Below are 55,526 nucleotides of genomic sequence, written 5' to 3'. Positions count from 1 at the left end.
CTCTTGGTGATATGCCATCTGGGCCAGTTGCTTTACCTTCGTCAATGCGCTGTAACAACTTCATTATGCCATTGAATGAAAGCTCTATCTCACCCATAGGCAAATATTGTTCTTTTTTATTCGTGACAATCACTTGTGTAGGTGGGCGGAAGACCGATTTAAAGAAGTCGTTAAAAAGTGTGGCTTTATCTCGATCCTCAATTACAATCTCGCCACCGTAACGTAGGTTTGGTGGGCTAACCTTCTCAGTACCACATCGTCTCATATATTTCCAAAACCTTTTCTTATTAGAAAAGTCAGCGGCCAGACTCTTAAAATACTTTTTCTTGGCTTCTTTCAGTTCCATTTTATAAAGTGATGTCAAATCTTTCATTTTATTAAAATTTTCAGGGGATTTTTTTTGGCAGTATCGGGAAAAAGCCCTCTTGCGCTTTTTGATAAGCTGAATAAGATGCCCCTTAATCCAAGGTTTCTTTATTTTACTCAGTTTATCGCTTGAGACGCTCGGGACGTGACGCCGAATGAGCCCAGTAATGCGTTCCTTAAACACTTGCCATAGCTGCTCAACAGTTGCTTCGTCTGCACTGCATTCAAAAGACAGAAATTGTTGCTCAAGACCAGCTGATATTTGCTGATAGTTTGCTTTACTATAAAAGAAGATTCTCCTAGATTCGCATTTCTTTGTATTTACCCGAGATCTTGTTAGCTTTGCAAAGACGGCGTTGTGATCACTAATACCGGGAATAACGTGTGTTTCATTAATGACATCAGGGGTATTACAAAACAACAAATCCAGAATGTTGTCACCTCGCGTAGGACTGGAAACATACTGCATGAGGCCGAGCACGTCAGTCAACGTTTTCAATTCACAGTATGTCGCTGCCTGAGACTTTAAGACACAATTACCGTTATTCCACTCAGCATCCGGTAAATTAAAGTCACCAGCAAGAACGACACATTCTTTAGAAAATGTGCAGGCAATTTTTCTCAGCTGACGCATAACATTCGGTTCAAAGACAGGAGGCCGATAGAAAGCACCAACAATGAAACTAGAACGATTACTTTGCACTACTCGGCACCAAACAGATTCAGTTTCATTGTTATCAATAAAAATTTCTTCGGACATCAAAGAATCCTTCACAAGAATGAAAACACCACCACCATGCTTTGACCGGTCTTTTCGATATGTTTGAAAATTGCAAGGAAACATTTCAGAGTTCGAAACTGCTTCGTCAAGCCAAGATTCTGACCCAATGACTAAGTCAGCGTTCACTGACCCAATAAGGCCACCCAGCTCATCAGCTTTATTCTTAACACTTCGGCAACTCATCATCAGAAGGGCAATATCTCGGGCACCTTGGGGCTTTTGTCTCACTTCTTTGTTATCGCGTCACGAACGTCTTACTTTTGTGACATCTTGCGCAACGCTATCCCAAGTGTAAGTCCTACCATCAATGATAAGCTTATCAAAAGAAAGTTTCACTGTGTGACCATCTGCTTTTTTTGATTTTGCATATTCCCATAAGTGCTTTCTTTTTTCGCGCACCTGCTTGGAATAGTCGTCACTGATTGATAAGCCAGAATCTTTCAATTTGTGTGCATTTTTGTAGAGATCAGCCTTTTCTCGAAAGTTGTAAAGCCGTAGAATGACTGGTCTGTTCTTCCCCCGCTTCTTTGCTCCAATGCGGTGAATTCTTTCAACACTCATTAAGGTGACACCCATTTTAGCAGTAAAAATATCGTCAAGAACAGTTTTACGAAGTGATTCAGTTGTTTCACCAGTACTTTCTTTCAACCCATATACAACCAAATTATTACGTCTGCTTCTGTTCTCAAGATCATCGAGTTTCACTTGCATCTCAACAATGCCTGCCGATATTCGATCCACTGTTTTCTCACAACGTTCAAATTGTACACTTTTACCGGCAAGGCATTTTAATTCACTTTCAATTGAGTCTAACCTCTGATCCGTAAGAGCAATGTAGTCGTCGAGCTTCTTTCTAATTGTTCCCATCACCTCAAGTATTTCTTTTTTACCTTTAAGTAGCTCCTGCATTGCAGAATCATTAGGGCCCGGGTTCATTTCAATGTCCCCACTCAGAATCCCTAGTATCCCTAGTAGCTTGAGCACAGAGTGGTTAGTGTGGATGCCAGGCCACAGACAGACAGACAGACAGACAGACAGACAGACAGACAGACAGACAGACAGACAGACAGACAGACAGACAGACAGACAAACAGACAGACAGACAGACAGACAGACAGACAGGCAGACAGACAGACAGACAGACAGACAGACAGACGGACGGACGGATGGACGGACAGACGGACAAACAGACACACACACAGACAGACAGACAGACAGACAGACGGACGGACGGACGGACGGACGAAAGGATGGGCGAATGGACGGATGGACGGACCAACAGTCAGACAGAGAGACAGAGGACCTTACTGAGTCCTGAGAAACGCTAGTCTTTTAGGGCAATGCCGCGGGCCGCTACCACTTAGGAACGGGGAGGCCTAGCCTCACCGCCGTATCGGGGGCTCTCTGGACAGCCCGTGGTTGTGATAGTAACTGTGAAGTTCGTAAGGCAGAGCCCGAATTCTCTTCTGTAAGCTGACTTGGGCCCCGTAATCCTAGCCTCACTGCCGTATCGTGGGCTCTCTGGACAGCCTGTGGTTTTGATAGTAACTGTGAAGTTCGTAAGGCAAAGTCCCAATCCTCTTCTGTGAGCTGACTGGGGCCCCGTAATGAGGGGCACCGCCAGAGCGTATGTTCAAAGTCACTAACCTCCCCAAAATCAGTACAAGTAGAGTCAAAAGGCTCTGAGGAGACCATGCTGAGGAAAGACTTGGATGAGGAACAAATGACTGCCTACTGAACTGGAAGTGTTAGCCACTTCCATGGTTTGCGGAGGAAGTGACCTATATTGATGTTGTTTAAATACTTCAGCACAGACGGAACTAGAGGCGAAATCCCTGACCACTGACCTTGAGTCGGCGAATATTTGTTGTCTACTGCCCTCCAAAGGGGCAAGGGCTACATCTAACTGTTTGGCTCTTTAGGGAGTATAGTCACTAATTAATGCAGCATTGATAATAAAACCCACGTGCCCCGCAGGGGCGCCTGCGCAAGTAGGCGTTTGGTGTGTAGCGACACCACGGACCCGAGCTAACGGGGGAGTTTCGGCTCCCTCCCACGCCTAGCCGTGCGTGGCTTTGCCGTGTCCGGGGAAAAGGGGATCCTGGGGGTTGAGCCAATGCTGGGTGATTGGACCTTTAAGGCCCCCCGGCAGAGGCAACACACCCCTTTGGCCCCGGCTTCACGTAGACGGCACCCCTGGGCTGACCCACCCAGGGGAAATCGGCAGTCGCCTTTTCCTATCTCTCTATTCCTACAACTTCGTCTTTATGTCTTACTATTTATCTGTCCTGTCTTCTACTCTCTTCTGTTTACTTCCAAACTTCCTGGCGGCTAGGGTTAACTCTGTGCAAATAGCCTAACTTGGTCTAGGTGCATTGGGTTATAGTAGCGTTGTATGGCTGGCGTCTGCAGGTTTTAGCATCCGCGAACTTGTAACGTCCCTTCGTTGGGCTCCGTGGTGGGTGGCCGCCAACGCTTCTGAAGAAAATTAAACTGGCATGCATAGAGCGTTTCCCTTGTTAAGTGATCGTACTGCCTTAAAGCGCGTACGCACCGAAGACTTAGGCTTTTTCAATCGATCAAATGAAAACTTTCCCCATTTTCATGTTATACATAGTGAGATAAGTGGCAAGCAAGCCAGAACTGTATCCCCCTTTGTAGTAGCCAGGTGTCTCACAGAAACTCTTGGGGCCGGGTACAAAGTTACCAAAATGGCTAGCGGAGACCTCCTCCTTGAAGTTAGAGAAAAAGAACAGTTTGAGAAGCTACAGAATCTTTCAACTTTTGGTGACACTCCGATCACTGTAACACCACACAGATCTATGAACACAACAGTCCCTACTGAAACGTTCCGTAAGATGCGGAGACTGCAGGTACGGAATTATTGGAATATGGAAAGACGTATGATACGGACTCCGCATGATACGTCTTTCCTTAAGATGCGGGCTCCGCATCTTATGGAGAGACGTATGATGCGGACTCCGCATCTTATGGAAAGATGCGGAGAATTACTGAAGATGCAGAAATTACTGAAATGTGTGCATGTTACGGAAATGTGTGCATGTGTAAACTTCTGAATATTGCACGAATTAAGAGGAAATAGGAAAAATGACAATTATGATGGGTGAAGAAAACTATAGTTTTCAAAGAAACAAAAGTATTAAATATACTGAATTAACATGCTGGATGTCATATCCTAGCTGCATATTCAAATATTGCAATATATTAATGCAGTGTCCTATAATTATATACAAAGATATATATATATATATATATATATATATATATATATATATATATATATATATAAACTTGAATTAGTTATCAAATAAGAAAACCACTCACAGCAATCATAATATTTAGTATTCACTTTCGAGCTAAGTCTATTGCCATTTCTCAATGTTCACAGCACTGAAATGAGGTGACCCAGCACCATCATTTCACGAGTTGGATCAAAGTGCAACAGGAATCTTAAAAAATGAAAAATTTTATGAATCAATAAAAATTACAAAATGCGTGCTTTTGTAGATTAGAACTTCAGCACTTTGAGGAGGTCAGCAAGGTGCCGATTCAAATTTCTGCGTCGCTGCGCATCCGGCACCAGGCTTGCGTGCGCCCGGAGGTGCTCTTCATAGGCATTTGCATACAATAAATAATAAAGGCTTGTTATGTAAGGTAAAAGCATGCCTATCGCATAGAAAATAACTAGGTAGTCCCAACTACTTTGAACGGTGTGTACACGTTATCAAATATCATTACAAAACAAAGAAATGTTTACCGGATACTAACTAAAAATTTAAGAATTGCAAGTGAAAGCAATAAATGTAACAATTAGTGCTGTGCACACGTACATTTACTGCCATTAAAATTCACAGTTGCTCTACAGTTATGGCATCTTGCACGAAGGCTCGGCGAACAGCAGTGGAAGGGTGCCACGCTCAGCTAAAAGCCCACACTTCAGCAGGCTATCCCGAGCTGTTAGAGTTGCTTCATCCTGTCACAGCCCCTTTCCTTTAAGATGGGATAAAGTTGTTTCTCTCTTTTGTAAACACTGTGACTTATGCAGCATGCAGCTTCTGCAGCATGCAGATGCTAATGAAGCTGCATGGCACCAAGAAGGAAGAGAACAATTAGCAAGATTTAGAATTAATCACATCATACCCCAAAATATTTAACTCTTTGAATAATGAAATGCAGTTACTATCACCACCAATCTTTTTTCTAGCGTATTCAGAATATGAGAAAACGTCATTACACTGCACACAGCTACATGTGCAGTTTCAATAAAAGCATGATTAAGGCATCACAAAGAGACAAATATTGCGCATATATTCAAGACCAGTGGCATGGCCAGTGGCATAGTGGGCTCACGCTCTCCCCCCTTCCCACAAAATATTGCAGCTTATGCCCATGTTCAAGACATAATGGGAAGTGTGAACAGCATATCGTAAATTAAAAACTTTCTACAACAAAAGCAATTTTTGATGTGATCTTTGGCCACTAGAATCAAATTCATGACAGCCTTGGAAACTCGACGAATCAAAAGGTCTGTGCATTCATGAACACTCATATGATATACCCAATAAAAAAGTTGACTATAGTAATAATAAATTACTTATTCAAGTGTCTTTCAACACCACTATACTCAATCAGCACTGATGACATAGCAGTGCAAGATAGCAGGAACACTATTGCAATTTCCAAAATCACAATCTTAACAAACTTCGAAAAAAAATGCGAAAAATATAATTTCTTAGGATGCCACCTTCACGCTGGATTGAGAGCATATGCAGTAGCCACCAATTTATTCACAGCAAAGAATTTGGACACACTTGTTTAGTTCAGTGCCTTTGAGTGGCATCACTATTCATTCTATTGAAATAATACATAACCATGACCAATAGTTTTGAATGTCATACAGTGTGTCGTTTGATTTTTCCCTGATTGGCTGCACGATCAAATGCAATGTTCAATGCCATGGTAAGTGATGTCTGCATTTCACCAGGCTGCCAGCACTAAAATGAGCTGGTAATGACTGAATGGCTGGTGCCAAAATTATTGCATCCACGTGGCAATAGTCAATCAAAAGTTAAGCCAATGAAAGGTTAAGGCGTTGTTGGCTGCACGTAATGGTTGTAGTATTTTTCATTTAGTCATCTCTAACCAGCTATCCTAAAGTTGTTTGTAAGGCTAAGCCTAATCGAATGTAAAATATTTCAGTCTTTCTACTGCATAAACTGCTTCAAAAGTAGTCAACTTCCCCTGAAGTTTGTTCGTAAGCACTTAACCATACATAACACTATTTCAAATCCCAAATGGCTCTTCACAGACCACCGACATTCGTTGCATCAACATTTACCTGCTGGTATACTACTTTTTCACGAAAATTAGTGCACATCATGTTACATGTTTGGAGTGAGCTGTGTTGTTGGTATGCCGCTGAAATTACAGCTCATAAAGGTCACGCTGAACTGTACAATAAAATTGCAAAATACTATATTAATTCAAAAATAACACATTTTTCTATGGTGATTTAATGACATTCTGAAGTACACACGGCTAACAGTTTTTTACAACAAAAAACAACAACAAAAACAGGCTTACTCCTTAGGGCATCCAACTTCCTTGGGGTCAGTGCCCGCTTCTCCACGCTCGGAGAACCGCCCTCCTTATGAAGGAAACGGCGACATGGGGTGCCCGTTATACTTCTGTTGTAAAGGTTGTGGACACCCCATATCGCCTTTGCAGCTTCCCTTACAAAAAGGGAATCCTTCGGCTGGGCCATCAGATGTTCCCATCTTTCTTCTGGTATGGTTATACCATGGCCCAGGTTTCTCTGCATAAACAAATGAACAGTGTCCTAATGCTGAGAATTCTGCAAGCAACACTAGTTGTGCAAGATCATTTCAAGGTTCGTTGAAAAAACCGAGCTTCTTGCCAAAAATATTTTTGATACAGAAGTAGGAAATTAGATCTGACATGTATGAAAACCTGGAAATTGCTCATCCCAAAACTGTGCAGTGAATAAAATGTCATAATTTCTGAGCAGTTCAGTAACACATGCCTATAACAGGCCAGAGGCAACCTTTATACCCTGAACAGAAAGAGGGGAAGCAGGTCTTCGAGACTAAACGTTGGGGGGGGGGGGTTCACACTTTGAAAATATGTTTGGATTTTGCCACCTCTGATGCACCAGCATTCTTCACAAGTCTTAGATCAGTATTTCAACTGATATCATCAAGCTGAACTTCTAGTGATGTGCGCATAAAAAACGGGCCTTTTCAGGGCCACATTGTTGCTGTACGTTATACATTCTCTACAGCAGCCACCTCAGTTGGATATGAAAGAGCCACGCTTTTTCTAGAATATCCTCCTGCATTTGTTTACTAGACTCGAAAATCACATCGTGCAGATGAACTCATCAACACTGATGCCAACTGGAATTTCAATTGCCATGGCAAGTGTCATCAAGAGCGCCTACTAAATATCTGTCCCATACAGATACTTAATAAGGATGGGGGCACTGCGACGACCCCATCCCCCCCAAACTGGAGCCCTGTGCTTGCCTTTGATTATACTGCTCTCTGCACGGTCATTCAGAACAGGGTTTTCCCCCCGCCAGACATTTAGTGGGTCTCATTCCTGTTAGAAGTCATAATCGGCAGAGAATGGCTGATGTGCCTTGTCTTTTTTTGTTCTGACATCTACCGTCGAACCCCGCTACAACGAAACTGATGGGGCGCGGAAAAAATTTCATTGAAGCGAAAATTTCGTTTTAGTGAAATCGAACAAAATATAGCTGATCTGAGCTAGCAAAACAAAGAAACGTTCATTCTCAGAATTCATAAAATGGCCGCAGCTTCCTATTCTTTCCCAGCAACATCGCGACGCGATTAACACCCATGCATAGCGATGCCATGGTGAAAAGCAAGCTGAAACAACGCCTAAAACCGCCTTGGTGAACGAACCAAACAGTTGCATTAACACGTCAACACCAGCAGCTGTCCGCTGTCAAAAGTACCGTAATTACTCTAATCTAACGCGCACCTTTTATCCGGTTAAGCGAGTTCATAAATCGCACGCGCATTAGAATTGAGTACGAACAAAAAAATTACGGTCAATCTATTGCCATCGGCAAATCCAAAATGGCCGCCCCCTACGTGCGTCGGCATGTCGCGTCGGCCATTTCTGCCTGCGTTTCCCCTGTGCGGCACTTCGTACGTGTGCTGAGGAGTTCGTCATCTAGTAGTGCATTAGCATCGACGGCGTGGAAGGGCCGACTCCAAAAACTCGAGTGCACCACGATGCCGCTTTTAAAAGTCATCGCGTGTGCAGAAACGGACGGAAATCGGAGCGCATCGCGGTCATTCGGAGTTCCCGAAACGTGCGTGCGGGACCGGCGGAAACAAAAGCAGAAGATTGTCGACAGCAAAGCTTCACGCAAAGGCTTCAGTTGACCACAGCAGGGTCGGTTTCCGCAAATTAAAGAGCTGCTCGGCGAGTATGTGCTTGAGCAGCGAGCAGCACAGCGGCCTGTGACGACAGAACTGCTCCAAGTGCGGGCTATGCAATTAGTCTTAGAAAAAGGTCTAACGCGGAGCCAGTTTAAAGCGACCAGGTGCTGGCTAACTAACTTTATAAAGAGGAAAGGCTTTTCCCTCCGAAGGGGAACATGCATATGCGAAAAGATTTGCGGAGGAGTACGGTGAAAAGCTTCACAGTTTTCAGAGGTTCGTCCTAAACTTGCGGCGCAACAACGGCTACCTGCTTGGACAAATCGGGAATGCCGATCAGACGCCTCCTTACTTCGACATGCCTGGCACCACAACCGTCGAGAAGAAGGGGGCGAAGCAAGTTCGCGAGCTGACATCGGTCCACGGTAAAACTACAGTGACGACAATGCTCTGTTACACGTCAGATGGGCTCAAGCTTCGCCCGTACCTCATATTTAAATGGAAGACGCTCCCGAAAGGAGTCGTTTTTTCGAGTGGTGTGATCGTGCGGGCCAGCGAGAAAAATGGGTGCGCGTTGCAATCAATGTCTTACGTTTTTTTTTTTCGCGGTGGAAATCGGTGCGCATTACAATCGAGGGCGCGGTAGAATCGAGTAAATACGGTATCTGAGAACGCCGAGATGAAGGCAAGGTATCGTGGAGCGACGACTTTTGCATTGTTCTATGCCATTCTTATCATCCATCACCCGCGGTTAGCAGATTTTGTTGATAATGTAGACGAACAGCCACTCTGATTAGTTACCACCCTGGCTTAGCGCGAATATAATAAGCTTCGAAATTTCAAAAAGCATCGTTCTGCAGTTGCACTGAGCAGCTGCACGGCAGGAACCATGAACTGAGCGACTGAGCTTTAGCTTCGGATCGTCTGCCGCTAGAAGCAAGCCAGTGGCAAAAGCAGGGCAGTCTTATTGCCATCGCTATCGAGCAATGGCGGTGCCATATGCTTGCTGAACAGCGGCAGTATAACGGCGGTTTCTAGCGGTGCCAACGCGTGTTCTAGACTTTGTTAACGCATTTTCAGGCTCTGAAAATGCATCGAAATGTTAAAAATTGGGTTTACTGCATAAAAGTAAGTGCCCGAGCCTGGAATTGCATCGTAAACTTCGTTGAAGCGGGACGATCGAAGAAAAAGTGTTTGTTATGGCCACAATATTTATGCATTGACTCCTATTGACTGCTGACAGGGAATTGTGAATTTTTCGCTGCAGCAGAAATTTCAGTGGAGCGCCGTTTGTTGTAGCGGAATTCAACTGTATAACATAATTTTAATCAGTGATGGCAAGACACTGCTGGCGGTCATGAATACAAAACAAGTTTTACTACATGCCACGTACATTGGAAGTTTGTGCACACAGTGTCAGCAGGGAAACATGACAAAGTTCTTTCTCAGTTGTGGACATGTCATTAGAACGCAATATCATTTTGCTGTAGTACTAACATGTGTTAGACACTGGAATGATAACACGTGAACGCCTATGCAGCATGTGGTGTAATGGTCGTTTTCCCCTTGACCAGCTCACTGGTTACAGAAACTCATTCACTAACTTGCTCGCTAATAAACTTCACGCTACTTGCAACATTTTATGAGATAAAAGTCACTTGTCATTTATTTGGACATTTTTGTGGCACTGTCACTCATCTTATTGAAGTACAGGGGGGTCAAAAGTTCCGAGGCCACGCTCCCATAGGAATACATGAGATAGCGACCTGGAAACTTTTGACCCCCACCTTCGCCCTTTACATATGTAAACTTACAACAAAAATTCGGATGCTCCACCGTGTGCCATTCAATTTTTCGGACTGCGGCTGCCTGATATAATGTGATCTTTCATGGCATGACAAGCAGGCAGCCACGCTTACGATAGTGTGGCTGACCCTTTGAACTTAGCGGGCACTGCAAAAGAGCCGAAATAACCGAGTCTGAAAAAAAGTATTCACAAAAAAGCCCCTTTTTCAGCTCAGTGGCCAAAAAATATTGTCCATCTATATTTTTACACACGCACGCTTTGCACAAGTCGGTCTTTATTTCAGCCAGTGTTTGGCCATCCCTGTAGAGACTGTTACAACTTCCACTGTAGGTGGACATGATGGTTGTGGAGTGGACCGCACATCATCATCATAATGTCCACGTATGCAAGTTTGAGTACTTGACAAATGATCGTGTTTTCAAATTGACAAACTCCCAAACAATCTTAGATTTAGGTCAGCTGTCGTCCACCAGATGGCCAAACACAGGCTGAAATACTAGCAGACTTGGTAGTGCATAAGTATGTGTGCCAGAAGCACGTGAGTGCAGTGACACATTTTTCCGGTCAGTGGGCCAATAAATGTTGAACAAGGGTGTCAATATAGGATATAGTTGGTATTTCATTGCGATGTACAAAAATGTCTTTCCTAGTCATCTTCACTCTTATTAGTTTCATACATGGGCGTTACGCCCAAACCTCAAATAAAGGTGCTTTTTGTGGTGAATGACTTTTTTTTTGACACTTGGTTATTCAAGCTTTAAAACGGTTCCCCCTCCCGCCTTAGTTGGCAGCAGTTATGTCTCATGCACCTGCACAATACGTGGCATTTATGTTTGCAGAGTTGTATGCAAGGACTAACAGGAAACAAAGATTACAGGCAGTCATGCTTGATAAGTGGTTATATTGTGTGAACTCAATACTAGCCATCTATAAAGATATGACAGAGAACCTTACCTCAGTAGCCTCTGTTTCAAGTACGCACTGATGCGCAGCACTCACTGGTGGCTCTGCTACCAGCAGCACGGCTTCAGGTTGTGCCACCAGAGTTGGAGCTTGCGGTGGTGGCATTACAGCTGCTGCCGGCACTGCTGGAAGTGGTGTTGGTAGTGCCGCCGCCGCTGCTGCTGGAGCTGCTGCCGCCACTGCTGCCGCCACTGCTGCCGCCACTGCTTCTAGTGGCAGCACTTGTTTAACAGCAGGAGGCGTCTTTATTGCAGTGAATATTGGAGATCCCCGCAGGGGCGCCTGCTCAAGTAGGCGTTTGGTGTGTAGCGACACCACGGACCCGAGCTAACGGGGGAGTCTCTACTCCCTCCCACGCCTAGCCGTGCGTGGCTTTGCCGTGTCCGGGGAAAAGGGGATCCTGGGGGTTGAGCCGACGCTGGGTGATTGGACCTTTAAGGCCCCCCGGCAGAGGCAACACACCCCTTTGGCCCCGGCTTCACGTAGACGGCACCCCTGGGCTGACCCACCCAGGGGAAATCGGCAGTCGCCTTTTCCTATCTCTCTCTTCCTACATCTTAGTCTTTTCTCGTCTTTAAATCTATCCTGTCTTCTTCTCTCTTCCATTTACTTCCGATTTTTCCTGGCGGCAAGGGTTAACCTTGTGTAATTACTCAACCTCGAGTAGTTATATTTGGTTATAGTGGCAATGTACGGCTGGCGTCTGCAGCCTTATGCTATTAAGTGCTTCAGCGTCCCCTGGTTGGACTCCATGGTGGGTGGTCGCCATTGCTGCCGAAAAAAAGTACACTACTATGGGAACACCTGCATTTCCCCATCTCCTAGATCGTCTTCCGCTTAAGAGGGGACGCACCGATGAAATATTATTTTTCAACCAACCCAGACAATGCTTTCCGAAATTCCATGTAGTGCACAGCGAAAAGCCAACAAAACAAGCTAGAGCCATATCTCCATTTCTTGTTGCTAAATTTCTGACTGAGCTCTTTGGCCAAGGATACAAGGTTACAAAGATGGCTAGCGGAGACCTTCTCCTTGAGCTGCCAGAAAAACACCACTATGAAAAACTTGGCAGTCTCAAAGCATTTGGCAATATCCCAGTATCTATTTCACCTCATAGATCAATGAACACCTCACGCGGAGTTGTTTCAGAAGCAGACCTTCTTGAAATGTCTGAACAGAAACTGCTTGAAGGGTGGAAAGAGCAAAATGTGACGGATGTGAAACGAATCGTCATCAGACGCGACAACAAAGAAATACCTACCAAACATATAATACTCACTTTTGCATCTAGCACACTGCCTTCATCTATAGACACAGGCTACATCAAACTCTCTGTCCGTCCCTACATTCCCAATCCGAGACGGTGTTATAAATGTCAACGATTTGGTCATGGTTCGCAGAACTGCCAGGGTCAGGAAACTTGTGCAAGATGTGGTGGCCGCGGCCACCCATCTGATAACTGTGTTACCACGCCTCACTGCGTGAATTGTGACGGGAAACACGCCGCGTATTCGCGTTCGTGTCCTAACTGGAAGAAAGAAAAAGAAATCATCACTCTTAAAGTCAAAGAAAACATCACATTCAAAGAAGCAAGACGAAGAGTGTCGCCATTTTACGGCGCAACATATGCTGATGCGGCGCGTCAGGGGGCAACGCCGCACCAGCCCTCGCCACCCCTTCGGCCTGCGCAGAGCGAGCCGTCGGCTGTGGCACCTGCCCCCAAGGCAGCTGTAGCCCAGGCTACACCGCCTACTCCCAAACAGAGACCGGAGACTCCAGAGTCTTCGGGTCTCAAGGCCTCCCCTCACCAGGCGAGGCCCAAAATTCGAACTAACAGCCCGCATGTGCGGGCATCCAGTGCCTCCGAGGAGGCAATGGATACATCGGCACCCTTGGTGCCGAAAGAGCGGCGTGGCTCCTTGGAGCGCGCCAAGAAAACAAAAAAGCAAATAACAGGGCCTGGTGATGGCCCTGTTAAGTGAACTCAAACTCCCCGTCTAAGCAGCCACTCGCTTTTCGTACACACAGCACTATTTCACATTCACCATGAACACTCAAATTATACAATGGAACGTCAGGGGCTTTCTCAGAAACCTTGACGACATCCAAGAACTCTTACATGAACACTCGCCAAAAGATCTGTGTGTGCAAGAAACACACCTTAATTTAAAACACACAAATTTTCTTCGTAAATATGTTATTTTCCGAAAAGACCGTGTTGATGCTATGACATCATCCGGAGGTGTTGCCATCATAGTGAATCAAGGAATAGCATGCACACACTTACAACTCCAAACACCCCTTGAGGCAGTGGCTGTTCGAGCGGTTCTTTTTGATAAACTGATCACAATCTGCAGTATTTACATTCCTCCTAGCTATCAGCTCCAAAAACGCGATTTACACTCTCTAATTGATGAACTTCCGGAGCCTTATGTTCTCCTTGGAGACTTTAATGCGCATAGCAGGTTATGGGGTGACTCTCGGTATGACGCGCGAGGTCGACTGATCGAACAGTTCCTTATCTCGTCGAGCGCGTGTCTCCTAAATCGAAAAGAACCAACCTATTATAACCTCGCTAATAACACCTACTCCTCCATAGACCTGAGCATAGTATCTCCATCTCTTGTGCCTCTACTCCAGTGGAAAGTCGTCAGTAATCTGTACGGAAGTGACCACTTCCCCGTAGTTTTGAGCACAACGACAGTAACTGAGTGTCCACCACGTGTTCCCAAGTGGCTCATAAACGGAGCCGACTGGGAACAGTTTCATACTATCGCTTGTCTAGGTTGGAATGACATCTGTACTTTGAACATTGATGTTGCTGTGAACTACTTCACAACGTTTTTGATTGATGCTGCAACAAAATGCATCCCACAAACAAATGGACACCTTGGAAAACGATGTGTGCCATGGTGGAATTCTGAATGCCGAAACGCGCGCAAACAGCAAAACAGAGCTTGGAGGCTGCTTCGGAACTCACCGACAGCCGAAAATCTTGAAACCTTCAAGAAAATAAAGTCTCAAGGCAGGAGAACGCGTCGGCAGGCCAGAAGAGAAAGCTGGCAGAAGTTTTTATCAGGGGTTAATTCATACACACAGGAGGCTAAAGTCTGGAACATGGTCGGTAGGATAGCAGGAAAACAAGTATACACAATTCCACTCGTAAACACTCAGGGTGATACCTTGGAAGATCAGGCAAACTTCCTCGGTGCACACTTCGAACAGGTATCCAGCTCGTCCCACTATACTGACACTTTCCAAAAATACAGAACAAGAATAGAAAAGCAGAAACTCGAACACAAATCCACTAGATACGAGGCCTATAACCAAGCTTTCAATCTAGCTGAGCTCCAAACATCTCTAAACTCCTGCAGTACTTCTGCCCCAGGTTCTGACCGTGTGATGTATGAAATGTTAAAAAACCTACCAAACGAAACCCGAAAAACCTTACTTTGTTTGTACAATGCTATTTGGTCTTCTGGCACTATTCCTACCTCCTGGAAAGAGGCTATTGTTATTCCCATTTTGAAAGAGGGCAAGGACCCTTCTTTACCCTCGAGTTATAGGCCTATAGCACTTACAAGCTGCTTGTGCAAAGTCTTCGAAAAAATGATAAACTGCCGACTTGTAAATTTTCTTGAAACAAATAATTTGCTCGACCCATTTCAGTGCGGGTTTCGAGAAAGTAGATCCACCACAGACCACCTTATTCGTATCGAGGCACAGATCACAGACGCGTTCGTCCATAAACAATATTTCCTCTCTGTGTTCCTCGATATCGAAAAGGCTTATGATACTACATGGCGTTACGGAATTCTAAGAGACCTATCCCACCTTGGTGTGCGCGGAAGAATGTTTCATATAATCGAAAGTTACCTGTCAAACCGGACATTCCGTGTCCGTCTGGGCAGTGTGCTCTCCCAAACATTTGTCCAGGAAACAGGCGTGCCACAAGGTGGTGTGCTTAGTTGCACACTTTTTATTATTAAAATGAATTCTTTGCACTTGTCCATTCCCCGCAATATGTTCTATTGTACATATGTCGACGACGTTCAGCTTGGCTTCAAGTCATGCAACTTGGCCATGTGTGAGCGACAGGTTCAGTTAGGTTTAAACAAGGTCTCCAAATGGGCAGAGGAAAACGGATTCCGACTGAACCCACTAAAGAGCACGTGTGTCTTGTTCTCCCGAAAGAGAGGCATGCACTCGGAGCCTGACATTCAACTGAACGGGCAACAACTGTCCGTCAAAGCTGAGCATAAATTCTTAGGCTTAATCTTGGACAACAAGTTGACCTTCGTACCCCACATAAAGTATTTAAAAACAAAATGTTTAAAAGCCATGAATGTTATAAATGTGTTGTCACGTACTACGTGGGGTAGTGACAGGAAATGCCTCATGAACCTGTATAGAAGCCTTATTCGCACCCGCTTAGATTATGGGGCCATTATTTATCAGTCAGCGACTCAAAGTGCTTTGAAGATGCTGGATCCCGTGCACCATTCGGGCATCCGCCTTTCTACGGGTGCTTTTCGCACCAGCCCCGTAGAAAGCCTTTACGTTGAGTCAAATGAGTGGTCGCTTCATCTGCAGAGAACCTACATGTCCTTTGTATATTTTCTTAAGGTGAAAGCAGACAAGAGGCACCCCTCATACTCTACTATTAATGACTTGTCGAGCTCCATTCTTTTTCAAAACAGGCCTTCAATGAGGCAGCCCTTCTCAGTTCGCCTGAAGGGTCTAGCTGAGGACACTGGAGTGTCACTCGAACACAGTTTAATGGCTCCTGTAGCATACCCGCCACCGTGGCAGTGGCAGACTATAGATTGCGATGTATCTTTTTTAGAAGTTACTAAACATGCGCCTATTGCCCATATTCGAACATACTTCTTGGAACTTCAACACAAATACACACGTCCTGAGTTTTTTACAGATGCCTCTAAGTCCTCTGTGTCCTACGCTGCTGTTGGCCCTTCCTTTTCGGATGCTGGCCCTCTACATCCAGGCACAAGTATCCTCACAGCGGAAGCTTACGCGATACTTGTGGCAGCTAAACACATCAAACAATCACAAATACAAAAAGCAGTAATTTATACAGACTCCCTCAGTGTGGTACCGGCTCTGCACAGTCTTAAAAAACAAAAAAAACCCTGTCCTAGTTTCACTTTACTCCATTTTATGCACCCTCCACACACTCAACAGACATGTTGTTGTGTGCTGGGTGCCAGGGCACCGTGAGATTCAAGGCAACGTGATGGCGGATCAGCTTGCTGCATCCGCCCACGAAAGCACTGCCATTACACCGACATCAATCCCGGCCCTTGATCTTAAGCCGTCTCTCAAACGAAAACTCAGGGACTACTGGCAGAGCAAGTGGGATACACACACACAAAACAAACTACACGTTATCAAGCCACACCTTGGCCATTGGTCACCAGTATCAAAATCACGTCTAACAGAGGTAACACTAACAAGACTCAGGATAGGACACATATACACGACACACACGCATCTTTTGTCCGGTGGTGATCCACCATTGTGTGAGAGATGTGGAGAGGCATTGACAGTCCTTCACATATTAATCCAGAGCAAACACTTAGAAACTCTAAGAAAACGACATTTTCCATTACCCTACCGACAGCATATACCTTTACACCCTGCAATGTTCGTCGGTAGGGAACCGCTTTTTAGTCATAAATCACTGTTAGCGTTTTTAAAAGAAATTAATAATTTTCATATCATACACCCGGGCATTCCGTAGCACGACCTCTCTAGAGAGGTTTTTGCTGCGGCGGTTACACAAGAAAGCACTTGCCTCACGGCCCTTGGACGCAAGGGTATGAACGAGTGAGGCACTTGTGCTAATGCCATTCATATCCACCATCGCTTTTTATAATCACCAACTCTTGTCATCTATCCTCACCACACACACCTTTCACGGCATGGTCATGATTTTATTACTTGTATGTTTTTACCCGCCTTACCGCGAGGAATTTTATGGCCTTTATACAGCCGCTTATCACAATCATTGTCCATATTCTTAGTAACATGAACTGGTGCTCTTTGGCCGTGAAACGGCCCTTGCGCCACAAAACTTCAAACATCATCATCATCATCACACCCATATCAATCCCGGCCGTTGATCTTAAGCCGTCTCTCAAACGAAACCTCAGAGTATACTGGCAGAGCAAGTGGGATACACACACACAAAACAAACTACACATTATTAAGCCACACCTTGGTCATTGGCTGCCTGTATCGAAATCGCGTCATACACAGGTAATACTAACGAGACTCAGGATAGGACACACATACACGACACACACACACCTTTTGTCCGGTGGCGATCCACCATTGTGTAACAGATGTGATGAAGTATTGACAGTCCTTCACATTTTAATTGAGTGCAAACAATTGGACACTGTAAGAAAACAACACTTTCCATTACCCTACCGACAACATATACCTTTGCACCCTGCAATGTTCGTCGGTAGGGAACCGCTTTTTAGTCACAAATCATTGTTAGCGTTTTTTAAAGAAATTCATAGTTTTCACATCATATACCCGGGCATCCCGTAGCATGACCTCTCCAGAGAGGTTTTTGCTGCGGTGGTTACACAAGAAAGCACTTGCCTCACGGCCCTTGGACGCAAGGGTATGAACGTGTGAGGCACTTGTGCTAATGCCATACATATCCACCATCGTCTTTTATCATCACCAACTTTTGTCATCTATTCACACCGCACACACCTTTCACGACATGGTCATGATTTTATTACTTGTATGTTTTTACCCGCCTTACCGCGAGGAATTTTATGGCCCTTATACAGCCGCTTATCACAATCATTGTCCATGTTTTTAGTAAGATGAACTGGCGCTCTTTGGCCGTGAAATGGCCCTTGCGCCATAAAACATCAAACATCATCATCATCAATATTGGAGATGATAGCGCTTTAACATAGTGCAATACAAATACACGAACTTATAAAAACAAAGTCCTTTTCAATATTCAGAGTTTTGAAAGTGTAAAATACTTCACACATACAGATCCAGTAACGCCAATAGATTTTTCAGACTTGTTCGATATTTTGGACTTCATTAAATGTGTTGTCAATATTACCATAGCACAAAACATTTTTGCGTCTAATTTTTCAAACAAATTTTACCCTAAAGTTTAATTTTTTGGACAAAATAGCTCGTTTTAAAGTGCCGCTCGATTTTGAAAGCCACCATGTTAGATTTTTATTGGCTTGGTCAAGTTTGTTGACTTCCAATGGGAAGTTGCGTTGCCTCCAAACTGAAAATGTGCACATCTTCCGATTTTCAAGGCAGTGTCCTATCTTCCTTGGCAAGCAAAACTGCATAGGGAAAGAAACTACACCCATAGGTTTTTCTTTTTTGAAGGATTATTTTTCACATCAAGAAAGGAGAGTAATAGTTTTTCTGGTTGTCTTTGACGTGGTCATTTTGGAGATTTTTCAAGTTTTTGAGCCGTTGTGTGGGTCACGTGTTCTCAGCTAATGCAGCAGCTCAGTAGGAATGTAGTTAACGTGAATATTCTGAAACATGCTGGTTCAGTCGCGGCCACGGCAATAGTAGTTCGATGGAGGTGAAATAGTGAAGGCTTACACAGTATGCAATGACAGTGCTGGTCAAGAACCCTGACTGCGTCGCTAAATCTCACAAAACAGACAAGACATTGCAAGCACCTGTTTGCGGCCTGCATCAAGTTTCGTTTGCTTTGTGGGATGGAACTGCCAACTGGGTTGCTCACAACGGTCAGCGGCAGCAATTGCCAATGCGCTGACATTACCGTAGCCCAAATAAATCCAATTCTGCTTGTCCCGAAGCACAGCATGAAGCCTGGTGTCATTGGGGGTCTTTTTAGGCTATTCTAATCTAACAACTTAATTTTCATGTATTAACTATTTTTCAGGACTGTTTGATATTTCACAGACCCTGCAAGGTCCAGAAAATTAGTCAGAAACTGAACTCGGTTAACAAACACCTAACCAACTAAAACCCACACATCGATCAAGAATGACTGAAAGCAAAGTATGGGGTAAGCTAAAAATATTAATTCTGGCAAAGAGCTAGAAACATGAAAAGGGCAGAGGAGAGATACGTACAGCGGTGCACTGGAACAGCTCTGCCTCTTCCTGTTGAAAAAGACTGTTCCCCCAACCTCTCCTAGGTTTATAGCTTTGCAACAAAATCACCATATTCATGCAAATCTCGACAAAGTCTTTTTTTCGAATTTTTTTGCTATAAACTCCACGGTCGGCTTAAATATGAGGATTTTCGAAAACGTGGCATTTTTAATTGAGAAAAGTGGTGAACAACTAGCAGTACCTAGACGGTAACATAGCTGCTAGTAATCAACACCCGGCTTATGTACACACGTGACACACATACATACACACGTACACACATACACAAGTGCCTCAAACAGGCTGGCTGACGTTTTGATAGGAGAACCTATCTTTGTCAAAGGCACTTTGTCATCCTTGGCATGTTAGTTTCAATGGGGTTAGTAGTGACGTCATCTTTTGGTGGTAGCATATGTCCCTGTTGGTAATCTCGGTCTGAAAAGAAAAAAATCTATAAAGCAGCAGAGTGCAGCCCTCGCTTTCTTTCAAGTTAGGTTGCGATGTACCAAGTGCTCTCCTGTCAGAGGTGGGGGCCGGGAAGCAAAAAACGAAAGTGAAAGAACAAAAGAAAAAAAAAGGAAGAAAAGGGGGATGCAAAGTAGGAGCGAGCGGTGGGCTACAAAGCGGCGGCCGCTACGACTAAAGGAAAGAGCATGAAATACTTCGGAACCAGAAGATGGGTGCCGCGTCTAGCCGCTGCAAACGGTTGCCGACGACAGCGGCGTACGCCTATTCTCAAACACTTATAAATGGGAAAGACAGCAACGAAGCAGTTACTAAAAGGGGGACAAGCAGGCGGCATACATTTAAATGTCAAGATGATGACAGTAAGCGATGCCCGATGGCTGCAGCAGCACGATTTCTCCAGCAATTTTTCTGCATAAATATTTCATAAACATAAGTAGGATAACATCATTCCTGCACATACACAGGGTTCTTAAAGGTTTGAAAGGAGAAAATTGAAGGATATTTATGGAACTTCATGGCCCTGTCAAACGTTTCTCAGGGACTTAAGGGAACAGAGTAAGCCCTGTATTTGCCATGTAGTCGAGGTGAAGTTTATGTACTTTTTTTCTCCATAACCGTAAGAGCTGGAGTAATTATTTTATTATTGTATTAATGAGCCATTCTTATTTTTACTAAAGCAAATTTATCACTGAAAACTTTAATGCTAATTTTTGGTAAATTTTTACTCCAGGTGCCTCGCTATCACACAATAGCTATTAGATGTCACATTGCACAAGAGCACTTTCTCATACAACAATTATTGTGCTTCAGCATATTCCCTTTTACGTTACCTAAATACTAGCCGAAATCTAGGATTCTAGATACGGTGGTTGTTGCGAAAAAGGAACGTAAGTACGAAAAAAGCATGTTTTGAGGTAATCGCATAGAAAGTTGGAAATATACATTATTTCAAGAGTATACAACGAGTAACAGCAAATTGACGGACCCGTTCAATAGGCATAAATCAGATACACATCGCCAATATAATTTTTTTCTTTTTGTGCTGAAACGTCTTGGCTGGCTACCTTCACTTGTCACCTGGTATGCAGTCGTGTTGTCAGCACAGTACTGTCAATGCAGTTCCAGGGTGCGTGGGTCCTACGTTGTGCACTGCCCTGGTGAAATTCTAAAGTAGTTCAACACATTGACACGGGCTATATCGCCATAATTAAAAGTGAACACGTACAGACTCAAGGGTGCATATTTACACTGTTTGATTCCCGAGGAAAACGTTTTTTGGAGTCCAATCTCACACGACAATCCACTGAATCATTATGGTTTTGAGTTTTCCCATAGAGGCATTGAGCAAGTATTCTGGATGAGCTAGTTCCAAATAATTTGGCTTAACAGCCTCAATACAGATGCTGGAAGGTGTTCTTTATCAACCAATGGTTCACCATTCAACTGCGCTTTGTTGAATTAACACTAAGTTTCGGCATCGTTCGATAAGGCCGTGTCAGTGATTGATATTTTGAAGCCATGGAAAAGTATGTGAACCAGACAGCTTTTCGCATGTCCTCTAAACTGGCTCTATTTCTTTTAATGACTTAACGACAATAGTTTTGGTGCTTTCCAATGATGACACCACTAAGAAGTCTCCAACTAGATATGTATTTCCCGACAGAAAGCTTGATGCCTTTGTTTTCTTGCGTTTTCGCAGTTCCGCACCCATTTTTTTTTTCTCAATGTGCCAAATGCACTCTGGCTTGCTAACTGTAACTTCTCCATATAGCCGTAATGTTTGAAATGCAAGGAATCCCTTGCTACGTAAGATTGCGGGCATGGCAGGCCTCCACCGAAGTTGTGAAATATTGTCATATTTAGAATGAAAAAAATTGCGCTAAGACAAATGACCGATTATAGTTCAGAAAAAGCTCCATAATTTAAATAATGCAAAAAGAAACAAATAATTTTTTAAAAATACTTTCACTTACCCTGTCCCCTACGGTACCCAAACAAGAAATTTTTTCTACAACCTTTCAAATTATCACTAAATTTACTACACTTATAGAGTTTAACACAAAGACCAAATTACTTTCGTAAATAGGGAAGTTTCTACAATCAATAAAGGGGTGTTACAACCCTTTAAATCCAAAATTGTAATAGACAACTAAAATCTACCGCACCGCTTTTGCAGCTAACCCATGCCTGCTCTGGTGAAGGCTGTTTAGGAGTACTGAACATTCATTCTCACACATGTGCTCCAGGCAACACAGGTCAGGTAGAGTCACAAAATACATGACATGCAATTGAAATCTAAAGACAGGGAGAACAAATGCAGTGATTATGAGAAAAGGGCTACCAAGAAAGTTGACTATCAGTGTAACCTGTCATGCAAATAAAAAGTAGTGTTCTTGTGGGAGCATTGTTAGGAAGGATAAGCAACCACCACTCGTACATTGTAATAACCACATGCACCACTCGTTAAGACAGGGAAGAGAGAGGGAATACAAATGGAAGGGTGATCAACCTAGGCCGGCAGGCAAAAGAAGCATAAATGCAACAGGCATAAGTTCCGTAAGGAGATAAGTAGAGAGAGTAAAAGCAAGACATGATGACATGACGAATGAGGAATGAAATTAACGATAGTAGAAAGCATAAACAAACAGAATACAACTAAACTCGCACAGATGTATTAATTCTGAAGGGGGATCGAGGCTTGCTGTATTATTGCTAACCTACAACAGATAACGGATTGCACTGTGGACCTGTCTGCACTGGTCCCAAATTCAAGTGTTTTCATCACCTTTAGGAGCCTTCAGAATGAAACTTTCAAACTCAAGGGTTTGCAAGGTGTTCCAATTTCCTATACAAACCCTGCACAAATGCTTACCCATCCCTTTGACCACGACGTCTTGTAACACCCGGTTTCGTTTTTTTGGTCAGCAAGTTTCCTTCTCAACGATACAATTTCTTGCTCAAGCCTCGCCACCTTGTTGTTTCTTTCTTCACCTTCCGCTGCAGGCAATTCGGACAAGGCCACCATCTCCTTTCGTTTGGCAGCCTCCTTTCTTTTCTTTTTTTCTTTTTGGCTCGGCTCTCCCTGCAAAATCAGACTGCATGACAACTCTGCGTGGCTGAAGAGTACTGCCTCGACATGCCCACATTCTTTACTATGAAAATGTGCTTGCTCGAAATTATTTCGATTCTATTAACACATATACAACATATGTTGTGATGTAGTCCAAGTCACCTATAATGAATTATTGAATGTATTGAGCACTTGTGAAATCCTTTGATTTTTGATTTACGAAATATTTTATAACATATTCACTTAAATACCTCATTTCCTTCTGATTGAATATCATTAGAATACTACTTGAACGAACATCAGTTCAGAAAACTGTGCAAGCGAGCATGCCGAAAGCAATGGAGAGAACTGAGGTTGACAAGGGTGCAAGAAGGTACGCTTTTTCATTGTGCGTCATGCCCTCAAGCACTTTTGTTCTCTTTCCTCCTTACAAGACACGGCTTACTTTTAGTGCATGTGATCGTGAGGCAGTGCACAGGTATTTCATGGCATACCATCATGGCCGCAATAGCTATGCAAGAAGCTTTGAAGAACCTTTCTAATAGACCTAACATGATGATCGAGTTTTTTTAGGTCAACTTACGAGTCTAAAACGAGGTACAATACATTTCATCAGAGTTGCCATAAAGAAAACAAAATTTAGTTACCCGAGAAGGCGCAGCTTTAAGGACGTCGTCAAAGACGTGCTCTGGGAATCGGATACGCCTTCTGAACAGCTTCCGGGCTAGGTCTTCTTTGGACTCTGTAACAATAGTTCAATGAAGTTTCTCAGAGAGGAAGTGATGAGGTCATGTGCAGTTGTTTCAGGCAAAGTAATGTACAATACCAATGTAATGATGACACATAAGTGGCCAAAAGTCTGAATAATTATGACATGCAAAATCACAGTCAGGCACAAAGATGGATAGTTTAAAAATAATTGGCAAGGGCCACTATGCAGTACAATTGTGGATTATGGACTTATTAAACAAGTGTAAAGGCAAAATTAACTGTTGCACAGTGCACAAATATTCCAACTTTTAAGCATACACACAAGCACAGTTTCCCTAAATCATAGAGAAGCTGAAGTGCTCTTAGTGGTTCTCGCCAACATCTCTATCGATATGACCATTTACCTACTTGCCAAGCTGTCTAACAATAGAGACAAAGGCAAGAAGTGAGACCGGCAGAGTGAAGTGACATGCATTTTTTTTCATGTTGCACGAAATCCATGAAACCTGTGCTTTATTCATGAAACCTGTGTCCATGAAACCATGAAACCTGTGTCAGACCCCTGTGCTTTATTTGTGATGGTCATATCCACAATGTAAGGGGCTTAGCACACCAGGAATATGCACACAACAAAGTATTCTTACATGCCACTGAACTTGTTGCCCTATAGCCTGTTTCAATATGGCATCAGAAAAATATTGCTACAAAGGAATTCTTTTTTATATGTTTTCTTTCCTGTATTCATTTCTTACAGAATTTGTAATCAATCCAGTATATATAAAGAACAAAGAGAATAACGATATGAGAGAGTAAAGTTGTTTCCAATGTGTGGCTTACGTGCATTCACTTCAACTGCCTTGATTGTCACATGAGAAAATTATTTGGTTTGGAAGGCAGCTTAGCGTCGACATGCACTTCATAAATTTACTTTGCAACTGTGGAGCATGTAATTATGCCTGTGTGGTTGGTGTATACCTTGCACACAACTTAGCACTGATAGCTCACTGCGACATCATGCCCAAAAACGACAACATTTTAGGTCGTAAAGAGAACGATGTTGTTGAAAATGCGTGGTTACGAACGAATTAAAACATACCCATAAGTAGCAAGGCCCGGTTAGAGGTAAGGTGCATTTAAAATCCCACGCGATACGACTGCACAATAGGTTAGACAAAGGTGATATACAGAAATCTATTAGAGGTAAGGTGAATTTCAAAACCCACGCAATACGACTGCACAATGGGTTAGACAAAGGTGGTATACATAAATCTATAATTCACCAAATACATAAAAAATAGCTGACTGACGAGTCCGCGCTTTGTCCTGCGGGCTTACTAGCATAACAATGATCTGCGATTGCCCACCTTCTATTGGGCACAGGTATATGCCACTAGCCTTGAGAGTTTAAATAAAGGGCCTTGAATTTGTTTGTTTGTGTGTGTGTGTGTGTGTGTGTGTGTGCGTGCGTGCGGCACAGCCAAATGTTTCGTGCATGCACAAGATTCCTCGTAGAACATAGCGCGAACGGTGACGAGATTGACCAAACAGGACCAAACTGCCTATTGCGTTAGCCCAGTTAGGGCTTTCTCGTCATCGTTGTTTACGCTGTGTTCCACCACGAATCTGTACTAACAAACTCAACTTCGTACGCTTCTATTGCACAAGGCGTTAGCGCAGGAACCAAGAATCCACGAAAACAACTTGCATCATACAAGTAGCTGTTACAGTCGCAAAGGGCCGCTATAACTCAATGCACGAAGAGACGGTAAACAAAAAAATAAACATACAAGCAGTAATGAACAGCCACGCTTTACAGCAAGCTGCACGCTTCTCACCTGCTAATTCCACGACATCGCCAGGAAAGTAATCTTCAAGCTCGCCTTCTTCCTGCTTTTCTCTCCAATAAGTCATTTTATTCTTGCCTGAGGCAAGGTCCGTTTCAGACGACGGCCTGAAATTGCGTATCAGTGAGGCCGCCACGACGGCTTTCGCGCCATCTTTATATGCGACGTACGCATACATGATAATAAACAAAAAAAAAACCGACTGATCAAACAAAACACACACCACCAGAGTCTCGGCGGGAAGAGGGGCTCGCAAGCAATGGCGTGCGCCAATAGGCCTAAGAGGCTATGGATGGCTTCGTCTGCTTTGAGCTTTTACGACTTTTGGCTTTTCTGGTGTCGTCTGCTTTTGTAGCTGCACCCTCTTGAAGAGAATGGGGTGCTCGAAGCGTTCGAATCGCGAAACATTGATAAATATGAAACAGTGCCGATTTCTTTACTGCTTGTAATAAGTTGTAGCACAAAATGAAGTATTGTATTTCGAAGGTGAATTAATAATGCCACTCTTCTCATTCGCAAACCAGCAGAGCAACATGAAAGGTTTGCATCATTGCATGTCTTTCACAAGGCCGGGCGTGACAAGTTACCGGAAAGACGCAATAATTAACAATATACGAGGGCACGCATAAGTTGCATGTTCATTGTTAACATACTTATTCTTGCGTCGATAGCTGACCTGAAGTTGGGGCGATGAAATGCCGGCTGCAAGGGCAGTGGTCAATGGATGCGACATGCTAGAGCCATGGATCCATGTGCTTAGATTGAAGGTGCACACTCATGAGCCCAATATGTAGTCAAGACTTCTGGAGCCGCCATCTGTGACATCCCTCATAACCATATTGTGGTTTTGGGCGTGAAACCCCAACATTATTGTACTATAAATACTTACAAGAAAAGGTACACTGAGACAGGGCTGAGTTGAACATTCCTGAATTGCTCAGTTTAGCACTATTACTTGCAAAGTGTCATTCGATTTCAGTTGCACCTTTGAGGATGTCTGACCAGACGTACAGTGCGGACATGTCTGTATACGTTGCACCAAGAAACTCCAACGTATCATATTATGTTGGTACGTAGGTAGTAAACTTTACTGATATCCTGAGTAACTCCCGTATTCATAGAGCAAGGACTGTGGGCTGCTCCCACGTTGGGATGGCAAGGCCAAGCCTCACCGCCACGTCGTGGGCCTGCTGGACTGTCTGAATCACTGTCTGAATCTTGGTTCGGCCCGCAAATACAAAGTGTCTTGCGAAACCTCTTCACTCGCGTGGAGCTGTAAGGAGGGACACGATAGAAGATCTCCGTGAAACGTCGACTAGATCAAAACATAGCGATACGAGTGCATTGCGACCGCAGTATAACCGACTGAAGGCGTTATAGGTTTCAGTGGGTCAAAAGAAACACCCCACAAGTGAGCTAATGCTTCATGACCCGTCGCGGGTCCAGCCCGCTTCGACTTTGGAGAGCCCGAGCACGACAATTAAGAACGCAATCATTAATTGCGAATTGACGTCGCAGCACGTTTATTTATAAGTGTTGAAACAAAAACAGAAAAAAAACAAGTAATGTTACAGACGGCATTCGACAAGTGCTACTCATCTACAAGATCAGCTATAGTCAATGGTCAAAGCACATCAGAAGATCATCGGTGTTTTCTACCGTGGTAGAGACTATCGACGAAAACTGGGAGCTGGTACACGCGGGTGAAAAAAAAACTTTATCATCAATTCTGAATGATAGGATCGAAGTTTGGTTTGGTCGCTTGAATACATTCTGACAGTGTCTCAAAGTGGCGAATTCTATTTTCTGATAGCTGTGCAATGAGAGCAAGCAGGTATGCATGTATTATTTCCTCCCCTACGGCCCGCTCATTTCAGTAATAAAGCTTAGTTGTTCATCAGGACGTTTTGGGCGGCTAGTTGGTTCATTACTTCAAAGCACGTGCCTTCCTCCGTGCTTTAAAGGAAAATTGCGCAACTGAAAAAAAATAAAACACCACAAAGAAGGAAAATTTAAACAGGTCGAGAGCAACAAAACAGTTTGCGCTCGACCTTATTAAGTGTTCCTTCTTTGTGGTGTATTTTTATTTAGTTGCGCAATGTTTACTTTGAACTTAGTTGTTCAGTTACGTCAATATTTTAGAGCCTTCGGAGGGCTCTCACACAACCACTCAAATGTGCTTTTACAAATACACCGTGATATGGTCGATTTATTGCACCTTTCTATTTTAATGTCTTAATATATACATCTGTATGCATCCTCATTTTTGCCTGCACGCGCCATAGTCCGCAACGTTTAATATTCACTAATGTAGTTTGCCCACAGATGCGGCACAGCTGGGTACTTGAGTCAAATAATCTATCCATTTAGAGTAGGTCGTGCCTTATACATCCACTTATCTAGAGTCCCACTTGAAGGCAGAGTTCTTGAACTGCACGAATTGCACAACTGCTTTCAAAAATATAGACACGCAGTTGGTCCAACTTTTTAAATGTTAGCTGATGTTCGCGTCACCTAGACACTGCAATACAAAATGCAAAAAAACAAATAATTGTACAGAATACAAACAACAGATGGCGCAAAAATTGGTAATTACTTGTTAAGGGTTTTTTATTTGTTAAACTTTCGATACGTGTGAATGACGGGAGTTTTGCAACTAAAATGTACACTCTGCAAGGGCTTCACATGTTTTCCCGTGTGTATTTTCCGAGGCAGTTCGAGGCATTTGAGGCAACATAAAATTGACTGTGCGATGGTTTGGTCTCCTGATTTTAGTAGCAAAAGTGTCACAGGGACAGCCACTTAGTCATTTCTCTGCTGTAGCTACTGCTCCCAGAGCTCTCAATGAGCCCGCGCCTTTGCCTTTAAAATGAGCCAAGGTTCACCCAGGATTCCTCGGAAGCGTTACCTCGACAGAGACGAGCCATTCGTACTGCCGCAGTCGACTGCGTATTGGAAGACGCAACGAGAGCGCAGCCGCGCTTGTGAGTATGACTCCCAGGATGACCGATTTCTCGCAGAAACTCAAATATCCTCTGGTGACCCGTCGTCGTCATGTGACCCTGCATTGACCGCCGACGACGTGTCGTTAAGCTCACATTTGAGTTCTACATCTGATTCGTTCGGTCCCGACAACAACGCCGGCTTGAGTCCAGAGGACGTGCGTCCGCCACAGGCCGATGACCTTGTTGATGATGACAGCTTCGACGCCCTCACTGATGCGGAAGGTGACACAGACTCCGAAGCATCAGAGGGAGCCCAGGATGAGCCTTCATCGATGGACGAGACATTCAGCGACTGTAACGACAGTTTCGAAAGTGATGGTGACGCTGAAATCGGCGACGAGTCTGAAGAAGTGCGCCCCACCTTTCTGGATAAGTCGGAGTTGTTGGCTGAAGACTTTGTCCACTTGGAGTCTCAGACTCTGCCACGCTCGACGACAACAAAGGCAGCTGCAGTTATAATGATCATGGCCTTTGTCATAACGCATTGCCTCAGCCTGGTGGCCTTGGATGACCTCCTGAGTCTCATTGATGGCCTCTTTGGATTCGGAGGAAACACTCTTCCACGAACGAAGCACTTGTTCCGAAAGATGTGGTCGTCCAGAACGAAGAGCCTAGTCAAGCACTTTTTCTATTGCGATGACTGTGGCAGCCTGCTGAACTCCCAAACTGGCGCAAAAACCATGAGGTGTCCCACTTGTTGTGTAGACAATGACGCCTCTGCATTGAAGTCCAAAGGAAATTTTTTTATTATTCTAAATTTAAAAGAGCAGGTAAAATCGGTAATTGCTCGAACCAAGGATGTTCTCTTTAGAAAACTCACGCAGTTAAATGATGAGAACAACCTAACATCTGGGGCTTTCAATGACATAACAAGTGGGACAATGCTCAGAAATTTGCGCAAGAATGGGCAAGTAGACAAGATGAATCACATTCAACACAGATGGAAGCCCTGTGTTTAAGTCATCAACATCGTCGATATGGCCCATTCAGTTCTTGATAAATGAGCTGCCACCAGATTATCGTATGAAAAACTGCTTAGTTGGTGGTCTTTGGTTTGGACGCCATCCAGACATGTCACTGTTCATGGGCAAGTTCGTGGAAGAAGTGAACAACTTTGGCCACCTAGTCTGGAGGACGGCATCCTCAGCCATCAAGTCTACAGCTCATGCAATCTGCTGCTGTGTCGACGCACCTGCCCGTGCCGCAGTTATGAACATGGTGCAGTTCAATGGCATGTTTGGCTGCCCCCTGGTGCTACGCTTGTGGAGAGCATCATGAAGGTAAATTATTCTAGTAATGCACAATACATTCTATTAGATGCATAACTTTTGTGCCATCATAACTGGTGCTAAAGCTACTGTTACAATATAGGGAGCTTGCATGAACGGCGGCGACGCTACGCACTCTGGTTAGGCAGCCATTTTTCGTCAGAGGCGGTTGGAAAGTGCAGCAGCGCAGTCGTGTTTGCGAGCGTTGGCGTAGCTTTCAGGCGTGATCGAGTGCGAGTGTGACGCAAATTTAACTCCAAGAAAAGTCGTGCACGATGCCAGCCTAACCAAAAGACTACACCCCAACGCTGTGCCAGGAAGACCTCGAGCGGTACCAAAAAAAGACGAGAATTTGCTCCGAGTGACCCATTCACGCTTTGTGCGGGCAACTGTGTAAGCAAAGTGCACTTGTGGCCGCGCGTCGACAGCTCTGATATTCATAAATTTCTCGTTCCGAGGGCGAGTTTGATTACCCGGGGGCTATAGTCGAGAAAGGAAATCAAGGGCCACAACTTTGTGAGGAGTGGCTGGTTGTGGGAGTCCTAATTAAAGAAATTCGCTGCCGATACCGTGGTCGTCGACACTCAAGTAAGAGGTGTTAAATCACTTGATTTTGCCGCAGATGCTAATGTTTGTTTCCGTGCAGATTCAACTTCCAGTGTGTTAACAAGCCGCCTTCAAAGTCTTGTTCATGGGAGAGTGATGGTGAGGTCCTTGCCGCGCACTGCACATGCATGACCAGGAACAACGAAGTCTGCTCTCATCTCACTGTGCTGTTATTCTACGTACGTTATTCGACGCACATGCTCGAGAATAGCGCTCCTCAATTGAACACGTCTTGTTTGAGTGACGACGACCGTGGTGTTGGCGGCGACTTTCTTCACCCACGGCTCCCGTGCCCGACCACTCTACACAAACTTGTGACCCTTGAGGGCTTTTCTGGGCTTAATATGCTCCAGGGTTTTCAAACTCGGCTTCGGAACGAAACATTCATGAATGTCGGAGCTGTCGACGCGCCGCCACAAGTACATGTTGCTTACACAGTCGCCCGCACGAAGTGTGAATGGGTCACTCTGAGCAAGTTCTCCTCTGTTCTTCGTACTGCTCGAGGTCTTTCTGGCACAGCGTTGCAGTGTAGTCTTGCGGTGACGCTGATATCAAGCACGACACTTCTTGGAGTTAACTTCGCTTCGCGATCACACTCGATCACGCCTGCAAGCTACGCCAACGCTCGCAAACACGACGACGCTGCTGCACTCCCCGGCTACCTCTGACAAAAAAATGGCTGCCTACCCAGAGTCCATAGCGTCGCCGCCGTTCATGCAAGCTCCATTCTGTATCTAGGAGTCTTCTGTCATTGAATACTGAAGTCCATAAGCTTTTTTTTCAGTTAAGCTTCAATTGCAAAATTAAAAGTGATCAAGCTTAGCTTATCTAGTACACAGAAAATAAAATTGGCATGATGTGGTTTGTGGCCTAAAATATTGTTATGAGCCTGTGTGTAGATTGCATTATTTATATTACGTGATTAAATGCAGGCTTAGTGCTTGCTTAAACTTTACGACATAATTTTTCAGGAGGCCAGAGGTACATGAATGTTATAGCAGAGGAGCTGCGGACAGCAAAGGGCATGCTTCGAGATATGAAGTTCGCCATCGACGTTGGAGAGCCAGTGAATGGTTTGAAAGGGCCCTCACCACTCTCGTGTCTGAAGGGTTTTGACCTTGTGCTTGGTCAAACAGTCGAATACATGCACTGTGTTCTTCTGGGCGTCACTAGGTGTTTCACTGATACTTGGTTTGACTCAAGTAACAATCAAGAGCCTTATTACATAGGTTAGTATTGCCTTGTAGATTACAAGGTGGTTTGAGTGTAGCCTTGTGCCTTTGACTAAGTACAATGCATAGCTCATTACCAAAAAATTCCCCCAACTAATCTGATGTAATGAGCAAGACAGACACAATACCCGTTCGTCGGGCAAGCTGTTTTATTCTGCCTCTTCTTTCTCCTCCTCGCTCGCCTAGCATGCGCGTCTGTGCCTGATAGCCAGTTGCGGTCTTCGTCATCACACTGAATATTTCCTGGAATTTTTTGAAGAAGCATGTATACCTGTTGCTAAATTGGCTATAAAAATGAACAGAGGATGTATGATAAATATCTTGTTTACTGGTTTGAAGTATATATGAATACAGATTCTTGAATGTAATTGTTTAAAAAATGGCTGGTATAAATATGAACATGGTTTACAAGAAAGATTGCGTGGCTAAATCATTGTAGGTTAACAGTTCACGTGATTGCAGCAGTATTTAGAGAAAAGCTGTTGCTTTAAGTATTTAACAAAAAAGTAAGAGCATTTTCAGTTGATGTCTTATCGGAACGAGATATCGGTTGGTTACTTAATATAGCCTATGCATGGGCACTAGTTACACACTTTGCCGTCTATTAGCAACTAAAGTGCATGCTCATTTTCTTTTTAGAGGGACACAAAGAGGAAGAGTGATGTTGCTTGAATTGACAAAGTGTATTCTGAGAATGTTAATGGCATATGTTTGACCACCATGAGTTGATTATTAGCGGAGAAAATCAAGGTTGAAGTATTTTTAAATTGTATTCCAAAATCTCCATGCGTCACATAAGAAATTTCAAAATGTACTTTAGGTATTTTCGTGGCATTGGCTCAATGAAATTTTCTCATACTTCATATGCTATGTCTGTGGCACCCACAGATAAACAATGTACTTCATTTTTATCTCTTGGAAGCTATGTAAGGCCCAGAAGATGCGTACGAAATTTCGTATATTATGGAGTTTAGTGTTGGAATCTCAAGGTTGCATCGCCACCCCCATTTTCTCTTTTCAGGTTTTCTTACTAAGCGTCGTGTCGTAGTACGAGTGACATTTTTGGGATTGTGAAATTGTATTTTACTGATGGGCAAAAAATTGTTTGGCTCTTCAGTGTCCATATAAATTATTTGAAAACTTCATCTTCGTTGACATATAGTCATAAATAAAGCATATATTTGTGAAAAGCAACTTCAAAGGCCAACAGAATTGCTACTGTGACATGTTAATGTGTGTCCTTTCTTGAGATTTTTCTCCATTTATTTTCTTGCCACAGACATGTACATATAAATTCTGTTAATTGTTTAATGTGAGGTACACTGGTGCTGTGACATGAAATGGGGTGGGAAGTAAAAAAAGAGAAAAAAGTGACATCAACTGGACAAACTCTCTTACAGCATGTCTCTGGTGCCTGCAATTATTTGCCACTCATCCTTCTGTAGAGGACAGTGTCCCCCTTTGTCCCTTTGCTTACAAAATTATCTGCCACATATATGAAATTTTATAATAAAGTATATAATGTTACACTGTATGCAGGGCGCCCAATAACTGTGGCTCAAGTGGACAAGAAGCTGCTCTCCATCAGGCCTCCTCAGTGCTTCACCAGACTTCCACGCTCAATCAAAGAGCGCTGCCATTGGAAGGCAAGTGAATGGCGGCACTGGCTCCTGTTCTACGCTGTGCCAACCTGTACAGGGATCCTGCCCCAGCGCTACCTTAACCACTTTGTGCTCCTCGTTGAAGCTGTGCACATACTTCTTTCAGAAGAGCTAACTGCGCCACAATTGCAACGTGTTGGTGAGTTGCTCAGATTGCTGAACTATAGAGATTGTAGGGTTGTCAGTTTTCATGTAGAGATCTTCAACTCCTCAAACAGCCAACCGTCGCTGGCCACAGTGCACACGATGGGTCGAGCTCCATCGAGTGCACCCTGCAGAGCACACCATCGGGCAACAAAGATGGAGCACTTGAAACGTTTGAGGTGTGCTTCGTAACATGTCGCCAAACTACAAACCGTTCTTACTTACTCTCCTGCTCATCGACAATGTGCAAAGGCATGTGGAAAAATAGAAAGTATTTGACAAGCAATCACCAATAATCATAAACTTGGGCAATGTAGTTGTGTCTTCAGGGGTAGAGTTACAGCCACTGACGCGTGAATTCTGGCATTATAATTGATAGCGCGAGCCTGACTCTCACTGCAGCGACAAGCTGAAGTGATTTCTTTCACAAAATGCCTTACGATTCTTACATGACATTGCAGCTTACAAGTCTCCTATAGCAAAATTTTTGACATACTAGTCAGCTAGGGCAATATATGGTGTGCAGCTCACATTCACACAAAGCATATTGTAACACAGGCAGATAATGCATGCTGTCTACAAGAGGTTCAGTGACATAGACTAGGAATCTGATTGATATGTGGGGTTCAACATGTTAAAACCACCTTATGATTATGAGAGATGTCATAGTGGAGGGCTTCAAAAATTTCGACCACCCGAAGTTCTTTAACGTGCACCTAAACCTGAGCACCCGGGCCTACACCATTTTCGCCTCCATAGAAAATGCAGCCGCCGCATCCGGCATTCGATCCCACGACCTGAGTGTCAGCAGGCGAGTACATTAGCCACTAGACCACCGCGGCAGGGCGAGACTAGACATCGAGTCAGATCAGTCACCGGTGCTACGTAATGTTAAAAGAAAAGGTACTACATATTGTGAATGCGGGAAGTTGCCATTTCATTCGGTTGAGCCACTGTGATCTGTTGCAATTCGCATGTTTAAAGTATTTTAAATAGTAAATGCAAGAACCTAAATAGATCTGTCTGTGAATGATTCTTAGGACTTGCTGTACTGGCTTAACATGTTTATGCGAAATCATCGAAATCGTTTCAGGGCCGAAAATGATGTAAAGTGAAACTTCCATCTTTCTGCATCGTCTCTGTCACTGTCGGCGCTTTCCAAATCTAGAACTCGGAGTGAAAAATCATTGTTGTCAGCAATGCTTTCAGCCCTAAAAAAACAATCTGAAGAAGCGCCTCCTTTGAGAGGCTCAGACTACACCATGCTGCCATGCTTGCACTAAGAGAAATATGCATGTGCTCACAGAACATTCTATTTTTTACAATTATTTTCTTTCATAACTGTGGCCGCATATGTTCATCTGGTGTCAAGAAAACCAAACAAAACAAAACCGGTTGCAGTATACAGTGAAATCTCGCTATACCCAACTTCAGGGGACCGCAGAAATTTGTTCGTTGTTTTGAAAGGTCGTTATAGCGAAAGCTCGAAAATTAATCATAAATACTTATTTCTCACCGACCAAAACGACTTACCTTTACAACAGTGGGTCCTTAAACTCGTTTTCGTGAGAAAAAAAACAAATGCACAAGTAAACACCAAAAAATGCACGTTTACTTTAAGGAAGTCTGTTTTTCTTTAACGCGAGCAGCACAAACTTTGCAGCGCGAAGGCCTCCAGCTCATCCACATTTCTGTGGTGCGATTCGGTCCTTTGGTCACAACAGCCTGCTCTTTGCCTTTCAGTTGCCGAAGAATATTCATTGTCTCGCTTAGTGAAAACTGCTTCCGCTTCTTCGTCGCAAGCTGAGATGAACTCATTTGTAGTATCATCGCAGCGTAAACACCCACTTGCTTTGCGGACGCGATAAGTAATCACCGAAAAGAGATGAATACAACAAAAAAACAAGGCTTTTGAAAAAACAACTGAAGCGTCATGGCTGTCATTGTCTCTTTCAAAGAAAAAAAGTGCTAAAAAAGAAAATTCCTCTCGATTCGCTTTCTGCTCTCTTGCTGTCTCAGGTTTTCAGTGCCCATGCTTCCTGCTCCGCAACTCCCACTTTGCGTCGCTGACCTTGCCCTCCCGTCTTGCCCTCGCCTCTGCGCCCGCCTGTTTGTAAGCCTGCAGTGTCTCTGTTTCAACAAAAAGAAAGAAAACAGTCGTCCTTTTGTTTTTTTTCCTCGACACCGTCGCACGTCTTCCGAAAAGCAAGGCGTCCATTCGCTTTCTCGTCGGCTTGCATACCACTCCGGTGGTCGCGACAGATTCCAGAACACAAGTTCGTTGTACTGAGGCATTGTTGATATAATGTGGAACTAAATTAACGCTCGTTATTCTGAAAAGTTTGGTATTCTGAAGTATGTACGTAGTAGTGAAATAATTTTACATTGAAACTATTAGCAGTCGGCGCGGGATATTTTAAAAGTTTGTTAATCTGAAAAGTTCATTAATGTGGGGTTCATTCTACGAAGATTTCACTGTATGTTGTTGCCACACAAAAACAAGTGCTTTCAGGACGGCTAGTGCAGTGCCGGTCACTGACACATCGGCCTCCTGTTGCAGCCAACTTAATGGTGGCTGTGAAAGTGAATGGGTTAAAGATTGTTTCATTGAAAGCTTGCGGAATCTATAATCTTAGAAGAATTTGTGCTGAAGCTGCACGTTACAATTATTTCTAAGTGTTTCAGTGCAACCATTGTTTTCACTTCCCGTTACGACTATACGACAAGGTTTTTTATAGTTGGTGATGATTGCACCCATAATTTTCTTAGTTTGGTGCTGTAACAGTGTACCTAAAAATTTCTGAAAATGATTTTACGTGCATGATTGTTTTACAGCAAAAATAGCAGTTGTCAATTTAGAGTTAGTAGAAGATTGTATGTATGTAACTATTGCTGAAAGCTGAAAAACACACAATAGTTCCTGTTTTTCCATGAATAAGTGTAGATACCAATGTAATTGGCATTACAGAAATGCAATACCTAAAGTTAGTTGAGTATTTCAATTTATATTGTTTGGCTGATGAATTGCCCATTGCATCATCACACTAGGCTTTTTGCAGTGTTTGGTTTCATTCAGAACCATGGCTTACATTTAGTATTGCACATTTATTATGCAGGTCGTCTACTGCAAGAGTTCGTCTCTCGGGCAAAGAACCTATACAGTCCACGCCTCATGACATTCAACTTGCACCAGTTGCTACACCTCGCATCTGCTGCCGAGAGCTTTGGACCGCTATGGGCACATTGAGCGTTTGTCTTTGAGAGCGGTAATGGACGGCTTCTAAAGACGATAACAGGAGCCAAAGGGGTACCAAATCAGGTCGTAGAGAGGCTAGTGATGCTGCAGCAGCTTCATCTCGTATTAACATTGACTTCTTTTGAAACTAAGGTGAAAGATTTCACCTCCTCTCTTCTTGGTTATCCAAAAAACTCGGCAGTCACATGCGTTGATGCGGTATCATTGTTTCGAAATGCTGATCCTGTGCCCAAGCTGACAGCTGAAGAAATTGCTGCTTTACGCTCAGTGTATATGCCTGCAAGTGCTTGGTATGAATATTTTCGTCTTTCATTCAAGGGAACCATATTACACAGCAGGCGTTACACAAGGGCAAAGAAAACTGATTCCAGCATTGTGCGAACTGCTCATAATGAATATTTTTCTATTGAAAGAATTTTCGTTGCGATACATGACTCCTTGCAGAATGGCGAAAAATTATTGTTTTTGTGCAAGCGAATAGTATGTATTGAAAGTACTGTGAAGCTGCCTAGCCACATTCAGGAGTGTTTTTTTTCACTTGTGTCTACTCCATGTGTGTTAAAGGTTTCAGATATTGCCTCACCTTGTTTGCTAATGGCTTTTCCAGCTGATGGAAAAATGTATGTAGGTGATTTGGCAAACTCTATTGAACGTGACTGATGACAAACTGAATATGCCTCGACAATTCCTGGGGCAAGTGTTGCAAGAGTGTTAGACGGACACTAAAGGCAAATAGTACATAAAGCCAGTGTGTACTTTCGCAATGCCTTCCAGAAACCTCTCAAATAATAACAATAATGTCACAGAGTCGGGATGTCGACAAAGAAGCAGACAGTACGATGACGGTTAAACTGTTTATTTGGGCGAACGTGTGCCTAGTAAACGGAAAGTGGGATCACAGTAGCAGACCTGCACTGATAGTGGTAAACGAATCGTCAGTCGTCGATCAACTGACAAGCGGCGAAGCGCGTTAGCATTTATACACTTGCCATCCAATCGTCTAGCGTTATCGCTAGCAGTGACCAGGCTCCAGAATAATCTGTGTAGTTCGACGAGCGGGCGTGATCTTATCAAAATGACTTACTATAGTCTTGAAGCTTCTCGAAGACTGCAAGGATGATTGGCGCTGAGAACTACGTAGTGTATTGGGGCGATAACAAAACTTGAGAAAAGGAAAGTGGCATTGCCCCCCTCTGAAAAAGGCATTGTCCTGATGCTTTAATGGAAGATGAAAGTACAACAATGAGGCAAGAAAGTACAAGCAATAAATTACGGTACAGCAATAATACAACAAGTTACACTGTTTCAGTTCGTTAACGCGCATGAAATGGCTTGAGGCGCGCGACATGGATGACTTCAGGTCGGGATCGGCGTCGTTGAGAGTTCGTGACACCGTCGGGGACAATCTCGTAATTGAGTGGGCTGAGACGTCGAATTACCTTGTACGGTCCGAGGTACCGTCGCAGAAGCTTTTCACTGAGCATGTCAGCGCATCGGCGTCCAAACCCAAACACGTTCACCGGGCTGGTATTGCACGAAGCGTATTGCACGAAGCGTCGTAGAAGATTGTAACGGCAGTTGTCGGTTGTCTACTGGTCGTCGCCTGACGATCCATAGAACGTTGGAGGTCCCTTCGGCTGCCGGAGAACAACTGGGGCAGGCTGCACGGGGGCGGTCGATCATGGTTGCTGCAGTTGATGTTGGGATCCAGGGCTGCCGGATCTTGACAAATGTATATAGGTGATTGATGTATGTACGTAGGGGAATGATGTAGGCTGTTTCAAGAAGGGGCCCCTACTCTGGTTGCAGTCCCCTCTGCCTGCAGCTTCTTCACTGTTAAGGGTTGCCGTTTTTGTTTTCTTTGCCGCTTGGGCTAGTTTCTTGGCTTGAAGGGGGTGTCTGGAACATCAAAAAAGCAGCACCTCCACCAGATGTCACAGGGTTGTGACGTCGACAAAGAAGCAGAGAGTACAATGAAAGTTAAACTGTTTATTTTGGCGAACTTATGCCCGGTGAACGAAAGTCGGATCACAGTAGCAGACCTGCACTGATAGCGGCGAACGGATCGTCAGCCGTCGATCAACGGACAAGCGGCGAAGCGCATTGGCATTTATACATTTGCCATCGAATGTTCTAGCGTTATCGCTAGAGGTAATGTAGGCTCCAGAATAATCTGTATGTACTGTTTGGTGTATTGTTTTGTGTACTGTTTGGTGCTCATGTGCATTGGTATTTTTCACCAGGATCTATATGCAAATGCTGCCATAAATATAGAAGGTTCTAATTAAACATGTTTTTTTATGTGTGGTATGTGTTAAATTGCCTCATTGGACTGAATTCTTGCTTTCTTATTATTTTCATTCTGCAGTGGTACTTGCAATAAATGATTGTGTTTGACATTTGTATATTCATTTGCACAAACTGTGAACATCAATGGCAGTGACATTCAGAAAAATTGAATTGTTCGTGCAAACAAATTTTTATTGAAAGAGCTATTATATCTTGCTTACGCTGCTAGACGTAAATTTAGATGTATCTTCCAGACGGGAGTTGGTGCATGTTGTTTGGTCACTGAATGAGTCTGCTTGTTTAAGCTCAACATGCGTATGTGTGTACGTTTCTTATACTCCTATCACGCAACAAATTTTATGTAATTTACAGCAAACACCATTGGTTTTTCATGTCATTAGATGAAAACATATCCTGTCGAATGAGTTTATGAAATATATTTGCATTCGATTTTGGACCAAATGCATAGTGCCTATGGCAGGGACCAGCAGAGACATGGCTGTTAACTCCTATAACGGCTGCTGAACCGCAGGTTGCGAGATCGAATCCTGGCTGCGGCGGCTGCATTTCTGATGGAGGCAAAAATGATGTAGGCCTGTGTGCTCAAATTTGGGTGCATGTTAAAGAACCGCAGGTAGTCAATTTCCGGAGCCCTCCACTACGGCGGCTCTCATAATGGTTTTGGGACGTTAAACCACACATATCTATCAAAAGAAAGCTACGTACTACAGTTGCTTACGCCTGTCATATTTTTTTGTGTTCTTGTGTCGTGAGTGGTAATAGTTTCACTGCTTAAGTTGTGGCAGTTGAGTGGCTACATGAAATTGCTGCCAGTCTCATTTCTGCAGCCAGTGGTTGGTTGTTGGCCATGCAGAGGCAGCACCATGATTACTTTCCCAGGGGGGCACCCATGATAAGTGAGTTTTTTCAGGGGGCAGGGAGATGGAGAACTTAGCCATTCTCTGTGTTCCCTCTTGGGGGGGGGGCAACAGGGTGGGGGGAGGCACACAAAAGTTTTGGGAAGGCTCCAGCCCCCCATTCCCACCCCCAGCTGGCATATATGTTCCTTTTCATCTCGTACGTGTCTCAAATGTGCACCCTTGCTCATGTTTCTTTTCAACCTCGTTTCTATCCTGAAGCTGTGGCAAGTTGTGTATAGCTGTATTTATATTGTAGGAGCACATTCTATCAATAAAAAATTACTTTCAGGCTACATGCAATTAGTTTTCATAGATTTTCCTTTCTTTTGTCGGTGCTCAAGAGGGCTAAGCTCATGGTTGGTATTTCAAAATAACCTTTCTCTTCCAATATTAATGAGAACAGTTTCATTAATATTGACAAGTTCATTCGCATTGAATTTAGTTCTCATTAATATTGTATGTTTCTACCAAAAAAACGAGCCCTTGAAGTTATGCTTTTTTTGCTTGATTTAAATATATTGTTTTCGTGCGACAGCATGCAAGTAAAATGAGTTATTGTTATTCATTGTGAATGACTCATTTTCCGTGTGACAGAGTTTAGCACCTGGTCATCTGCAGAGGTTGTATTCATTCTGGAAAAGGGCGAACAGCGGTGACTGACAACACAGGCTAGCCTGCGTTATTCTTTTGTACTATATATGTCACTGTGCATTAATTTATAACTATATAGAGCTCGGATTTCCTGATGAAAATGTGAGAACAAATGTAGATATTTCACATTTTTGCAACAATCCACATGCCTTTCATACACTATGGCACGTTTTCGTAAGATCCTTACAAAATCTGTATATTTCCGTAAGACCTTACATTCTGCATTTTCCTTATGAAAGCTTCTGTACACTCCATGCACTTTCCTTATCCTTCCATATCTTCCATAAGGAACTCTGCATATGCTCCATAAGTTTCCTTATCTTTCCTTATTTTCCATGAAACTCACTCCATCCACGCCATAAAACTTCCTTATTCTTCCATATACTCCATAAGAAGCTTTTCATATATGCCATACATTTTCCTTATCTTTCCGTATACTCCATAAAAAGCTTTCCGTATACGCCATACAATTTCCTTAAACTTCCTTATACTCCATAAGAAGCTTTCCGTATATGCCATACAACTTCCGTATATTTCCATAAAACTCCATATTTTTTCCGTATGTAGCATAAGGAAATATTACGGAGTCCATATATTTTCCGTAAGATTTCATACCGAACGTTTCAGTAGGGGTGGAGTGGTATCTGATGCTGATGTGCTCGGCTTGACCGAAGAGGAACTTTTGGAGGGGTGGAAGAGTCATATTGGGACCAATGTACAAAGGATCATCATCAGAAGAGACAACAAGGCAACACCAACAAAACACCTAATACTCAAGTCCGCTTCCAGTTTTTGCCAAAAGGTATTCAAACAGGGTACACGAAAATGTCGATCAGACCATACATACCTAACCCACGTCGTTGTTTTAAATGCCAGAGGTATGTCCACGGCTCACAAAGCTGTCGTGGTCACCAAACTTGTGCACAATGTGGAGTGTAAGGCCACAATTCTGACAACTGCGTAGAACCATCACACTGTGTGAACTGTGGTGGAAATCATGCCGCATACTTATGGTCTTGTTCATTTTGGAAAAAAGAAAAAGAAATCATCACATAAAAAATAAAAGAAAATATCACATTCGAAGAAGCAAGACGAAGAGTGTCGCCATTTTAAGGCGCAACATATGCTGATGCGGCGCTTCAGGAGGCAACACCGCACCTGCCCTCGTCACTCCTTCGGCCAGCGCAAAGCGAGCCGACAGCTATGGCACCTGCCCCCAATTCGGCAGTAGTTCAGTCTACTCCGCCGCCTAGCGAATTGAGGCCGGAGACTCCAGGGTCCTCTGGTCTCAAGGCCTCCCCTCACCAGGCGAGGCCTAAAATCCGAACAACCAGCTCGCATGTGCGGGCAACCAGTGCCTCTGGGGAGGCAATGGATACAACGGTACCCTTGGTACCGAAAGAGCGGCGCGCCTCCTTGGAGCGCATTAGGAAAAATAAAAAACCAATAACGGGGCCGGATGACCGTCCTGCCACCTGAATTAAGGAGCTCGCTCCAACACAGGATACTCTTTGTACACACAGTAGCATCTCTCTTGTTTAAATATGCAGACGGAAATATTACAGTGGAACATCCGAGGCCTTCTTCGAAACCTCGATGACTTACAAGAACTCCTCTATGAACACAATCCAAGAGTGCTGTATGTACAGAAGACACACTTAAAACAAACTAACACAAACTTTTTACATAACTACATAATCTTCCGAAAGGATAGAGATGATGCCATGCTACCATCCGGTGGTGTAGCGGTTATAGTAAGTCAAGGTATAGCATGCACACAATTACCCCTTCAAACTTCCCTCGAGGCGGTGGCTGTCCGAGTAGTTATTCTAAACAAACTTGTCACTGTTTGCTCTTTGTACATACCTCCGCACCACCGTCTCGAAAAACTTCAATTCCAGTCTTTAATAGACGAACTACCTGAACCTTATGTGGTCCTTGGGGACCTGAACGCACATAATGGTCTGTGGGGTGACTCTCGCTGTGATGCCCGAGGTCGTCTCATTGAACAATTCCTCATTTCATCGGGTGCTTGTCTGTTGATTAGGAAAGAGGCAACATACTATAATCTTGCAAACAAAACTTACTCTTGCATAGACCTCAGTATCGCATCTCCTTCACTTGTACCATTACTTCAGTGGAAAGTTATAAGTAATCCATACGGAAGGGACCATTTCCCTTTAGTTTTGAGTACACCAATAATAAATGAAGGTCCTCCACATGTTCCCAAATGGCTGGTAAACAAAGCCAACTGGGAACGATTTCAAAAGCTTACTCACCTAAATTGGACTGACATATGCGGGTTAGGCATAGATAAAACTGTGCAGTACTTCACGGCTTTTCTTACTGACGCAGCAACGAAGTGCATTCCACAAACATCTGGACTGCCCGGCAAACGACACGTTCCGTTGTGGAACACTGAGTGTCAGAATGCGTGAAAGGAACAGAACAGGGCATGGAGGTTGCTGCGGAACTCGCCGACAGCGGAAAACCTTGAGAGTTTTAAGAAAATAAAATCTCGAGGCAGGAGAACGCGTTGGCAGGCCAGAAAAAAAAGCTGGCACAAGTTTTTATCAGGAATAAATTCATATACACAAGAGGCTAAAGTCTGGAACATGGTTCGTAGAGTAGCAGGAAGACAAGTACACTCACTCCCACTCGTAAACACACAGGGTGATAGCCTGGAAGATCAAGCGAACTTCCTCGGTGCACACTACGAGCAGGTGTCTAGCTCGTCACACTACACTGAAGCTTTCCAAACACACAAAGCAAAGATAGAAAAGCAGAAACTAGAATCCAAGTGCACAAATTACGAGGAATACAACCAACCTTTCAAATTAGCTGAGCTACAAACATCACTAAACTCTTGCAATAATTCCGCTCCAGGCTACGACCATGTCACATATGAAATGTTGAAAAACTTGCCGCTCGAAACGCGAAAAACTTTACTCTCTCTATACAATGCTATCTGGCTTTCAGGCACCATCCCTGCTTCCTGGAAAGAGGCTATTGTTATCCCTATTTTGAAACAGGGCAAGGACCCTTCCTCAGTTTCAAGTTATAGGCTCATTGCACTAACCAGCTGCGTTTGTAAACTTTTTGAAAAATTGATAAACCGCCGACTTTTACATTTCCTTGAAACACACAATCTGCTCGACCAGCTCCAGTGTGGGTTTCGAGAGGGTAGATCCACCACCGACCATTTGGTGCGTATCGAGGCACAGATGTGAGACGCTTTTGTTCACAAACAATACTTCCTTTCAGTGTTTCTCGATATCGAGAAGGCTTACGACACAACATGGCGTTTTGGGATATTAAGAGACTTGTCTCACCTGGGTGTGCGCGGTAGAATGCTTTCCATAATCGAGAGTTACTTGTCCAATCGGAAATCCGCGTCCGTGTTGGCAGTACTCTCTCCCAAACATTTGTGCAAGAAACGGGAGTACCGCAAGGTGGTGTACTTAGTTGTACACTTTTTATTATAAAAATGAATTCCTTGCACCTGTCCATCCCCCGCAACATGTTCTATTCCACATATGTCGATGACGTCCAGCTTGGTTTTAAGTCATGCAACCTAGCAATGTGTGAGCGGCAGGTTCAGTTAGGCTTAAACAAGCTCTCCAAATGGGCAGAGGAAAACGGATTCCGGCTGAACCCAGAAAAAAGCACGTGTGTCTTGTTCTCCCGAAAGAGAGGCGTGCACTCAGAACCTGACATTGAACTGAACGGTCAACGTCTGTCTGTCAATGCGGAGCATAAATTCTTAGGCTTAATCTTGGACAACAAGTTGACATTCGTACCACACAAAGTATTTAAAAACAAAATGTTTAAAAGCCATGAATGTTATAAAAGTGTTGTCACGCTCTACGTGGGGTAGTGACAGGAAATGCCTCATGAATCTGTATAGAAGCCTCATTCGCACCCGCTTAGATTATGGGGCCATTGTTTATCACTCTGCGACTCAAAGCGCTTTGAAGATGCTGGATCCCGTGCACCATCTGGGCATCCGCCTTTCTACGGGTGCTTTTCGCATCAGCCCCGTAGAAAGCCTTTACGTTGAGTCAAATGAGTTGTCGCTTCATCTGCAAAGAACTTACATGTCTTTTGTATATTTTCTTAAGGTGAAAGCAGACAGGAGGCACTCCTCATACTCTACTATTAATGATTTGTCGAGCTCCATTCTTTTTCAAGACAGGCCTTCAAAGAGGCAACCCTTCTCAGTTCGCCTGAAGGGTCTAGCTGAGGACACTTGAGTGTCACTCGAACACAATTTAATGGCTCCTGTAGCATACCTTTCACCGTGGCAGTCGCAGACTATAGATTGCGATGTGTCTTTTCTAGAAATTACTAAACATGCGCCTATTGCCCATATTGGAACATACTTCCTGGAACTTCAACACAAATACACACGTCCTGAGTTCTTTACAGATGCCTTTAAGTCTAACTCCTCTGTGTCCTACGCTGCTCATGGCCCTTCCTTTTCGGATGCTGGCCCTCTACATCCAGGCACAAGTATGTTCACAGCGGAAGCTTACGCGATACTTGTGGCAGCTAAACACATCAAAAATTACATATACAAAAAGCAGTAATTTTTACAGAATCCCTCAGTGTGGTAACGGCTCTGCACAGTCTTAAAAAACAAAAAAACCCTGTCCTCATTTCACTTTACTCCATTTTATGCACACTCTACACACTCAAACAACATGTTGTAGTGTGCTGGGTGCCAGGGCACCGTGAGATTCAAGGCAACGTGAGGGCGGATCAGTCTCGCTGCATCCGTCCACAAAAGCACTGCCCCTACACCCATATCAATCCCGGCCCTTGATCTTAAGCCGTCTCTCAAGCGAAACCTCAGAGTATACTGGCAGAGCAAGTGCGATACACACACACAAAACAAACTACACGTTATTAAGCCACACCTTGGTCATTGGCTGCCTGTATCGAAATCGCGTCATACAGAGGTAATACTAACGAGACTCAGGTTAGGACACACATACACGACACACACATATCCTTTGTCTGGTGGCGATCCACCATTGTGTGACAGATGTGGGGAACCATTAACCGTCCTTCACATGTTAATCCAGTGTAAACACTTAGAAACTCTAAGAAAACAACATTTTCCATTACCCTACCGACAACATATACCTTTACAACCTGCAATGTTCGTTGGTAGGGGACCGCTTTTTAGTCATAAGCCATTGTTAGTGTTTTTAAAAGAAATTCATAATTTTCATATCATATACCCGGGCATTCCGTTGCACGACCTCTCTAGAGAGGTTTTTGCTGCGGCGGTTACACAAGAAAGCACTTGCCTCACGGCCCTTCGACGCAAGGGTATGAACGAGTGAGGCACTTGTGCTAATGCCATACATATCCACCATCGTCTTTTATTATCACCAACTTTTGTCATCTATTCACACCACACACACCTTTCACGGCATGGTCGTGATTTTATTACTTGTATGTCTTACCCGCCTTATCGTGAGGAATTTTATGGCCCCTATACAGCCGCTTATCACAATCATTGTCCATATTTTTGTAAGATGAACTTTGGCCAACAAATGGCCCTTGCGCCAAAAAACACCATATATCATCAGCATCGTTCCAGCTGAGAAATAACCTCGAAATAGGTTTTCTAGCTGGAAATAGGTTTCCTAGCTGTTTTCTGCTCTAGCTAGAAGATTTCCAGGTACTTTCCAGCTAGACAATATCTAGCTGTATTCAGACACAGCTGGATATTATGATTACCAGCTGCTGAAAATCTTGCTGGAAAAGTCATTTTCAGCTGGTAATTGACTTTCCATTTTCATCTGGGTATAGTAGCATTTTTAAGGAAATTTTACAAGATTGTCACCCAGGATTCGGTATATCTCTATATATTTTCACTACATTCTAATTTTACAAGAATTCCCTGCAGGAGCGTCTGTGCAAGCAAGTGTTTGGTGTGTAGCGACACCACGGACCCGAGTTAACGGGTGTGTTTTGACTCCCTCCCACGCCTAGCCGTGCGTGGCTTTGCCGTGTTCGGGGAAAATGGGGTCCTGGGGGTTGAGCTGACACCAGGTGATTGCATCTTTAAGGCCCCCCAGCCGAGGCAACACACCCCTTTGGCCCCGGCTTCACGTAGAGGGCACCTCTGGGCTGACCCACCCGGGGGAATCGGAATTCGCCTTTTCCTATATCTCGCTCCCTACATCTTCGTCTTTCTCACTTTTTATCTTTCCTGTCTACTTCTCCCTTCAGTTTACTTCAAATTTTCTCGGCGGCAAGGGTTAACCCTGCGCAAATAGCCTACCTTGGCTTAGGCGCATTAGGTTATAGCAGTGTTGTACGGCTTACGTCTGCAAGCATTCATCATCCGCAAGCTTGCAGCGTCCCCTCGTTAGGCTCCAGGTGGGTGGCCGCCAACGCTGCAGAACAGTATACAATTAGCATGCATAAACCATTCCCTTTGCTTAGTGATCGTGCCTCCTCAAAGCGGGTACGCACCGAAAACATCAATTTTTTCAACCGGCCAAGACATATCTTTCCTCACTTCAATGTAATACACTGCGAGAAAACTAACAAGCAAGCCAGAACTGTATCCCCCTTCGTAGTGACTAGGTGTTTAATCGAAACTCTCGGTGCCAGGTACAAGGTTACCAAAATGGCCAGCAGAGATCTACTTCTTGAGATACGTGACAAAGACAAATTCGAACAGCTGAACACTCTAACAACATTTGGCGACACATCAGTCAGTATTACACCGCACAGGTCTATAAACTCTGCTTGCGGGTAGTATGGGACGCAGATTTGCTTGACCTGACCGAAGCTGAACTTCTGGAAGGATGGAAGAGCCAGAACGTGAGCAACGTACAGCGTATTAAGATAAGAAGAGAAAAAAAGGAAACACCAACCAAACACCTAATACTGACCTTTGCTTCGAGCGATTTGCCGTAAACCATTCAAACCGGGTATACAAAGACATCCGTGAGGTCATATATTTCCAACCCCTGCCGTTGCTTCCAATGTCAGAGATATGGCCATGGCTCGCAAAGCTGTCGTAGTCGGAAAACTTGTGTTCTGTGGGGAGTCGTGGGCCACGCGTCCCACAACTGCGAAGCATCTGCACACTGTGTGAACTGTGGCGGGAATCATGCCGAATACTCACGTTCCTGCTCTTTTTGGAAAAAAAATAAAAAAAAAATCATCACGTTGAAAATTAAAGAAAATGTCACATTCAAAAAAGCAAGACGAAGAGTGTCGCCATTTTACGGCACTACATATGCTGATGCGGCGCGCCTAGGGGCAGCGTCGCACCAGCTTTCGCCACTACTTTGGCCTGCGCAGAGCGAGCTATTGGTTTTGACGCCGGCCCCCAAAACGGCAGTAGTTGAGTCTACTCCGCCTACTATTCAACAGAGACGAGAGACTCCAGGGTCCTTGGTTCTTAAGGCCTCACCTCGCCAGGCGAGGCCCAAACTTCGAACAACCAGCTCTCATGTGCGGGCATCCCGTGCCTCCGAGGAGGCAATGGATACGGCGGCACCCCTGGTGCCGAAAGAGCGTCGCGGCTCTCTGGAGCGCGCCAAGAGAACTAAAAAAAACAGACCCTGATGATAGCCCCTGAGCTCGAACTTTCAACTTAAACAAGTCACTCCCTTGACAGCACTACTTTACTTCTTATATGGAAACACAAGTTATACATTGGAACGTCAGAGGACTGCTTAAAAACCTCGCCGATGTCCAAGAGCTTTTACACAAACACTCAACAAAAGTGCTGTGTGTATAGGAAACTCACCTAAAGTCCTCCGATAATACAAACTTTTTACGTGCTTACGTCATATACCGAAAGGACCGAAATGATGCTGTGGCGTCATCTGTTGGCATGGCCATTATGGTTAATCAAGGAGTAGCGTGTACACATTCACCACTCCAGAATCCCTTAAGGTGGTGGCTGTCCAAGCGGTACTTTTAAACAAACTCGTCACTATCTGCTCTCTGTACGTACCTCCGCACCACCGTATTGAAAGACTTGGATTCCAGTCTTTAATAGACGAACTACTTGAGCCTTATCTGCTCCTTGGGGACCTGAATGCACACAGTGGTCTGTGGGGCGGTTCTCGCTGTGATGTACGAGGTCGTCTCATTGAACAGTTTCTCTTCTCTTCCGGTGTCTGTCTGTTGAATAGGAAAGACCCAACATACCATAACGTCGTCAACAAAACTTACTCGTCTATAAACCTCAGCATCGTATCACCTTCACTCACACCCCTACTGAAATGGAAAATCATAAATAATCCATATAGGAGTGACCATTTTTCTGTAGTGTTGAGTTCATCAACAACTTATAAATGCCCTCTACATGTTCCTAAATGACTGATAAACAAAGCAGACCGGGAACAGTTTTACAACACTACTTGTTTAAGTTGGACAGACATATGAAGGTTAAACATAAATAAAGCTGTGCAGTACTTCACAGCTTTTCTTACTGACGCAGCAGCCAAGTGCATACCGCAAACATCTGGAATGCCTGGCAAGCGACGTGTCCCATGGTGGAACAGTGAGTGTCGGAATGCGCGAAAGGAGCAGAACAGGCCATGGAGGTTGCTTCAGAACTCACCGACAGCCGACAATCTTGTCAGCTTCAAGAAAATTAATTCTCAAGGCAGCAGAATGAGTCGGAGGACAGAAGAGAAAGCTGGCAGAAGTTCTTATCAGGGATCAATTCATATACACAGGAGGCTAAAGTCCGGAACATGGTTAGTAGAATAGCAGCAAGCAAAGTACACTCACTCTCACTCGTAAACACACAGGGTGATAGCCTGGAAGATCAAGCGAACTTCCTTGGTGCACACTTGAAACAGGTGTCCAGCTCGTCACACTATACTTACGCTTTCCAAAAGTACAGAAAAGAATAGAAAAGCAGAAGCTCGAACACAAATGTACTAGATACGAGGCATATAACCAAGCTTTCAGTTTAGCTGAGCTCCAAACATCTCTAAACTCCTGCACCCCGCAGGGGCGCCTGCGAAAGTAGGCGTTTGGTGTGTAGCGACACCACGGACCCGAGCTAACGGGGGAGTTTCTACTCCCTCCCACGCCTAGCCGTGCGTGTGCTTTGCCGTGTCCGGGGAAAAGGGGATCCTGGAGGTTGAGCCAAAGCTGGGTGATTGGACCTTGAAGGCCCCCCGGCAGAGGCAACACACCTCTTTGGCCCCGGCTTCACGTAGACGGCACCCCTGGGCTGACCCACCCAGGGGAAATCGGCAGTCGCCTTTTCCTATCTCTCTCTTCCTACATTTTAGTCTTTTCTCGTCTTTAAATCTGTCCTGTCTTCTTCTCTCTTCCAATTACTTCCGATTTTTCATGGCGGCAAGGGTTAACCTTGTGTAATTACTCAACCTTGAGTAGTTATATTTGGTTATAGTGGCAATGTACGGCTGGCGTCTGCAGCCTTATGCTATTAAGTGCTTCAGCGTCCCCTGGTTGGACTCCATGGTGGGTGGTCGCCATTGCTGCCGAACAAAAAGTACACTACTATGGGAACACCTGCATTTCCCCGTCTCCTCGATCGTCTCCCGCCTAAGAGGGGACACACCGATGACATATCAATTTTCAGCCAACCCAGACAATGCTTTCCCAAATTCCATGTTGTGCACAGCGAAAACCCAACAAAACAAGCCAGAGCAATATCTCCATTTCTTGTTGCTAAATCCCTGACAGAGGTCTTGGGCCCAGGATACAAGGTTACAAAGAAGGCTAGCGGAGACCTTCTCCTTGAGCTCCCTGAAAAACACCACTATGAAAAACTTGGCAGTCTCGTAGCATTTGGTAATATCCCAGTATCTATTTCACCTCATAGATCAATGAACACCTCACGCGGAGTTGTTTCAGAAGCAGACCTTCTTGAAATGTCTGAACAGGAACTGCTTGAAGGGTGGAAAGAGCAAAATGTCACAGATGTGAAACGAATCGTCATCAGACGAGACAACAAAGAAATACCTACCAAACATTTAATACAAACCTTCGCATCTAGCACACTGCCTTCATCTATAGACACAGGATACATCAAACTCTCTGTCCGTCCCTACATTCCCAATCCAAGACGGTGTTATAAATGTCAACGATTTGGTCATGGCTAACAGAACTGCCGGGGTCAGGAAACTTGTGCAAGATGTGGTAGCCACGGCCACCCATCTGATAACTGTGTTACTACGCCTCACTGCGTGAATTGTGACGGGGAACACGCCGCGTATTCGCGTTCGTGTCCTAACTGGAAGAAAGAAAAAGAAATAATCACTCTTAAAGTCAAAGAAAACATCACATTTAAAGAAGCAAGACGAAGAGTGTCGCCATTTTACGGCGCAACATATGCCGATGCGGCGCGTCGGGGGGCAACGCTGCACCAGCCCTCGCCACCCCTTCGGCCTGCGCAGAGCGAGCCGTCGGCTGTGGCACCTGCCCCCAAGGCGGCTGTAGCCCAGGCTACACCGCCTACTCCCAAACAGAGACCGGAGACTCCAGAGTCTTCAGGTCTCAAGGCCTCCCCTCACCAGGCGAGGCCCAAAATCCAAACTAACAGCCCGCACGTGCGGGCATCCAGTGCCTCCGAGGAGGCAATGGATACGTCGGTACCCGTGGTGCCGAAAGAGCGGCGTGGCTCCTTGGAGCGCGCCAAGAAAACAAAAAAGCAAATAACAGGGCCTGGTGACGGCCCTGTTAAGTGAACTCAAACTCCCCGTCTAAACAGCCACTCGCTTTTCGTACACACAGCATTATTTTACATTCACCATGAACACTCAAATTATACAATGGAACGTCAGGGGCCTTCTCAGAAACCTTGACGACATCCAAGAACTCCTACACGAACACTCACCAAAAGTGCTGTGTGTACAAGAAACACACCTTAATTCAAAACACACAAATTTTCTTCGCAAATACGTTATTTTTCGAAAGGACCGTGATGATGCCATGACATCATCCGGAGGTGTTGCCATCATAGTGAATCAAGGAATTGCATGCACACACTTACAACTCCAAACATCCCTTGAGGCAGTGGCTGTTTGAGCGGTTCTTTTTGATAAACTAATCACAATCTGCACTATTTACATCCCTCCTAGCTATCAGCTGCAAAAACGTGATTTACACTCGTTCATTGATGAACTTCCGGAGCCTTATGTTCTCCTTGGAGACTTCAATGCGCATAGCAGGCTATGGTGAGACTCTCGTTGCGACGCGCGAGGTCGACTTATTGAAAATTCCTTCTCTCGTCGAACGCATGTCTCCTGAATAGAAAAGAACCAACCTATTATAATCTCGCACATAACACCTACTCCTTCATAGACCTAAGCATAGTGTCTACATCTCTTGTGCCTCTACTCCAGTGGAAAGTCGTCAGTAATCTGTACGGAAGTGACCACTTTCCCGTAGTTTTGAGCACAACTACAGCAACTGAGTGTACACCCCGTGTTCCCAAATGGCTCATAAACAGAGCCGACTGGGAACGGTTTCATACCATCGCTCGTATAGATTGGAGTGACATATGTACTTTAAGCATTGATGTTGCTGTCGACTACTTCACAGCTTTTTTGATTGATGCTGCAACAAAATGCATCCCACAAACAAATGGGCACCCAGGAAAACGGCGTGTGCCATGGTGGAACTCTGAATGCCGAAACGCGCGCAAACAGCAAAACAGAGCTTGGAGGCTGCTTCGGAACTCACCGACAGCCGAAAATCTTGACACCTTCAAGAAAATAAAGTCTCAAGGCAGGAGAACGCGTCGGCAGGCCAGAAGAGAAAGCTGGCAGAAGTTTTTGTCAGGGATCAATTCATACACACAGGAGACTAAAGTCTGGAACATGGTCGGTAGGATAGCAGGAAAACAAGTACACACACTTCCACTCGTGGACACTCGGGGTGATACCTTGGAAGATCAGGCAAACTTCCTCGGTGCACACTTCGAACAGGTGTCCAGCTCATCCCACTATACTGACACTTTTCAAAAATACAGAACAAGAATAGAAAAGCAGAAACTTGAACACAAATGCACTAGATCCGAGGCATATAACCAAGCTTTCAGTCTAGCTGAGCTGCAAATGTCTCTAAGTTCCTGCAGTACTTCTGCCCCAGGTTCTGACCGTGTGGTGTATGAAATGTTAAAAAACCTACCAACCGAAACACGAAAAACCTTACTTTGTTTGTACAATGCTATCTGGTTTTCTGGCGCTATCCCTACCTCCTGGAAAGAGGCTATTATTATTCCCATTTTGAAAGAGGGCAAAGACCCTTCTTTACCCTCGAGTTATAGGCCTATAGCACTTACAAGCTGCTTGTGCAAAGTCTTCGAAAAAATGATAAACTGCCGACTTGTAAATTTCCTTGAAACAAATAATTTGCTCGACCCATTTCATTGCGGGTTTCGAGAAGGTAGATCCACCACAGACCACCTTGTTCGTATCGAGGCACAGATCAGAGACGCCTTCGTCCATAAACAATATTTTCTCTCTGTGTTCCTCGATATCGAAAAGGCTTATGATACAACATGGCGTTTCGGAATTCTAAGAGACCTTTCCCACCTTGGCGTGCGCGGAAGAATGTTTCACATAATCAAAAATTACCTGTCAAACCGGACATTCCGTGTCCGAGTGGGCACGGTTCTTTCCCAAACATTTGTTCAGAAAACAGGCGTGCCACAAGGTGGTGTACTTAGCTGCACACTTTTTCTCATAAAAATGAATTCCTTGCGCTTGACCATCCCTCGCAATATGTTTCATTGAACATATGTCGATGACGTCCAGCTTGGCTTTAGGTCTTGCAATCTGGCATTGTGTGAGCGGCAGGTTCAGTTAGGTTTAAACAAGCTCTCCAAATGGGCAGAGGAAAACGGATTCCGACTGAACCCACAAAAAAGCACGTGTGTTTTGTTCTCTCGAAAGAGAGGCATGCACTCGGAACCTGACATTCGACTGAACGGGCAACGTCTGTCCGTCAAAGCCGAGCATAAATTCTTAGGCCTAATCTTGGACAACAAGTTGTCCTTCGTGCCGTACATCAAGTATCTAAAAACGAAATGTTTAAAAGCCATGAATGTTTTAAAAGTGTTGTCACGTACTAGGTGGGGTAGTGACAGGCAATGTCTCATGAACCTATATAGAAGCCTCATTCGCACCCGCTTAGATTATGGGGCTGTTGTTTATCAGTCTGCGACTCAAAGTGCTTTGAAGATGCTGGACCCCGTGCACCATTTGGGCATCCGACTTTCTACGGGTGCTTTTCGCACCAGCCCCGTAGAAAGCCTTTACGTTGAGTCAAATGAGTGGTCGCTTCATCTGCAAAGAACCTACATGTCCTTTGTTTACTTCCTTAAGGTGAAAGCAGACAAGGAGCACCCCTCATACTCTACAATTAATGATTTGTCGAGCTCAACTCTGTTTCAAAACAGGCCTTCGATGAGGCAGCCCTTCTCAGTTCGCCTGAAGGGTCTAGCTGAGGACACTGGAGTGTCACTCGAACACAGTTTAATGGCTCCTGTAGCATACCCGCCACCGTGGCAGTGGTAAACTAAACTATAGATTGCGATGTGTCTTTCCTAGAAGTTACAAAACATGCACCTATTGCCCATATCCGAACATACTTTTCGGAACTTCAACACAAATACACACGTCCTGAGTTCTTCACAGATGCCTCCAAGACTAACTCCTCTGTGTCCTACGCTGCTGTCGGCCCATCCTTTTCGGATGCTGGCCCTCTACATCCACGCACAAGTATCTTCACAGCGGAAGCTTACGCGATACTTGTGGCAGCTAAACACATAAAACAATTACAAATACAAAAAGCAGTAATTTATAGACTCCCTCAGTGTAGTAACGGCTCTGCACACTCTTAAAAAACACAAAACCCAGACCTTGTCTCACTTTACTCCACTTTATGCACACTCCACACACTCAAACAACATGTTGTAGTGTGCTGGGTGCCAGGGCACCGTGAGATTCAAGGCAACGTGAGGGCGGATCAGCTCGCTGCATCCGTCCATTAGAGCACCGCCATTACATCCATATCAATCCCGGCCCTTGATCTTAAGCCGTCTCTCAAACGAAACCTCCGGGACTACTGGCAGAGCAAGTGGGATACACACACACAAAACAAACTACACGTTATTAAGCCACACCTTGGTCATTGGCTGCCTGTATCGAAATGAAGTCATACAGAGGTAATACTAACGAGACTCAGGATAGGACACACATACACGACACACACATATCTTTTGTCTGGTGGCGATCCACCATTGTGTGACAGATGTGGTGAACCATTAACCGTCCTTCACGTGTTAATCCAGTGTAAACACTTAGAAACTATAAGAAAACAACATTTTACATTACCCTACCGACAACATATACCTTTACACCCTGCAATGTTCGTTGGTAGGGAACCGCTTTTTAGTCATGAATCATTGTTAGCGTTTTTAAAAGAAATTAATAATTTTCATATCATACACCCGGGCGTTCCGTAGCACGACCTCTCTAGAGAGGTTTTTGCTGCGGCGGTTACACAAGAAAGCACTTGCCTCACGGCCCTTGGACGCAAGGGTATGAACGAGTGAGGCACTTGTGCTAATGCCATTCATATCCACCATCGTTTTTTATAATCACCAACTCTTGTCATCTATCCTCACCACACACACCTTTTACGGCATGGTCATGATTTTATTACTTGTATGTTTTTACCCGCCTTACCGTGAGGAATTTTATGGCCTTTATACAGCCGCTTATCACAATCATTGTCCATATTCTTAGTAACATTAACTGGCGCTCTTTGGCCGTTAAATGGCCCTTGCGCCACAAAACCTCTAACATCATCATCATCATCTAAACTCGTGCAGTAATTCTGCCCCAG

At 44.3% G+C, this 55,526-nt stretch overlaps 1 long non-coding RNA gene and 1 pseudogene across 1 annotated transcript; one reads left to right on the top strand and one right to left on the bottom strand.

Moving 5' to 3' along the window:
• Window positions 1–22,508: 22,508 nt before the first annotated feature.
• On the bottom strand, window positions 22,509–25,841 carry LOC142791131 (uncharacterized). Its single transcript, XR_012890027.1, has 3 exons — window positions 25,606–25,841; window positions 23,707–23,801; window positions 22,509–23,071 (listed from the first exon to the last, which is right to left on the bottom strand). It is a non-coding gene; the product is annotated as an uncharacterized LOC142791131 (long non-coding RNA).
• A 2,642-nt stretch (window positions 25,842–28,483) lies between these two features.
• LOC142765534 (uncharacterized) lies at window positions 28,484–37,499 on the top strand (annotated as a pseudogene).
• Window positions 37,500–55,526: the final 18,027 nt, after the last annotated feature.

Source organism: Rhipicephalus microplus, chromosome 1, assembly GCF_043290135.1.
Source record: "Rhipicephalus microplus isolate Deutch F79 chromosome 1, USDA_Rmic, whole genome shotgun sequence".
Lineage (NCBI taxonomy): Eukaryota > Metazoa > Arthropoda > Arachnida > Ixodida > Ixodidae > Rhipicephalus > Rhipicephalus microplus.
The sequence above is the reverse complement of the archived record's forward strand: the minus strand, read 5'-3'. Positions and strand labels throughout refer to the sequence as shown.